Here is a 72,089-nt window from a genome sequence, read left to right as displayed (position 1 = left end):
ATATTGTATATCATGAATTTGATTTTGGATCTTGATGTGAATCAGTATATCACGATCATCGAAAGACTAAAACTAAACGTAAAGACAAAACTTTCCTATCTAAACTAAATTACTGAAAGAATAGTAATCGGTTTAATGATAAGAGGTCCTCTTCATCAGCGTTTTTCATTCCGTCACATCCCTAACCATCCCTCTATTGACTTGATAATCAGAGAGTTTTTATTGAGTATTCTTGTTTTTGTTACAATAACAAGGTACTAAAGAAAACCTTTAAATACAAAAGAAAGGTTTGACCCTTACAAGGAAATATAAATTAAAATGAATGTACTGTGTCTTGATTGAAGTCCACAGTACGAAGCTAGCTGTCAATATTTATCTCTAAATAGAGAAATGATGGATAGTGATCCTTTGCAATATTCATTTAATCATTTTTGTTACGATTTCTAAGATCCCCTTCAAGTTGAATAGTTGAGTCTATAATCCTCAATTTGTCAAGACAATTGTTGAATATTTTTCTGTTGACGGCTTTAGTTAAAATGTCTGTAAGTTGGTCTTCTGATCGGACGAATTGAAGTTCTATAATCCTTGCATCGAGTTTTTCTTTGATGATATTTCTATCGACCTTCACATGTTTTGTACGGTCGTGTTGGACAAGAGTTTTTGAAATTTGTATTCCGACTTTGTTATCACACATGATTCTACTGGCTTCGGTTTGAAGAAAGCCAATTTCTGTCATAAGTTTACGCATTCATAGAACCTCTGCTACGCCTCGTGCAATTCCTTGGAATTCCGCTTCGGCACTAGATAATGTTACGACCTTCTGTTTTTTGCCTCTCCATGTAACTAAATTTCCATAAACTAAAGTGAAGTAACCCGATGTTGATCTTCCATCATCTTTGTCTTCTGCCCGGTGCATTAGTATAAAGTTGAACTTTTGGGTGTTTATTTGGTGGGAAGAGAACCCCGTGACCTTTTATCCCTTTAAAATATTTGATAATTCTTCGTACTTCTTCCATGTGAGTGTGTTGAGGTTGATACATAAATTTACTAAGTACCACCACTGCATATGCGATGTCTGGACGAGTATGCGAAACATATATTAGTTTTTCTACCAAGCGTTGGTTTGTCAGTTCCCCTTCTTCTTCCATATGTAGTTTATGATTAACCACCATTGGCGTATCAATCGGTTTGCAATCGATCATACCTATCTATGCTAAAAGATCAAGACTATTTTTCTTTTTATATATTAGTACTTCAATTCCAAGAATTTCACACCCCAACCTACACCGAAACATGTTAGCACGCGAGACATAATTGTATCATACTTCAAAAGACACTAAAGTAAATTACACGTGTCAATATATAAATTATTCATTTCATAAATCATTCAAGTACACAAAACACAACACAACACAACATTGTCTTAAAAAAGAAATAACATCATGATTAAATAATTAAAAATAAAAATATAACTTTATTCGTCATGCAACCTAAGGTCCAATCTATGCTTTAACTTCTTTCTTCATCTCAAAAAGCTACACGCGTCATGCATGAAAATATATAGTTTGTCAACATAAAGTTGAGCAAGTAATCATGGTTTTTGAATATACATAATATTGTAAAAGACAATTCTTTGCGATAAACATTAACTACTACAACTAGCATAACAATAATATAAAAGGTTGTTTTTTCACCCGAATCAAATAGATAACGAGCTACTCCTACGGTGCATAATCATATTAATGAGGATGAGGATGAGGATGAAAATGAGATACCAACAACCATAACTCAAAGTAAACACCTAGTCACATTCACACGTATCAATTAATCGAGCAATTGCATATCTACGCAATTAATGGAATTGTAGTGAAAATGCTATCTTATTGGCTTCGATCAATAGCAAGGGATTGATTGCACGTAGGTTGATGCCCCGTTTATTCGCCTTGAATCGATTCGTATCTTTTTGGCTTTCCTACAAACAATTTAAGGTTTTTCAATTAGACGTGAAAAGTGCCTTTTTGCATGGCGAGATATCAGAGGAGGTGTACGTCTAGCACCCAAACAGCTTTGAAGATCCAAATTATCCAGAAAAAGTTTACTAGCTTGAAAAACTTCATCAAGCTCCACATGCGTGGTATGAGACTATGTCCACTCATTTACTTAAGAATGGGTTCACTCGTGGGCATATCGACAATCTCTTCATAAAGATAGCGGGAGAAGACTTGTTATTGGTTCAAGTCTATTTGGAAGACATCATATATGGTTTTATTTGTTTTCGGGTTTTTTGTATGGTACGAATCTCAAGCCTAGAGTTTAACGAGCAACGAAATATTTAGCTTTCACCCTATTTTGTCTTTAATTCATATTCCTGCTATCAATTTGTAACATTATATCTACATAATTATTGAGTAAGAGTCAAGTGACTACAGAACTAGTGTCAATCATTTTTTTATAGAAATCCAAAAATTTTCTTTAAAATGCCTTAATAGTATACACATTTATCGTGATTACATATAACTACGATTTCAAATTTTCACAAGAGAGGAATAACGTTACATTTAGAAGTCTTCCTGAATATTATAGAAAATAATAAATAAATGTATGCGTGGATTCGTGGAGTATATAATTATGAAATAAGAGATTTAAGACAAAAGTGGAAAGAAAATGAAACCATAGCCCTATTTTTCCAAGTCTCCGTATGGCGACGACCCCGTTTTTCAACCTATTTGACTGCCCAACTCCTGTTTGACGGGCAACACAAAATCATACTCTTATACTGCATTTTTAAAAATAAAATTGTTAATTGGTAAAAACAGATTTATAATATAGTACATCGATATATTAAAAAAAACTAAAGCGTAATAATAATTACTCCAGTATTAATGTAATTATCATAATTATCGTAATGTTTGCTAAGTTTGAAGTTATTTTGTATTTGATAATAACCGTACTGTAATATATGTGTGCATATATATTAGTTTTGAAAATTATATATTATAGCAAAAAAATGTGTATCAAATTTATTCATTTAGAGTATTCCTGATAGCTTCTATATATATATATATATATATATAATTACACTAAAAAACACTATAATTATCTTTCTCTCATATACAATTAAATAATATTCTTTTACATTTTTACCATTATATGTTCTCTCTACTCTACTCATAACTATTTTTAAATACATTAAAAAATAAATAAATGATGAACAATGTTCTTCCAAATGTACTCATCTCTTTAAAAATTTTTCTCTACTTCATTCATAACCACTTACAATTCTCTAAAATAATTTAAAAATCTCTCTCACATAATTATAAACGAGCTATTGTGAGTGCTCGTATGCTTGTGTACTAAGCTATTTAAACAAATATACATGGCAATTATCTTTCTAAATAGAAAATTTACCCCAGTTTATATTTCTCCTATAAATAAAGATAAGAAACACAAATATTTTTAAAATACTTTCGATAAACACAAATTACAACTAGAGCATTAATGGAGAAAGAATAGAATAGAAGATTCAAACGTGTTCATGAATCAAAGTCTTTGCAGCCCAATAATAATACAAGCAGAAGAAGCCACCCACAGTTACACAAATTAGCCGCAATCGCTTGCCCTAATATTCTATATAGTATACATAACCAAATCCATATAACAATCCAACAGTAGTTATTTATTTATTTATCTTTATTATCATTATTATTCTTATTGCAAAAAAAATGGATGATCGGGAGATCCCACACCACTTCATCTGTCCAATTTCTCTCCAAATCATGAAAGATCCGGTGACGGTCGCAACCGGTATCACCTACGACCGAGATAGCATCCAACGATGGCAATCACACTTCCGAAACAAGACATGTCCGGTTACAAACCAACTGCTGCCCATTGACTCAGGTTTTACACCTAATCACAATCTCCGCAGTCTCATCCAATCATGGAAAGAATCGGATCAAGTTCCATCGTCCAAGGAATCGTCTTTCGAGATCAAGGTACTCGCCATAAACCTCATCAAGAGTCTTAAAGTACTAGATTTGAAATTTGAGTCACTTAATAGTTTGGAACAACTTGCTTTGGAAAGTGAAAATAATATAGTTTGCTTAAAAGAAGTAGGTGTTGTTAAAACCATGTTCACCATTGTGGTTTCTTGTTATCAGAATTGCAAAACCAATGGTCTTAAAGAAGCCCTTAACGTTCTTTACCTTGTTCGATTTACACAAGAAGATACACGCTCGATTCTTTCGAAACATGACCAAATCATAAGTTCTTTAACATGGGTTTTGGATCTTGATGCTTGTGATGATATATGTTCCACAATGAAATTCCATGCAATGGTTTTATTAAAAGATATTATACAAAACGCCGACTCGCATATTCTTGAGAGATTGAACCGGGAGTTCTTCAGAACAATTGTGCTCATTCTTCAACATCAAAATAGTAATAACATGAAGCATGGAATCAAGGAGGTTTTGCATGTCATGCTTAGCACATGTACATGGCCGAGAAATTGCTCATTGATGATCGATTCTGGAGCTGTGTTCGAGCTCATAGAGCTCGAACTCAGATCACCTGAGAAAGCAGTGACCGAGCTGATTATGGCAGTATTGTTTCACTTATGTTCTTCAGCCGATGGGAGGGCTCAACTTCTTGGTCACGCGGCTGGAATAGCCATGATCACAATCCGAATAGGGAAGGTTTCTCAAAAGGTTGATGAGATAGCCTTGATGATTATTTCATGGATATCCAAATTTTCGGGTACGGATGGGGTGCTTCAAGAGATGGTGAGGGTTGGGACCGTTAACAAACTATGTACGGTGCTTCAGGTTTATGGTCTCAATACGTATACAAGGGACACAGCTAGAGGTATCCTTAAAAGGCACTTAAATGTGTGGAATGGCTCTCCTTGTTTAGATGCAACTAGTCTAACATGTCTCCGTTAATTTAGAATCCTATATATGTTTTGGTCAACAAAAGACATTACATATGTTGTTTTGCTTATATCACACGACATGAAATAAAGGTCAAGTGAGCATTCTTAATGTTCTAAACTTCCATCATACGTTAAGAGCTTTACATTTACAGTGGGTTGGATACCAGCCACTTTTATCTTCTTCATCGTTAAGTATAATTTATATTTATATACTTTTTTAGAATATTGAATTTTAAAAATCCAAATTTTGTTAAGTTAGTCAGCGTTAAGCCCAACTTTAAAAATGTACTACAAAAGGGCCAATTTTCAACATACTTTCCTCCAACGAGCTTTTCACTAACAGGGTTAGATTCCATTAGTTCTTGCAAGCATGGACCATGGCGTAGACGCTTATATGAAAAAAAGAAAAAAAAAACCCAGCTAACTTATTATGTGGATGACGTGGAATATGAAAAGAAAAATATTTTGTTAAACACCATCGCACACCTCTTCCTCCACCACAACCACCCACCACAAACACATCATTTTCTGCCCCACCCCCCTTCAGCCAGGGATGCAAACAAGTCGAGCTATCCGCGAGCTATTTGAGATTGGCTTGTTAAAAGCACGATCTAGTCGAGCTTAAACGAGGACGAGCTCGAGCCTAAAACTTAGCGCGTTCAGTAAACGAGCCCGTGCTTCACTTATCGAGCTCGAGCCAGCTCGCGAGCCTAGACGAGCTTGTTATTAATATAATTTTTATAATATATACGTGTGTGTATATATTTAATAACTAGACGAGTGTCCGCACGATGCAGCAGGAAATGAAGACATTGGTAATCACGCAACAAGTTTATGGGTGCTTATTGTTCGTTGGAAACCGTGAAACCATTCAAACTGGTTATTGGTTTTTTTTACACAGTTGATTTTTTTCTTTAACTTTTGGCTGACCAATTTCAATTTTCAATGGGTTGGTTTCGGTTTTCGACAAAAAAAAATGTTACTAACTGTTTAGTTTAAAAACAATCAAAACTAGACCGCAAACACGCCTACGTAAAATGCTATTTTTTTTACTGATAAAAATATTACAATATTATACTCAAATTAAAGATAATAAAATGCTCGTTTTTATAGGGCAATGTTTTCAAAAAATATTAACGTATGAAAAGTTTGTTACTGTTTAAAAATAGTGGGGTAAAGTTGGGAGTTAAAAATGAAAATAAAAAAAATATATTACGAAGGCATAATTGTAACTACATTTAATGAATTGATAAGTTGTACCTTGCGTGTTAAATTTTTGCATTTAATTTGTTCATGTCTTCTGCATCTTAATTTGTCCATGTCCCCTTCATTATATATTGTGTATAGATTATTAATTAATCTATATAATACCATGAAAAATAACTAAACAATATAAATTATGCATATCTATACTATATATAATACATAAGTCATGGGCAAATTAAGACACATCTTTTTTAAATAATTTACAACTTATAATGCATAATGCACACATTATATAGCATATAAGAGAAGGACAAACTTGTCCATTAAAAAATATGTCTATAAATAGTTACAACATAACCCCCTCAACTTTACTCAATTTTTGTAAATTTAAGAAATAGTTACAACTTTGGACCTTTATCTTTACCAATGTATTTCTTTTTAAATTTAATTGTTAACCAACTTCCCACCAACGATTTTCCAGCGGCCGTAACTTTTTCATATGTTAATATTATTTTAAGAAAATTACACCACAAAAATGAGCATTTTATTGTCTTTAATTTGGGTATAGTATTCCTATAGTTTGTTCCAATTAAAATTAGGATGTTACGTATGGGTGTTCACAATTCAGTTTTAATAGTTTCTAAGTTAAGCAATAAGTCAAACCGTCGGTTCATATTTTTTCATTGAAAACTGAAACTGAATTGTTGAAAATTCAAACTGAATCGTTACTAGGTTTGGTTTCACACATTGAGCTTCAATAATAAGTTTACCAACCGGCCCGGTTTTATATGGCCAATCTTTAGTATAAAGCATAAACCAAACCGTTTGCTATGTTGTGAACATTCTGAAACCAGCTAACCAAAAGTGATGATTGGTTTAAAAGTTTTTAAGGTTTCAAACAAACCTTGAACATCCGTAATTTTTACATGATTACTAGAATTTTCGTTCCCCGCCGCATCGCACGACTATCCGTCTATACTATATATAATGTAGCTTTCATGTACAAATTAAGACACTAGGTTTTTAAGTAATTTACAATATTCAAAGCCTTATGTACACCCTATAAAGCTTGTAGCATAGGGGCAAAGTTGTCCACTACAAAATATGTTTTACGTAAATTCAATAAGTTAGAAAATAGTTACAAAATTGGCACTTAAACTTTACTAACCTTTTGTAAATTTAAGAAATTGTTACAACTTTTACCCCTAATCTTTACTCATGTATTTGCCAAGTTTATGTATTTTCTTATTTTTCTTCTATATTTCTAAATATATTACGTTTAAGGAAAAAATAGAGCTTACTGATGTATCGTACTTGTTTGTCGACATTTCCATATAAAATTTATTCAATACCGAGATACGGTTTATAAATGCAAGTCACTAAAGCATTAATGAACATTTCAAATATGTAATTATAAATCAATAAAATGTTTAAACACATAAATATGCATTAATGTACAACCCATGTTCTGTTTTAGTTTAGAAATCCTGAAATTACAAATTCAGTCCTCCATTTATACAACTCACATTACGAAAACAAAGCAATAAAATCAACTCAAATTAATGTTGTACGAATTTGTAACGGCTTCACAAAAAGTATGAAGGCCAAACTTAAACCGTGGGCATAACCGTTAGCAACGGGTTTTTACGGTTTTAAATCAAACAACGAACACCACTAAACTTATTACATGATTACTAGGGTATGTGTTTCTAGCTGCATCGCGCGGGCACCCGCCTAGTGTGTGTGTGTGTGTATAATTATAACTGAATAAAATATGTATAAAAGTAAATGCAAATATATAAATATTAATTAAGAAAAAGTAGATGAGTCGAGCTCGAACTCTGTGTAAGTTAACTGAGCCGAGCTTGAAGCTAGTCGAGCTTAAACTCGGCTCATTTTATCCCCTACCTGCAGCATCTCACCACCACTGGTTTCAGGCTCGATCCATAAGATGGGGCAAGAAGGGCTATAGCCAAGGGCCCAACATCTTTTAGGGCCGAGAAAACTTTTTCACGTTTATTATATAATTTACAAACCTATGTAAATTAATAAACAGAAGTTAGTTCAAATGGTGGATAGATCTCCCAACAAGGGAGCTGCTCCATTTCTAAACTTGCGTCACACAATTCTTTTTGTCTTAATTTCAAACTAAAATAGACTAAGGTCTGTTAGTTTATTTAATATTAGGGTAGTGTACTGTGTAATACGCGAGTGAAAAATATAGAAAATGCCATGTATACATATATGAATAACATAATGAGCATTATAATTTTATAAATTATAAGGCATTACATAATTAATATTAATTAAAAGGTAATGACATATTTCCTAAAATATACAGATTAGTAATAATAATTTGTATTTTAAAAGAAATCAAAATGTAAAGTTGTAAATATATACCTATTAAGAAAAAGAGAATGCTAGCATCAAATTGTCTTAATTGAGTTGGTAAGCCACAAACATTTTAAAAGTAAGGTAGTTAGTTCGATTCTCATCAACAACATATTTTTAATTTAACAATTTTAATTAAACCAAAATAGACAATTAAGTGAAATTTGTTAAACTGAAAACTTGTACATTCGGCAATGGTATGTGATGGACTAGTTGAATGTCATGTGGACAATAAGTCTTCTTTCAATAATATAGTTAGATTCCCCCTCTCATCTTATGTGTTTTTTCATCTTGTTTTATTTTTTATATTCAAGGAACAAAAAGATTTTTGATTTATAACCAAAATTGTTATCAGAGACTCCACAATTCTTTTAAGTATTCAAATTAGATCATTGATGTGTGAGAATGTATATATACTAAAATTAACCAAATTTTAAAAATAGAATTACTAATTTAACCACACATAAATGGCAAGTATATCAGTAACAGTGTAGTAAACAAGTAAGACTAGATATCGAACCTAAGACACTATGGGAAACAACTCTTTATAATAAGCCTATTTGATTATTGACCTAATATTGATTTTTAGTTTTTAAAAGATATTTTTAAATATTAAATATTAGAATAATACTTTATAATAATTTGGACTAAAATAAATAAAACAGTAAACTTAAAATGTGTCACACCCCAACCTAAGGCGGAAATGCCGGGGCATGATCCGATTGCTCACAGATCGAAGATACTATCATACAGGAAATGTGACAATATCTAATTAATTATTTATTCAAGAATACACACAATACCAAATACAACAAAACTAATTAAGTAAATAAATATAACAAGTTTAAATCCATATTTGTCTTCATTATAACCCTAAGGCCTTTCTAAGTGCCCATACATCAACTTCGAGCAACCTGCATCTGCGTAAAAAATGGAGTTTGTCAACAACACATGTTGAGTGAGATGATCACCAATTTTGACACACCAAATAATAATATATATGTATATGATAGATAGTTGATAAATGATAGATGATAAGTGATAAATACGCAAACCAACCATGTGATAGTAATCAATCAAATCATAACAAAACATGTATATAACCAAATCGTACTAGTGTGCCAATGAATTGTTGCCAAGCGAATTGGTCATTAATTACAATGACTAAAATTGTCGGTTTATCTTCGCTAAGCGAATCGGGCTCCGGTTACTAAGATGTTCGTATGATCATACTAATAAGAATCCAAGACTTGACAGATACAACAAACACACTTAAACAAATAGCAATTAGCAAATAGCATTTAAATGATACAACACACAATGATCGTGTTTGCGATTGTTTGAGATATATCATCATCATCATCATCGTACTCAGTATATCTCACTAATAGCAAAGCTATGTTAGGGTCTGAGGAGGGTAAGATGTAGACAGCCTTACCTCTACCTCATAAGGATAGAGAGGCTGCTTCCGGTGAGACCCCCGGCTCGAGTTTGAGATATATATATGATAGAAAATATGAATAAGTACGCATATGTCCCCAAAACATTAGAAAATAGTATATAAAAAGGAGAATAATCAAACTCACCTGATCGATTAAGCCAAATGAGAATGAATACGACAAGAAAGTGAAAATCACGCTCTTCGAGAATTACCGACAAGAATCCTAATTAAATAATGTTATGACTGAATTATAAATGATATGATACGTATAACGAATTTTGGATTTCGATGTAAATTGAGTTATATTTGTGATTGGGTATGTTACGGATTGAACAATTGTTCTCTAAAGATTATTATTATTCAATTATAAAAATTATTGTTTGTCCTAAAATCGGGTTTACTAATAATTAGTTTAAATAAATATGAATTGAGACCTATTATAAAAATAAACGTTTAAATATGTAATTATCGTAAAATTTATATCCTGGAATTTTTAACAACGATCTAACGATACAAATATAAATAACACGTTTTATACGTTTATTATAGTTTTGTTTAAAAGAACTAATATATACATATATATAATAAACATGAGCGAATTTATAAAGACGTTTCTAACAACGGGAAATATCAATTTTAGTGTCGGTTTTTAATAAAATAATGATTATTTTATTATTATATATATATATGTATATATATACATATATACACGAAAACTTATAATGAAGCCAATTGACACGAAACGTTTGACTTTATGATGTCGGTTTAGATAAAATATTGTTTATTTGATATTTAATATTAATTATAATGTATTATAAATCATTAAAATAAGTTAAAAATAACTAAAAATAAAAATAAAAAAATGGCTAGCTGGGACTCGAACCCGCGACCTATGGCAGTTCAATGGTTTAACACACACACACACACCAGCCATGCGTACTGGTGTGTTAATTGCTTAAGATTTATAAACGGTTTTATATATAGAAACCAATAAAAACCAAGTTTGATCATAAACACTGAGTATACAATCGATTGATCCGTTCATTATTCATTCAATTCATGTTAGGGCTTATGTTATAAGATGTTAGACGAACAATATGCATGTTTTAATTTCCTGTAACAATGATTCAATCAGAGAGAACTACCACTACTGTCGGGACGGCAAGAACAGAATGAGAACGAAGGTTTACGGCCACAATCAATGTAATTAGGTTTAGGGCTTTTGCTCATCGGGTTATAAAGGAGGTGCAGATGAGAGCAATTGAGTTATAATTCATCTTAGGTTATATAATTGATTTAGGTTTAAGTCGGTTTATAGAATAAATCAATTTGTGTCCGATTTGATCTTGTTTCTTAATTAACGAAGCCTACTAAGCCGTTAATGGTAAGAGTAATCAAAAACATGATTTGATTTCTATTTTAGATCGACATATGTGGCTCAAGTAATCTAAACGGGTCATGGGCATGAATAAACGGGTATGGATCACGGGTATGGGTTCAGGGTAATTGGGTTATAAATGAATATGTAAAAATTTGCCTTATAGTCCCTAGAGAATTGAAATGGAAACAATTAGGATTTAAGTATATTTTTGGGTTAAAAATGAACATTTTCTAAAGTTATATATATATATATATATTAAATAAATGTAATAAATAAATATAAATTGTATAGAAATTCCTTGATAAACGTGATACTTTTTAGTGTTAAAAATTTCCCGAACATAAAACGGGTCGAGTAACGGGTATGAATTAGTACGTGAAAAACCGAGTTGTTACAAAATGACCCGAACACGAGAAACAAGAGAAATCGGCTTTTAATTCAGATATGATAAAAACGAGTTACCTGTGTATGAATCTCTAGACACAAGTGATGAAATCCTGACTCTGATAATTTTATTGAAAACTCGACTCTAACCTAGTGAACTTCTAAACCATAGACGATAAACTAGATTCAAATTGGGATAAGTGAATAAGTGATAAAATCGACTGGCTCAAATCTTCGACACTAGATCTCACAATTATTATTAAGTATAAAACCTTTTGTAAGTTAAAGACGTCAAACTGTGAAGCTAGTTACATTTTAAAACTGAAATCCTAGGAGAACCTAGACACGATCACTGATGCACGTGGACAGCTTGGAGGTTAGAGTGCCGGTCCCGGGGACGGCGTGGGGTCGGAAACGCGCTGGAAACGTTTCCTAAACGAACACGTTAAATGGGGACGGTCAACAAATGATTTCGGGACGTATCTATAACCAATCGCGTGGCGGAGAGGCCACATACGATATTCCGGTAAAGAATTACGGCGCCGGAAAACCTATGAAGAAGAAGAAGAAAGGAAGCGGCTGGATGTTTTAGTATTTTAGATGTTTTAGGATTTTAGGGCTAAATAAGTTTAGGTTTAACATTTAACCCTTTGGTATTTCACTTGTTTGCATCTAGTCCCTAAAACTTGTTAACTTTTAAATAAAAGGTATTAAATTAGGTTATGCATTTTAACATTTTAACCTCTCTATCTTGACTAAATTTACATTTGGTCCTCAACTTATAATTTTATACATAACATGTTTAAAATGGACATTATATATAGATAAAAAGGGAAAATTCCCAAATTAGCCCATTTTAAAGAGAGAAAGCCCAAAATAGCCATTTTTTCTTCAAATTTTTTTAGTATTTGGACTTTTTAGACGCATTAGAAAAAGATAATAATATAGGGGTAGCAGGCCATATAACTAAGGAAAGCTAGAAGAAGACCAGATTTGGGAAAATAATAAAGGGAAAGTCCAAATAATTTTGAAATATTGGAGTAAAAGTTCATATTTTTACTAAACTTTTTTTTTCTCAAAAAACCGTCTTGAGAGATTGTTTTTTTATGTTTCCTACATTTTCCGTCCATATTTTCAAATTCTAGGAAAAAGAGATTTTCAAATCTCGTATTGAGAGACGAGATTCTACTACCACCACCACCCACCGTTCACCTTCTACCACCACTACCGCCACCATACACCACCACCACCATGACCAACCGTTCGCCACCACCACCATCCATCCCCACCACCCACCCACCGTCCGTCACTACCATCGATCACCACCCACCACCATCGTCTGCCACCACCATCCATCAACACCACCCACCGTTTCCTCCACCACCACCGTCTTCTCCATCATCATCATTGTGACATCCGTGGCAAAACCGAGTACACCTTAGTACTTACAAACTCGAATAAGCGTTTAACCGCTTATTGCGTAACGAACAAACGAATAACCAAATGGGTCTGGTTATGGTCCGGATTTCCCAGGGGGCCATCTATAAGTGATATACGATCTATGCAAGCTAAAATATTAGTAATATGGCCTTAGTTCGATAGAAAACAAGTTAAACAAAGACATGCTCGTTTAATTACCCGCTATAGATTTAAACACGAAAGATAGTTACAAACCAAGCATTGTATCATCCGTTAAGCCGAAAAAGACTTACCAAACACTTGTTGGAAATGTTTTAAGCGATCCATGAAAATATTTTTGATTTTTACAAACATATAGTATGTTTTTATAAATTTACACAAAAATAGCCGAAAAACACTCGTTTTCGCTCCGTTTGTCGCACCCGATATATTTTTGTCGCCAAAAACCGAACCCGAAATAAATTTGGACTCGGCATTTCACGTTCGGAGCACGTAAATCGAGAAAAGTGGGCCAAATGCGCCCAAAATGGGGCCCAACAAGCCCAGCCCGCCAAAAAAGACTTTTTTACCCTTGGTTTTACTTTAAATATTAAACAAGTTTAAGATATTTTGTTAAATCATTTTCATGAGAATTCTGGACACAAGCAGCTCTCCATCAAAAACCAGCAAGAAACTAGGTAAAAATGTCATAAATATCGATTTTCGGCTCGTTTAAACTCGATTAATATCATATAAACATAGCTTGATTGCCAAAAATCATTCCTAACCATGTAAAAACCCTAAAAATGGTCCATAAACATGTTTTGATCATACACATGGTGAGGAACCTGGTATAATAGTTTTTTTTGGCCATAAACACGGATTAAAGAGTTAAAACGGCGTTTTTACGGTTCAAAAGTTCGTTTTTGTGCACTAGCCGAAACCCTAAGTTAAGGGCTATTATGTTGATGAAAAATTGCTTGGTTTGTGATATAGGACTTGTATTTAGCTTGCACAGAAGCACAGGAACCTGAAAACTTGGTTAGAAAGTCGGAAACAAGCCAAACCCGCTAAGGTAATGCCGAAACACTCGCTTACGGGCTGTTTAGGTTAAGGTTGTGATGTGCATATTTTTAGGCCTTGAAATTTTGCAGAAACATCGGGGACCATGTCAATAAGTCCCTGTTTAAATTTGGTAACTTTTCGACCATCCGAGAATATTTGGCGAATTTATAACCGAATTGGGACATTTATTTGGGAAAAATAGCTAAAATACTTCAAAAATTATGAAATTTTTTTGGGAACTCATATTTGATGTATTTTAATCACATATGAATTTTGGGATCATTTGGAGAAGTCTAAAGGTATTTTGTGTATATGCGTTCGTGTGAATTTTTATAGCCGAATTTAGGTCGAAAAGAATATCGCACAAGATTTTTACATTCTGGAAATGATACAGGTTGTTTTGGGACATGATTTGAGCATTCAGGAATTTTTGTGGAATTTTTGGAAATTGTTTGGGGTAAACGGACGATTTTCATGCGAAATATAGCTGACAAAATGAATTTTTATAAATTAATAAATCAGGAAATAATTCCAGAAATATTTTTATAAAAATCCACATATTTTAATTGATAAGTGGTTAAATTTTCATAAATTAATGTTTAACGGTTAATTAATTATGCTAATTTAAAGATTAAACAAATTTAGTTTTTATAAAAACCGGCAAGTTCGCGACTAGCGAACCTGCGGGAATATCAAAACACCAAGAGTGATCAAAAATCATATTCTCGGATTAATTAAGTAAAAACGTACTTTTCTATGAGAAACCTGGACAATCCGGGTGGATTTTGCGCGTTTCTTCTCATATCAAACTGAATAAACGGAAATGAGCCCCGTGGCTAATTCGGGACCCCAGTATGTAATCCTTCTTTATAACTTAATCATTTTATTAACCAATACATTTACCCAAGCTTATTTTCCCATAACTGTTTTCTGAACGCGTAAACGAACAACTTGGCCCAGCTGGGAAAATGGGAATCTGAGCCAAGTTCGGTTTTAAGTATTAGACATTGAACAACATCACAACCTAAGCTTATTGCAACTTTCTGGGCGTTCCATCTATACCCAGATTAGTTATACAGCCCAGTTTAGTGCTGAGATTATAATAATATTAAAATATTAATATTATTACAATATGGACTATAGGGACTAAGTGATAACAAGGGAAACGAACCCCGAGCTGACCTCGCACTGAGTGCCTACAAAACTGTGAGTTTCATGACCCCACTCTTTAAACTATTTTACGAACTTTTGGGGTGGAAAGCATGTTTATACACGTTATTTATCTAAAACGGACCAGGATATAAAATATCTGAACATTTATATATGAAAAGTCCCTACAAACATAATGATTGACTACGTGCTGATGAAAGATGATTATTATCGTTGATTGATATATTGAGTGGAGATAATACGAATTGCAAAACATAATGAAATTACACGTGACAGCATGTTTATAAAAACACGTTATGTAATGTTAAACATAACTAATTTGGGAGACAACGTGGTCTGTAATGGCCATGGGGATAACGTGGTCTGTGATGATTATGGGGCTGTTGTGGGCAGAAGGGGGGCCACAATAGTAACAAACTAAAGTTGAGTATGGCCTATGAGCCAAGTTCTGCTGCAACTTACTAAACTAAAGTTGAGTATGGCCTATGAGCCAAGTTCTGCTGCAACTTATAAACTAAAGTTGAGTATGGCCTATGAGCCAAGTTCTGCTGCAACTTACTAAACTAAAGTTGAGTATGGCCTATGAGCCAAGTTCTGCTACAACTTATAAACTAAAGTTGAGTATGGCCTATGAGCCAAGTTCTGCTGCAACTTATAAACTAAAGTTGAGTATGGCCTATGAGCCAAGTTCTGCTGCAACTTATTAAACGAACTAACTTGATTATGACATGAATGTTAAGAAAATAATGTGATTATGCGTATTGTGGGCGGATGGGGAGCCACAGTATTTGGTGATACGTGATAAATACTATATGTGTATATGTGTCTATATACATGCTATGTGATTAGCCATAGGAAATACTATGTGTAGAATATACTAATTATTTGCGTGTACACTATATAATGTTTGAGTTTACGTGGAATCATTGTGGGTGGAAGGGGGACCACAGTGGTTGATGTTAACGCGGAACCGTTGTGGGCGGAAGGGGGGCCACAGTGGTTGAGTTTATTTGGAACCGTTGTGGGAGGAAGGGGTCCACAGTGGTTGGTTAAACACGGAATTTGGAAACAGGTAGTACGAACAAACAATCACGATTTTACCGAAATTTCGAATTTATATTATAAACTTACATGTGTGCATATGCACACACAAGGATATGGCTGTACATATTTATACAAACGTAAATACATATTTTTACATACGCGCGTATATACAAACTATGACTGTGTGGTACGCAGAATTGATTTCGTTAAACTTATGAAACTCACCAACTATTCGTAGTTGACCTGTTTTAACATGCTTTTCAGGTAATCAGATATGAGAAGTAATTTCCTGTGCGTTACGTGTCTGATTGGTGATTGATGTCATGGGCATTTGAGTTAGAAGTAAAGTAATTGAAGAACCGGTTTGATTGTATCACCTAGTTTGTAAAAGATGTTAGAACGATATAATATATTGTAAATTAGTTAGTAATGTTTCTTTATGAACAATGGATTTGATACCAGTTGTATCTGTTGCATTTCCGTTTTACGCTTCCGCAATTCGCTTAACGGGGTGTGACAATCATCATCATCATCATCATCATCATCATCATCATCATCATCATCTTCTTCTTCTTCTTCTTCTTCATATTCATTTTCATCTTTATCTTCTTCTTTACCGTCAGGTGGTGGAGGAAGGTAGGTGGTGGTGATAGATGGTGGTGGCGAACGATGGTGGTGGGTGGTGATCGATGGTAGTGGGGGACGGTGGGTGGGTGGTGGGGGTGGCGAACGGTGGGTGGTGGTGGATGGTGGCAGTAGTGATGGTGGTAGAAGGCGAACGGTGGGTGGTGGTGGTGGTAGAATGTCATCTCTCAAGACGAGATTTATAAAATCTCTTTTTCCTAAAATTTGAAAATATGGACGGAAAATGTAGGAAACATAAAAAAATAATCTCTCAAGAGGTTTTTTGAGAAAAAATATTTAGTAAAATTCTGAACTTTTACTCCAATATTTTAAAATTATTTGGACTTTCCCTTCATTATTTTTCCAAATCTTGTCTCCTCCCTAGCTTTCCTTAGTTATTTGGCCTGCTACCCCTATATTATTATCTTTTTTCAATGCGTCTGGAAAGTTCAAATTTTAAAAAATTTTAAGGAAAAAAGGGCTATTTTGGGTTTTCTCTTTCTAAAAGGGGGCTATTTTGGGAATTTTCCCAGATAAAAATTATATATTTATTTATTTTTTAATTAATAATTAATCACCTATGTTTAATACAATTTTATTTTTTTATATTTTTTACGTACCTTTGTCGTACCCGTATCTTGGATTTTTGATTTTTGCCGTTTCTCGTACCCCGGTCCCGTACCCGTTCCCGCGCTACATAGGACACAACTAAATAATCGAACCCGAACCTTCGGCATACAATTATTAGACAATATCTAGCTAATAACCTAGCTAACTCAAATCACAACCGTATTCATCAGATAGGATAGTACACTTAGTTAATTAATTTAATAGTTATTTTCACTCGTATTAACCTTAATCCCATGAACTAGACCCACAACCTAATAGCTAACGGACGAGAATGATCCTATCGAATCTAGGATATAAACCTATACACCTAGACTAACAAAATCAACAAATAACTATCAATAATTGATCGCACATAATCTCAAAATCAATAATAAAACATAATCACGTAAATCTAAACGTTCAACCAAACAGAAAAGTCAATATAAACAAAACATGTGACTAGTTCATCAACCCTAATTTACTAGTTGCTCTTCCATTCTTCGATTTGTTCCTCTTGTACGAACTCCACCCAAGCAGTCCCAAAAAGGCTTCTGCCTTGGCCTCCAAATTCTTGGAGCCGTTCTTTTTCTTTTCTTTTTTTTTTCTTGCATCACGTAGCTCCCCAATATTGTGTGTGCCTTATAAATAAATTTATGAATCTGAGCCTTAGTGGGCCCCTGCTTCACATTCTGAAGATCGGCCCAGTTAAATTTTGTAACTTTAATAATTTGCCCATATTGAAACACACGATTTCCTGTGTAATTTGAGTTAAAACTCATTGTGCTTTATCTTTCTTTATTATGACCTAAATAAAAAAAATGAAAAAAAAATAAGTAAACCTTAGAAATCATCATTCATTTTAAAACACGTTACGTTTTTTTATTTTTTTATTATTTTTTTTATTAAAGAATCATTTAAAAGAAAGCTAGTTATTATTTATATAAAATTTAGTTTTAAAGAAAAGTAATATATACCGAATTTGTTTAAAGTACGACTCGTTGATCTCAAGTTTAATATCAAACACTTCAATTTAGCTCGATGTCTCATGAAATCTTTAAACTTTAAATATGAAACATGAACATGTATAATTTAATAAAAATAACCGTAAAGTAACTCAAAAGTGTAGGAAATAGTTATAATATTTATATATAATTTAGTCCATATCAATCATTGTTACGATACTTATATTTTTTAATTGTTATTATAATTATCGTCGTAATAATGACTTTTTATATAAAAGTTATTGAGTTTTTATTTTTAGGGCCTGTTTTCTTATTCGCCTCGAGCCCTCTAATTATGAAAGATTCTTGGGGACGACCCTAGTCTGGTTTCACCGCATTGAACCACCTAACCACCACCGCTGCCTCATACGCCACCCCACCTAACCATTAATCATCATCTGCTGCTGAAGTCAACCCTAACCCCCAAAATCGCATCTGAACCCTAACTCCCCAAAATCGAATTTGTTTTGCCCCTTTTCAGCTCGCACTACCATTGTGGTTGCAGGTGGTTGTTGAAGTCGCTGCATGGTTGAAGACAATTGATATTAAGTTCATGGTGGTGCAGGATATCCATGTCAATTTGGGTTGGTATAATATGGTTTTGGTAGCAAGGGGTTGGTATGCGTGGTGGTGGTGCCAGTTGTCAGCAGAAAGCATCAAGTGACGGACTGGTGGTTGGTGGTGGCGGTTTTAGTCGGGATTGGTTTTTGGGGGATAAAGGTTCACCGTGCGGGTTGTGGGTAAATCTAATTATTATTATTATTATTATTATTATTATTATTATTATTATTATTATTATTATTATTTTCAAATACGTCATGTTCCACGTCAACAAAAAATAATGGAGCCTAGCTGCATTAGTGAAAAGCTCTTCGGTGATTGAAATTTACTGTTATGATACATTTTTAAAATTAGATCTAATACCAGGCAATACGTCAAAGTTTAAATTATTAAAATCTAATATCCTATTTCTTTATTATAAAGTTCTTTTCTACACGGTCTATCTTTGTAGTTTGTTTATACGTTTTAAAACCGTAGGTATGTGTGAGTTGTCATGCTTGACACAATTTGACATGACATTTTATGTGTGATCACATAGATGCATTAGATCCATAGACATTTGATTATTTTGGGCCTGTAAAGAAATAAGGGTGAGCAAGAACGAATTAATCATTAACCGAAATTAGCCATAACCGACAAAGTCGATTGGTTATGATTAAGTGAATATGGTTAACTAACAATTTGCTTATTGTAATGGTTAATGTGTCTTTGTTAACCTATTTTAAACAAAACTAAACCTTTTTTTAAGGGGATTTTAACATAGAACTATTAAGGTGGTAAAATGGTATATAGTGGATTTCTTCTCTAGTTGAGAGTTAAAATCGTAATATATTTAGAGGGTGTTTGGGCTTCCTTATTTTACCTTCTTATAACTTTTTTTATAAGTTAATAAGTTACAACTTTGTAACTTATTAACTTATCCGCTCACAATAACACATAATGCAAAACACCTTTTAACTTTTTCAAAAGTTAATAAGTCATAAGTTGTTTAAAATAATCAATCCCAAACACCCTCTTAGTTTAGATTTCATATACCTTTGTTCAGTTTAGATTAGCGTGACTAGTGAAAGTTGGTAAAAGGATCAGTAAAACGATTATGGTGATTTCATGTTTTAAGACCTATTTTTGGTTCCATTTGTTTCTGAACGAAATTCCAAAACGTAAGAAAACACATGTATCACACACCTTTTGGTGTTAGGGTGGACCAACGTAAATTTGGAGGTATGGGGTTCGATCCTTAGGATGTGGGTATAATAGCTAGCTGTTAAGAAGAAGAAGAAGAAGAAGAAACACATGATTATTTTCTTAATAAACCTTAAACTAAAAATAAAAAATATATAATATAATATAAATAAAAATTACATTAGTTTATAATAAAAAGTTATTGAATTCATATTTTATTTATTCACAATACTAAAATTAATGGCAAAACCTAATAAATCAAACTTTAAGTCATATTTTATTTTTTAACTGACTAATTTAATTGAATATTATCAACTAGCAAGGAGCTAGAATAAATATAACATAAAGATAGTCGTTACAATCACACCCAAAACACTATATTTCTCAAAATAAAAGCATACACCAATTTTTCTAATTCAAGCCCACTAATTTTCCCATACTTTGTACCCAAAAAAAACTCTGCCTTTTAATATGTTACTTTAGGTGGTTAATTGACACTTGATTGTGATTGCCACGTTTCTTGTCATCAAAATACACCAAGTTATCATGAGGTTCATCGATTGAATGATCTTTCATTTTCTACCTTGAGTCCATTGCTTAGGTGGACAGTTAGAAGGTTCCAGAATTCAAACGCGTACACCAGTGGAATCCCGCACCAACTACTAGCAAATTGTCATATCCCCGATTCAACGTAGGATGATAGAAAAATATGGTCAGCTGATTCCTTTTCGCCTACACATAGGGGGCACGACTTAATCTCATCAATGGTCTTCCTTCTGTATAGAGTAGGGTTGGCATAACATGCCAGACAAAACTCGATAAGGCACGATTAAATGTGGTGCTAAACACAAACATAACACAATAACTAATAATGTGATTTTCTCATGACACGAACACAAACTTGTTTAGAAATAGGTTAACACGAAACGACCTGTTTAAGAATCTGTTTAAAGACACAATATATAATACATATATATAGTTAAACAAAAAATTATTGAAAATTCATAAACATCTTAATAAATAAATACATTATACATATCTTATACATAACGTCAATAAAATATCCTTGGAACACATTTGAAACTAAAATCCATACAATTCTTCATTAATACATACCATACTTTAATAAAATATATAATTTTTTAAATTACAAATACAAGCAAGTTATTAATAGATTACTAACTGCTTAATATGTGTTAATTAACATTTTAAGACACAAATTTAAACATGTCTTAAATATGTCAAGCTTTAAGACACGAAACCTGTTAAGCTCAACCTTAAACTTGTTAATATCCATGTCATGTCGTGTCTTGATAACAGGTCCGTGTTGATGCGACGAGTCTACCCATTTTCACTTTTCACCCAAAAATATTAACCTTTAACGGGACCGGCCACTTGTTCCATTCCATTACAAAAACCGGTTGAGGGTGTGTAGTTTTGCACACATCTCACGACATGTCCTGGAAGAGAATTGGTCATCCCATGACAAACCCATCACGGTTGGGGGTGTGTACCTTTTGACTTCCAATTGCCAAAATGAGTAGTCTCACCACCTTCCAAAACACGGCAAGAATAAATAACAAATAACAACAAAGAGAATAATAGACTAGACTTCCATTTGCATCTTATTTCTTACGTTTAGACTACTTGTATTTTTTTTTTTTGGTTTAAATTACTGACGTTGCTTTCAAACAAGATTTTATATATATTATATTAGTTACAATTAGAAACCTAATGATTAGTGATTTAATTGCATGCCCGTAAAGCATAAAATTTTATAATCAACATAAGGTTTTGATATGAATGACTTTTGGGCATGTTACAATTTTATATTATTTTCATATAATGATTTTACTAATTACATTTTCATAGTATAATTACTTTTGAACTTGTTACATTTTGATATAACTTTTACTCTAAACACACTCCGGAAAATTAAAATACATATATAAATATTTCAACAACGTAATGTTTTTTTTTTTCATTTTGAAAATACCATCACGAGATGATTATTTTTACGTAGGATTCATCATAAATTTATTCAAAACTGAGTCGTCTCAGTGCGCAGAATTAGTGAATACAAGTTCTACTACACATTTCAAATGCAATGTATTTGTTTCTCTAAAACTCAACTTTTCATAAGATGATTATTTTCCATCAATAAACTTTGATAGTGGGTTGAAAAATCAAATTTCATTGCAAGACTGAATAAGTCTCCCCACCTCCGAACGCGGCAATGAATGAAGTTATAAAGTTGAAAAAAGATATTAGACTTTGACTTCCATTTGCTTCCTTTTTGTTATATAAAAAAAAAGATGAACAAAGATAGTGTCATAACTTATTACAACAAATGGCAAGCTTAATTGCCTTTCTGTTCACAATTTGCCTTGCCTTCAATATAGCAAAATCCCAATCCAATATCACCCGAGGTTCTTCTTTAACGCCTACCGGCGCAAGCACCTCTTGGTTATCACCATCCCGCTTATTCGCCTTCGGTTTCTACCCACAAACCGATGGCTACGCGGTTGGAATATACATTGCCGGCATTCCAGAAAAGACCGTGGTCTGGACCGCTAGTCGTGACACCCTCCCATTCTTAAATAATGCTACTTTGAGGCTCACATCCGACGGAAGACTCACCTTGGAACAAACACAAGGTCAAGAAACTAATCTATTTGATATTAGTGGTGCTTCTTTTGCTTCCATGCAAAACTCTGGAAACTTTGTGCTCTATGATTCGACCAGGACGGTGCTTTGGCAAAGCTTTGCCAACCCTACGGATACCCTTTTGGCCGGGCAGCGTCTCCTGCCCGGCCAAACGTTGTATCCTAGTGTCTCGGAGACTGACCACTCAGTTGGGGTGTTCAAGCTGAGTATGCAGACAGATGGAAACCTTGTGTTGTACCCGAATAGAGGGACTGATGATCGGGCTTACTGGGCTGCCAGCACGTATACAGCTGGACCTAACGTGACACTGAATCTTGCTTCCGATGGTTTCCTGTACTTGTTACAGAATTCGACGAATTTTATCTATAATCTAACTCAAGGAGGATATCCTATAAAAGATGCATTGTATCTCATGAAATTTGATGTGGATGGGATCTTTAGGTTGTATTTTCATAATCTAACTCATGTGGACAAAAACGGATCTTTCATATGGGCGGTGTCGTCAAACAAGTGTATAGCGGTCGGTCTTTGTGGCATTAACGGGTATTGTTCGGTCGTGAACGACGCTGCAAGGTGTCAATGTCTACCCGGTTTTGAAGTTGTAAATCCAGATCGTTGGACTTCGGGTTGCCGAAGAAATAACACCATAGAAAGTTGCAAGATTCAGGACGCGGCTAGTACGGCCATACATATGACAAATTTGAATAATGCTCGTTGGGAAGATGCGACGTACGCCATCCCAAAGGCACAAACCCAAGAAGAGTGTTCGTATGCTTGCTTAAACGACTGCAACTGCGAGGCAGCACTATTCACGGGACAAGAATGCCAGTTGCAAAGGCTGCCGTTACGATATGTGCAAGTAGTTGCTAGTGAGTCAAATGTTGGGCTGATTAAAGTATACACATCCACTACTAAAAATGGATGGGATCCAAGTAATGATCAACCGGTCCATGTCAAGAAAGTGCGACAAAAGAACGCTATGATTATCGGCGTTTCCCTTATCTCATTTGCTATGCTTGTTTTGATAATTTCTGGAGTAATCATGTATAGAACTCAAGTTTGGGCATACCGAAAGATATCTGAAAATCTAAATGTCCAATTATTCGAGGACATGGGGCCTCGGGCATTTTCGTATGCTTCCTTAGAGGAAATCACAGATGAATTCAAAGAAGAATTGGGTAGAGGATCATTTGGGATAGTCTACAAAGGTGTAATATCAAGCTCGATGAGACATGTCGCGGTGAAGAAATTAAAGGAAGAATTAGCACAAGAAGGGGAACGAGAATTTCAAACCGAAGTGAAGGTGATCGGGAGAACACACCATCGTAACCTAACAAGGTTGCTCGGTTACTGTTGTGAAGGTTCTCAAAGGCTGCTGGTTTTTGAGTACATGACTCAAGGATCACTTGCGGATATATTATTCGAACCCAAAGAAAGCAAGCCAAAACCGAGTTGGATTGAAAGGATTAGAATAGCGGTTGATATTGCTCATGGCATACTTTACCTACATGAAGAATGTGAAAACCCTATAATCCATTGTGACCTTAAGCCTCAGAATATCCTCATGGACGAATACGGATGTGCAAAGATTTCAGATTTTGGCTTGGCTAAGCTACTTGAACATGATCAAACCAAAACGTCCACGCTGATTAGAGGAACAAGGGGTTATGTTGCGCCCGAATGGCACAAGAGGCAACCGATAACAGTTAAAGTGGATGTTTATAGTTTCGGGATTGTTCTATTTAATATTTTGTGTTGTAGGAGGAATGTGGACAACAGTCTTCCCGATGGTGAAGCTATTCTTGAAGATTGGGTGTACGAGTGTTACGAAGCCGATGAAGTGTTGAAACTGGTAGATTATGATGAAGATGTAGAAAAGAAGAGACTCGAACAAATGATCAAAATCGGTCTTTGGTGTGTTCAAGAGGAGCCGTCTCTCCGCCCTTCGATGAAGAGGGTGGTGTTGATGCTTGAAGGGACTGTCAAAATACCAGCACCTCCCAACCCTACTTCATTCCTCAGTGTTGTTTAGTTCCACAAGTTTTGTATTAAAATTTTTTTCTGTTGATATATTAATTTAAAGAACTGAGTTTGCTGTTGTGAATTGTGATAGTGCAGCCAGTCAAGTAAAACCGGTTTGGGACCGGTTTTAGGCAAACCGAACCGAACCGGTTTGGTTTAAAACCGGTTTCACCCAAACCGACCAAAACCGCCAGTTTCAGGACCGGTTCCCCTTAAGATCTACCAAACCGGTTTTAAAACCGAACCGGTTTGAGAAAAACCGGTTTATAAACCGAACCGACGTGACCAGGTCGGCCTATCTTGTGTCTAAACCGGTTTATAAACCGAACTCAAACCGGTTTTGACCGGCTGTTGACCAAACCGGTTTTGTACACCTCTACAATAAGCAACATCATTATTCATTAAATGACAAAACTTTAAAACTAGGAAGAATTATTAAGCATTTCGTTCTCTCTTAACCACAATGAAATTCCACCAAAAAGATGACTAAAATCTAACTATAAAACCCAAAACAAAAACAAAGGTGCAAAAGATACAATTTTAAACTTTAAAAGTTCATCGATTTAAGCTAATATTTGTGAATAGTGCTTGAATCATTAAAGAGATGCATGTGACAAGTCATTGATGCTAACAAAACATAATAAGGAAGCTACCTACGACCAGCTAGGTTCAATCCACACATGAGGGTTGATATGATATGTGGTTCCCATGAAATTCACAAAACTTTCTTCAACATTGGATGTTTGATACCTTCTTGTTTCGAGAGAATAGAACACGGTCTTTCGGTTATCAGAATGCACGCGCGGAAAGTAAATCTTGTTCGCCATTATTGGCATTTTGGCTTCCATGCAAAGGCAGGAGTTACCACAAATATAAATCGCATACCTTCCTAAACTCTCCGTCTTCTCCCATTCAGTAGAATCATTATTCAACTTGAATACCTCAACGTGTTCTCCAATCTCGCTCATGATGACTTGTAAAAGTTGTTGATCGCATTTCATTAGGAAGTTTTGTGTGAGAGATCCGCAACTACTACTTGGGCCATTGGCTAAAACTTTACGCCAAGCGTACTGTTCGTTGTCGGTATCTATGAAATCAAGCCCTCCATTGTTATACAAAGCATAAAGATTTCGGGCATAGAGTGTTGCAAAATGAAAGGAGCGTGAGCTATCATCACTAACTTTTAGAAGATGGAATCTACGCCAAGATGGTTCTCGAGCTACAAAGTGGACGTAAACCTGCCATTCGCCTCGTGTTGTAAAGCCAACAACCATACATTCAGAGGAAGTAGGTGGTGCTGAGAAACAATAGGTGTCTTAGCAAGGGGCGTTCGGGAGCTCACGGATATCACTTGTGATGGGGTTAAAGAACATTAGTGGTCCCAAAAGTCTACGTATAAGCAGCCAATCATACATGGAACAGTGTATTTGCACATTACCAATCAATTCTCGAGGTGTCTTTATAAAGTACTTATCACCAAGCATTTGATCAGTAAAAGAGGTAACGCCCCGATCTTCGTTTAACACCATTAGCCATGGTGAAACTAATGAATATGTCTGCAATCTCCCTCCCTTACTCCATCGGATCATAGGTGCTGCTAAGTGACATTTCTTGCAGACAGCACGAAAATTGAGGTATTCGACGCCAACACAAAACTCCATAATCGTCTTCAAAACATCAAACGGAATTTTGAGAAGGCATGACTCCATCTTCTCCTCTTCAATCGTCTTGTTATTAATATTATTTCCGACGTCCTCTTTTTGTTGCAACCTGCAACAATAAATGATCTTTAGGAAACTATTTCCCCCTTTTCTAGTGTACATCAATTAAAAGGAATACCTGCGTTCCAACGACGATGGATAGGGTGTTGGCATGAAAGATAAAGCTACGGTTTTATTCTCAAAGTCGTACGAGTGTATTACTTTCCCGGATCTATCAAGAATGTGTGCATAACCCCCTAACTCCAAGCCAATTGCAGGGCTGTAAAACATGCTACGTTGAGAAAGATCCAAAAAGATTGCATCATCTTTGAGATCTTCCATTTTTTCCCATCTTATATTTTCTGCGTCCAATTTAAATATAAACACACCACCAACTGTTTTTTTTTCCGACTCATCAGTAACACGCAATTTAACGAAGAACAATTCATTACAACATCCTTTTAGAAAACCAGTGGTGTATGAACAACCATTGATGTAAAAAGATGACGGGATCCTCAAATGCCACAAGAGACTTATCACAATTTCTGTACCCTTAATCGCAATATCGATGAGCGTGACAAATGAAATCCTATTCCCAATACTAGTCAGGGCATATACTTTACCGTTGCAACAAGTTAAATTGTGTAAGAAACCATCACGCCCCCTTATGCTCCTCATCTGCTTAGCGTATGACGTTTCAACCCATTTGTACCTCTTTCTTCTACGGTCTAGCCGACAAAAAACAATGGTGTGTTTCTTAGTTGTTAACATGAAAATTGAACCATGATCATCGGGAGGGGATGACAGACAACATTCTCGATCTCCCTTTTCGTTAATCAAGCGGGGGAGGCGGATGATTTTAGAAGTCACGGGGTTCCAAAGAGACCACATGTCATCGTATGGATGATTAGAGAGAATCACCCAACCATGGAAACACCCCCGGATACGCCTCTCGTGAAACGAAGGAATTTGGTACCTGTCTTGAGACGGCGGGTCACGCATGGTGTAGACAATATGGTCTCTGTTGTTGTTTGTGAGCATTTGACAATGATCAACCCACCAAGGATGGTTGGCAAATAAGGTTGGTAAGCCATCACATATGGATGCACACATATGTTTCTTCTGCTCCATCTGAGAATGGTCATAACAAATTTTTTATTCAAACTTAATTAATGCAGCAGTCATGTTATCTTTGGAACACAAAATCATCATGACAAAGGCCAAGACACACTTATAACATAATCATCTTGAAACATTTTGTTGACCACTAACTAAAAAGTTAGTTCTACAACTAGATCATGACAGAGGTTTCTAACTTCATTATAATCCAACGAAGACTCGATTTTTATCACAACTTCACACAAACTACATAATTAAACGATTGAATAATAGCAAAAAAAAAAAAAAAAAAAACTTGATAGAGCGGTTCTAAGTGTGGTCCAAATCAATACATGTTTAGCCTCAATTTAAAATCGACAATCATTGGTTTCGGCACAGATTGATTCATACCTCAAACTTCAAGGCAGTTCCCGAATCAAAGCATGGAGGCTTCGATTTAACCTAAGTTTTTTTTATATTTGAACAGCGTTTTAACATAGTTTTAGAACTGCTTTTGTTACAATTTACATGCAGGACCTTCAATTTCAAATTTTCAGACTCTCCATTGGAACAGTTGGAACAGTTGCCTCAACGGGATGAGCAACTGAACCAATACTGCAAACAGGCGCAGCTGCCTGGGTCATCGCCTCGGGTAGATTGATCAAACCTACCGTCATGGGTCCAGAGATGCTCCTTCCCGCTCCACTCTGGAATGCGGTTGCATCCACGCCTGCACGAAGACAAAATATTAAAAACAATGGCGGAAAGAATTGCGGGTAAGATTAGTTTATACTTACGAGTTTTCTTGAGCTTGAAGGTTCTGACAGGCGGGGACGAACCCGATGGAGCCGGCCTCTTCAAGCCGGTCACCGTCGTCATACTGGGCTGCCCGGAGGTGACAGCTGTCTCAACCTCCGGAACAGTGGTCTCACCATCACCAGGGTTCCCCACTGTCTCCTCGCTTTCGGTCTCCGAGTCGGACCGATTTCCCTGATCGGCGGAGGCGACCTTCGCCTTGCCTTTCACGCCGGCAGCTTTCTTCTTCCTCACGAAGAAAGGCCCATCTGCGGATCCCTCATCAGAAGATGATAAAATTAGGGAAACTCCAGCAGAGGTTTGAGCATGAAGAGGGCGAGGGTTAAAGAATCCCTTACCTGGCCGCGTGGCGCTCAAAATCTCGTGGCCCGGCGGGTAGACCTCCACGAACCTATCCGCCGTTTGCTCCAGGATGGGCAACTCGTTCTCATCAAGAGCACGAGTACCCAGCCGAGCGGGACCACCGCTCTCACGCGGTTGCAGAAGCGATTGCAAGTTGTTTCCCTCTGAAAATAAACAGAAAAACAGTTAGAAGAAAAACCCTAAATCAGCAAAAAGAGATGGAGCATACCATAGGGAATAGAATTCGAACCGTATTCAAGGATGATAGGTACTTGCGGCGTCCCAGAACAGGCATCATTCCATACCCGGCTCATCCCGAGCATCACCATCCCAGACTTCGCAAAGCGGTAAACCGGAGTCTGGATCCGGAAGATCTTGGTAAACCATTCAGTCTCCTGGTAGTTGGAGGCGTGAAGGTTGGGGAGTGCCCTCCCGTTCTTGAATGTCATCGCAATAGGGACGACACGGGCAGAGATATAGAAGAACTCCTGCTTCCAAGACCGAAGACTGCGCTCGGTAGCACAGATCTTCAAACCCTTGATCCGAGTGATCAAGGTGTACCAGCCCTGGATGCACCTCCAGGAATAGAAGGTCATCAGGCGGTCGACGCGGGGCTCAACGCCCAGAATGTGGCACACCCATTCAAAGTGGCGAACCTTTGCGATCGCCATCGGGTGCACCTCAGTTAAGTGTACACCGTGTTTCTCCAAAACACGGTACACAAACTTCGTCAATGGGAACCTGAGATTCCCATAGATGAAGAATGCAGCATACACCTCTATCTTGCCCTTGGGGGCATCGTACACCGTCTGGTGAGGCTCAGGAAACTCAGGCTCGAAAGGCTCGAGCATGAACTTCTTGACGATGTACTGATAAAGGTTGACGGAAAGAGCACACTGGCACTCGCCAGCAGTACTCTTATCGTCCTTTTCAGACGCGGACATCGGGTTCTCAGGGTATACGTCGGACTCTTCGGCAGTAACCTCAGGATCATGAGTAGAAGACATGTTGAGGATGGAAAGAAGAACGATTTCAGGAGAATGCTCGACGAAAGTTAGAGTATTCGCCGGAAATCGCTTAAAAGAAGAAGTGAAAGTGTTAATTGAGACGCATCCTCTTCCCCATTTATATACCCATCGCAATGAATGCGATGAATTTAATGAGGGGGGGAGAGAAAAGCGCAGGCGCAATGAGACGATGACACGTGGAAAGCAAGCTGGCAACAGCTGTCGACAGGACGCGTGCCGTAAAATTCGCGCCCACGCGCCCGAAAACTCGCGCCCACGCGCCTGAAAAAGCGTCTGGAATGACCATATACTGTCACGTCGCCATAACTTCCTGCACGTCCTGAAACTGTCAGAAGAAACCGTCGGACGACGCTAACGTCCCTTCAACAGTTTGGACTGTTCTTATCCTTTCACCAACTCTTCGAATTTCAAAGATTCAAAAAGATTCAAAAATAAGAAGGAATATACCCCCTTACCTTGGTAACCAAGAACCCGTAAGACAAGTGCAGGTACAGTGTTAAGGCGAAACCCTTCACATACCTAGCACCTGTAGGGAATTGAAGCCAAGAATACCTTGGTAACCAAGAACCCGTAAGACAAGTGCGGGTACAGTGTTAAGGCGAAACCCTTCACATACTTAGCACCTGCAGGGAATTGAAGCCAAGAATACCTTGGAAGTAAAGTAACTATAAGACGAGTGCGGGTACAGTGTAAAGGCGAAACCCTTCACATACTTAGCACTTGCAGGGAATTGAAACCAAGAAGGATCTTCTGGGCCATGCTTGCAGAAGGGGAAATAACATCCCCGCATAGCGGGAACGTTGAAAACTAGATTGTCTGAAGCTCCAAGATGGAATTGGTTGTTTAGCATAATTGATCACTATGTCAAACTACCAAAACCTCGTGGAGAATCTACACAAGTGAAACTCAACGCTCCTGACTTGCGAGGAGGTTACATACCTACCCGCATCATACCCAAAGATCAAGCAGAAAAGTCGGGAATTTCTGCACGTGACATTAGGAAACCCGCGGGAAGAATCCCCACGGAGAACCTTAAAACTAAAAACCCTTTTCAAAACCCCTTGCTTAAGTCCAAAAGTTCACCTCACTTATTAACAATTCATGAGAAGAACATTGGACTGGGGGACTTGAAGAGGTAGGTCCCAGCAGAGCCCAGTTGGACCCGCAAGACTCACCTATAGACTATAGTGGGACGTCTGCGCAAAGACCAACTGGATCCGCAGGACCCACCATGCTCAGAGAGATGAAGACCTTACGCGCAGTACGCCAGCTATTCCCGCAGGAAAAGCCTCCCAATGGTGAAGTACCCCGCCTGTTCCCGCAGCTGCGGATACAAGCCATCAGCGGATCCTACCCGCACTAATAGTAAGGCTACACGCACAAGGCACTAACTCTCAATAATTCAGTAATGTCACCTAAAGAAGGAATGAGCAAGCCGGGAATACTCCCGCCCAAATGAGCCAGTCCGTACGCTTCTGGAGGATCTTTTGTACTATACCTGCCAAGGTATGGACAAAATAGACAAGATCTGACCAAAGCAGCCCATCACAGGGTGACAGCTCACTGACAACAGTACGACGAGGAGCACGCTCTAGTACTTAATGTCACTATCAGCCGCTGCCTACTCACCAACCCTTGTCGTGGCACGTACATAGCCTGCAGTTGGTGGAAAATGAATAGTACACAGCCGACCATGTCACTATCAGCCGCTGCCTACCCACCAACCACCAGCATGGCACGTGCGTAGCCCACAGTTGGTAGAAAAGGAATATTATACAGCTGGCTGTACCTGCTTGGAAACCTACATTCGGCTATAAATACTCCAACACCTTGGAACGGTATCATATCTTATCATATACCATCATATATCATCTAGCTATTTCTCTTAATATACACTTATATTCAGAGCAATCTAGTCTGATTCTCACGCCGGAGGGTGGTCACAAGGAGGTACCCCCCCTTCTCAGTGACGAGCTCACGGTGTCTGTTTTGCAGGTCATCAGAAGAATAACCATCTTTGCCGGACCTAACCCTCGTGGGAAACATCTACTTAACCCTAAGATTATCCGTAATCTGCCGGGGTCACTTAGTGTTTTTTCACCCTCAAACTAAACGATTGCATGATATTTAAGTTAGAAACAAATAATAAAAATAAAAATAAAAAAAAACCCTTTTAGAACTTTTAGCACATTTACTCTAACAATAAATAAGTTATAAATTTTCAGAACTACAATATTAAACATTCATTTGCAAGACACGATGAGAGGAATAAAGTGAGAACTCATTTGCAATTTTCTTACACTTCACGAGAGTTCGAGATCTTTCTACTTTGGCCCCTGCTCCATAATTGAAATATACAACCAAACACCCATCACACTACGTGGCAACATTTGATTCTACACAACGGTCGCAAATCACAAATTCACAGTAACATACTTGGAATTTATAAAACAGTTTATCTTAAAGTTGTAAGAGAAAAACAAAATACACTTAAAAGTCGTTATAATAATAATAAATAAAAGCATAGACGTTTAAAAGGCTTCTATGTAGGCAGTATGACTTTAACTAGCTTACCAGTTAACTACGATGTTGTGGGCAATTAACTAGCTTGTTATGATGATGGACGAAGCAAAGAAATAAAAAGTTTGATTGGCTGTTATTGGGTGGACCCACCATGTATTCGTTATCATGCTCGTTGCCATATTGTTGCTTTCTCCATAATGTCGTAGCGCGGTGTACGTAATTGACGTTAAGGGGTGGTCACATCCACTACCGGCTCTAGGGTTAACCAAGCAAGGCAACCACTTTGGACCTCCACATTCATAGGGCCATCGAAAATTTAAGGATTTAATATTATAAAAGAAAACGATAGTGAAGAACACTTATTTGGGCCAGAATTATCCCTTCGTCTTCTTATTTAAACAACTTAATTTTGTTTATTTAGCATTTAAGACATGCGATTAGATTTATATGTATGATTTGAAAAATGTCAAATGGAAAGTAAAAAAATCGTCATTCAAAAAGGGCCTCAAATTTTTATTTAAGTTTAGGCCTCTGAACACGTTAAGCCGGCCCTGCTCACATCACCCTTAAGGCTGCAAAATGGTTCCATGACTAGTAGCCTGAGGAACGTACCCAAATCTGATGAATGTTATATTTTAAACTAGGATACAGCCTGTGTAATACACGGGTAATTAAAAAATTGCAACAAAAAAATTAAATTTAATAATAGACATAATAGCGCACCTTATGGATTCATAAGATATAAATAGCGATAAATAAAATTTTATAATTCATAAATATATAAAAACTCATTTAATACAACATTTAAAGTTATATTTGTAACTTTGTTAGTAATTATATAAATAATAATATTATTAAAATTAAATAACTTATGGTGTAAATTATAATTTTGAAAATTGTTGAGGTGGAATCCTATACAGATAGCTTAGTTAAATGCTATGTAAAAAACTGAAAATTATGTATTGCTTTAATATAATAGTCAGAAGTTAGCTGATAATTTTAAACTCAAAAAATTTAAGCTAAACAAGAATAAACTTTTATATAAATCATAGATATGGAATACGTGAATTAACAATACGTCTCAAATCCTATATGGGCCCAAACACTATGTACAACAGTGCAGTGCAAGTCCCAACAACTGGGCTTCTGCCAGTTTCAAATGGTATAAATATGCTATAATAATTATTTGTAGCTATTATAACCTCAATATGCCCATTCATCATACAATATCACCATCAGTCCATCACATCCACTTAAATAAATAATTACGTAAACCATCTATAGATCTTTCACTCTCTTATGAGTCCATGTGTGTGTACTTTGAGTTACTCCAAGTGTGGATGATTTCACCAAACACATCATAGAAAGCCACACTTATTTCATCTTCGGTTACTCGGAGTGTCATGAAACCCTGACCATCATAGTACAAGTTCATTTCATTCGGGTTCCATTGGTTGATCTCACCTCGCCATGCCTTTGACCCGCCTCCACTTGTTAGAAATTGGAGTTGACTGCACGAGAATGTTAATCTCATTTTTAAATGTTAATTAAACTGAAGAAGAGGAAAATAAGAAATACTCGTATAAGTTACCTATTTTGACTGCTGATGTGTTGCAAGCAATGATCATGTCCGTTTATGTAAAGATCTACTTCCCTTGCCTTCAAAAATATTTAATGTTTGTAATTAGCATTACAAAAACTTATATATGTTCATATACATATTCAAGGCGACGTTTAGATGGATTTAGTTTTAATTATAAAAGAGGTCAACATAGTTGTATATTTCACTTGTATGTATTGTTGAATATATATCACGGAAGATATAAAGAGAGCGCGTTAAGCAGTTATATCACCGTGTTTTGTATAATCTACATGCCAATTTAATGGGATGAATGGATGATCATATGCATACCTCAAGGATAGGTAAAAGTTGGTCAATAAGCTCCTGAGTGTTTCCATGAGATCCAGCACTGAAAATTGTATGGTGACCAACCACTATCTTCCACGTGGCACTTGATTCTTCAAGGGCCATATCAACCTCCTATATATACAACAAACCCATATTCTTGGACAGAATGGCACTCTTTTGTTTTTGACACTGGACCTCTAAGGCCCAAATCCAATTGTAAAAAAGAAAATCCCAAACAAATTTACAACTGGGCCTATGTTTGCTATTTGAGGTTTTGATTTTTGAGTTGATTAATTTATTGCAATTTGCAAATAGAGGTGTACAAAACCAATTTTAAACCCAAATCGAACCGGTTTGGTCAACTGCTGGTTAAAACTGGTTTGACTCAAACCGGTTCGGTTTATAAACCGGTTTAGAAGCAAGAGAGGCCGGCCTGGTCACGTCGGTTCGATCCGGTTTATAAACCGGTTTTAACCAGTTTTCCCCAAACTGGTTGGGTTTTAAAACCGGTTTGGTAGATCTAAAGGGAACCAGTCCTGAGACTGGCAGTTTGGGTCGGTTTGGGATCCGGTTTGAGTGAAACCAGTTTTAAACCCAAACCGGTTTGGTTCGGTTTGCCTAAAACCGGTCCCAAACCGGTTATTTTACACCTCTATTTGCAAATGCCAATCTTCTTACCCAAGTTATAATGTTCTCATTTAGATTCCAAAGAGTACACTAATCAAATTTAAGTTATATAACATGTTACCAATTGCATATAGTAATTTTAAAACTTTAAAATAATAACAAAAAAGAGTGTTTCATGTTTTGACTCGAACCGCGCCATATTAACCATTTTTTCACGTGAAAAGAAAATAAGTATTTGTTTGGTAACTAGACGATAAAAATGTTTATTTAACGATAGCATTTTATAAAGTGTCAAGTAGCTAGAAACTAGACAGGCAAGATCGAATTCGTCTTGTTCATACCTTTAAAACATTTGATACATATTCTTCTCTAGGAAGCACACCTCTCCAATCGTAATCATGCTTCTTTTCCGTGAAATAATGATCTTGAAACGGTGTCGTGTCAATGAAGAAAACCTCCACAATTCCTGATTAAACATTATCATCATATATCAAAATGAATATAAATACTAGATAGTGGTAGATGTTACGTGTAGTGCAAATGTTGATCCAAAATAAAGTAGACATAGATATCAGATAAAGTGGAGATGTTTCACTCTAAAGCATCTTGCAATTTCTAATTCAGTAAAATATTTTGATTGAAATCTTAAATATATATAAGCGAAACCTCTTTACATTCTCTCAAATCACAAGATTGATTTATTTAGAAATGAAGGTTTCTCATGTACTTGACCCGAATTCATAGGTATGGGTCTCACCAAATCCAGATAACCTTTAAATTGGTTATAACATCTCATTATATTAAAAATTAATCTCACAAAATATTTTATATGAAAATCTTATAAAATAGAGATATATTTTTTAAAAAAAGATATTATTTATAATTAAGAAACAATTTTATAGTAAAAAAAATAAGCGAGTCATGGGTCTCACCAAATCCAACTAGCTTTCAAAAGGGTTATAACATCTAATTTATTTATAAAACCATTTCATCATCAAACTCTAAGGGCGCGTTCGTTTTACGGAATTTTTTTAAAGGATTTGGAATTGGAATTGGAATGGGATGGAATGTTTGAAAATCTCTATCATGTGTTTGGTTGGTTAATGTATTGGAATTGGAATCTTCTTCATTCTCGGATTTTTTTTTGAAGAACGAGGGCAAAGGCAGAAACGTTTTAGTTTTTTTACATTTTTCGTTTTTGATTGATATTTTGAGTTATGATTTTTTTATTAATTTTTTTGAATTTTTTTTGGAGGGGTTTTTATTGTTAATAATAAGAAAATCCTTTATTTTTCATAACAATCCTTTAAAATAGTTGGGGTTTCAAAATCCCATGAAATGTGGGATTTGATGGGATTTAGTTTCCATTCCCATTCTTTCATTTAATGAAACGAATATATCAATTCATAGGATTTAAAATCTCATTCCTTAGAATTCCTTTTAAATTCTTGAAACGAACAGGACCTAAGTATATTATTGACTTTTTTATAATAAATAAAATTAAATCCAAAAAAATATAAATATTATAAACGAAAAATACAAACAAACTCTATAAAACGGGGGATAAAACCTAGTCATTCATATATATCATGTTAACAATTTATTTTAGTTTAAAACACTATATAATCACAAATATCTTTTAAAATAAAAATCATATTAGTTCAGGAGTAATTTGTTTTTTACCAATTTTTAAGTGGGGGACAGTTTTAAAACATTATTAAAATATTCGGTTTTGCAATTTAATGGGTCATGGAAAGTAATGTTATGATTCGCCAATATAGTTTTTAAAGATTGAGTTTTATAATTTAAAAAAAAAGCATCGACATAATTTGTTGTCCTTTTAGCTTCTATTTTGATGTAATCACTACTTTTCAGTTTTATATTTTAAGAATCAGACCTTGACCTTTGTTTGTGATTAGTTCACTTTTGCATAACTTAAATGTGAATTTGAAATATTTTTTTTATATAAAAGTTACACACTAAAACAATATGAAACAAAATAGCCCAGACACATCACACATGTGATTACTATTTTCAATCATATCCATGCTATTTTTATTTTTGTATATATTATATTAATTTGAATCCTACACGTGTGCAACTGTGCATTACTCAGTCACTTATATAAAGTAGTACTTGTTATGTTTATAAATATTAAAGTAATGATGTACCTGAATTTACAATAAATGATCGAAGACAAAGCCATTTACTGTCTTTTAGTGTTAGGATTGGACTCAATTGCGCCAAGACATTGCCCCTATAATCATGATTTCCCAACACTACAACATGAATAAATAAGCTGCATTAGACGTGTCAAATAAAACATATATGTACTTATGCTTGTGGATCACAATAAGTATCTTACCAGAGTACCATTGTTTTTGCAAGCTGGTTGCGGTATATACTTGAGTAAACGACTCCTCGAATGTTGAATCTTCTTCATCAGCTAGTCCATCCTCGTAAAAGTTGTCGCCGGTGGATATAATGAAATCCACGTCTATTTTTTCTCCTGCTTTTCCCATCTTAATCATAACGCAAAATTAGATCAGTCAGTTATAAATGTAATAATAAAATTACAAAAATAAAAGGCAAAGTAACAATAATTACTCTAATTCAAGTTAGCATTGGTGAGTTACTCTAATTCAAGTTAGCATTAGAGTAACAATAATTACTCTAATTCAAAACAGCTTTTATATAAGTGCATAAGTACTATATAGTTATTTATACACTTCTATAAAAGCTGTTTTGATTATGTTAGCATTGGTGAGTTAATATTTTTTTAAGGACCAAGTAACACACTCTGAAACTACTCTTGAAGTTACATTATCGTCTAATATGCCACTCGAACCTTTAACTACTTGAGAAACTTTTATAACACCCCTTGATACCGTTAGAATATAAGTCGTTCGATTAATTTAGTAATTAGTTTGATTTTTCTTTATAGTTATATTAGTCAATTATTTGTATTTATTAATTTTATTGATATTTTTGAAATACAAATCTATGAAATTTTATTGGTTATGATAATAATATATATCCTCGTATTATACGAATTATATGGACCAAATAATTTGGTAGGGTAAAGCTAAGGCTGAGGGGTGTGGGGGGCGCGAGAGGGGGCGCGAGTGGGGGCTCCAGCCAATAATATTGTGACGTGTGGCAGAGAGAGAAACTTGATAAGATGGGTGTTGGTTGTGGTGCTCGCGCCCCGGGCCCTGGTGTGGAGGGGCGCGAGAGGGGGCGCGAGCGGTTTATTTTTTTATTTTTTTATAAATGTATTAAAAAAACGTATTATTAAAAAAACAAGAAATTATTTAAAAAAACACACATTTTTTTGAAAATTCATAATAAAAAAAAACATACTAAAAATTAAACAAACAATAATATTTAATAATAAAACTAATCTAATACAAGATCATCTGGTCGCCTCGCCCACAAATGTTCAACCAACTCATGTCGAAGATCCCCGTGTATCTCACGGCTCTTGATATTTGCTATGTTATGAAGTTTTTGTTGATCACTGATTGTGGACGGTTGTGGCGGAATGTCACCTTGGTAGTTTTGGCATATAGCTTTGCCCTCGTCTTCTAACGTCATGTTGTGTAGGATAAGACACGTGTAGACGACGTCCATTATCCTCTCCCGAGTCCAATAACGTATCGGGTTCGCCAGAACATAATATTGTTTTTTATAGCTCCAAAAGCTCTTTCAATATCTTTTCTAGCAGACTCTTGCTTCTTCGTAAAATACTTCCGTTTGTCGGCGATTGGATCTGTAAAAGCTTGAACTAACACAGCCCATTCGTTGTAAATACCATCGACCAGATAGTACCTGTACTTGAAGAGTTCTCCATTTGCAACAAAAGATTGAGGTGGTTCAACCCCGTCGATAAGGTCGTTGATCAAATGTGACTGATCGATAACATTAAGGTCGTTATTTGACCCAGCAACACCAAAAAAAGCATGCCAAAACCAAAGATCCTGTGACACCGCCGCCTCAAGTATGAGGGTCGGCCCTTCATGATCACCACGGTGGAACTGACCTCGCCAGGCCGTTGGACACATAGCCCATCCAACATGCGTACAATCGATGCTACCTAGCATCCCAGGAAAACCATGTTTTTCTGCGTGCACCTCATATATGCGTTGGATGTCATACGTTGTAGGTTTACGCAGATATCTCCGAGCGTAAGTCGATATGACTCCTACGTACAATATATATTACAAAATGTAATAAATATTTAATAAAAAGTAAAAATAATGTTTTTTACCTTGGCAGAAAAAATGAAGGGATTCACGTGCAACCCTTTTCGACATCTGTAAATACTCATCCAAAGCGTCCGACGAGATGCCGTACGCTAATTGACGGATAGCAGCCGTGCATTTTTGAAGAGGGGTAAAACCGGGAAGACCCCTAGCATCCTCCCTTTGTTGAAAAAAGGGATACCGTGCCTCTAAATCACTCGCTATACGCGTGAACAATTGCCTGCTCATTCGAAAACGAGTTCGAAAATCCGACTCCGCGTATACCGGTTGAGGGCTAAAATAATGCATCATCAAAGTATCGTTAGCACCCGATCGATCACGATCACGAGGTGGTGCTCTAACCCTCGGGAGTCGGGGTTGATGGGCTTGATTTTGCAAGAGATTGACCACGGTTGCGGTCAAAACTCCCCCACATGAAGAAGCAAATCATCCTCTTCGGAGGAGTCGGAATCAGACGAGTACGACGACATTATTTTTAATCTGAATGGGTTGATTTAGGGGTATTATATAGGATTTTGTAAAGGTTTTTTTAATCTGAATCTAGGTTTGGGTACCAATTTCCAGCCATGTTTTTAAAAAAAGGTTTGGAAGATGGGGTGATTTTGGGTTTTGGGTGTGGTATGTGATATTGGTATGTGATATTGGTTTCAGGTGGTATGTGATATTGGTTTTATAGTAAAAATTTTTTTTTTTTTTTAATAAAGAGCCAACGGCTCTATTTCAAGCCCCAACGGCTCTTCACGCATTCCCATGCCAACTTTACGCCCACTTTCACCCGCTAGCCCTCTTGCGCCTGCCTTGGTCTGCGTGCTCGCGCCCCTCTCGCGCCTCGGTGGTGTGGTGCTCGCGCCCCGGGGCGCGAGCGGATGGGCTCACGCGCCCCCTCTCACGCTCCACACCCCTCAGCCTAATAATTGAGGATTGAGTACATATACTAGCATAAGAATAAAGAAAAGCATATTCCGGTGTGGTGGTTGGCTTTGTTATTATTACAAAGAATATGCTTTCTATTGATACTGAACGTTCCTTGAGATCTCATATATTCGTTTCTTGCAAGTTGCAACATTGATGCAATAACTAAATAATAAGATTTTTAATTAATTTTTATAATATTTTTACCAGCCATAAGTTAAGAAGTACCGTAACGTTTAAATACAGATTGATATGATATGAGCAAAGATATTAACACAAGCTAGCAACTTAACTAAAATAGAAGTTTTTAAATAGAAAATTTGTTAAAAATGTTTCAACTTTGACAGATCGAGTAAATCGTGTATGATACTTAAATTCAAATTCAAGATATCTAGATTATACGTCTAATGTGAGGTCGCGTCATTACTTATTTCGGTTTAAACGGTTTTAATTATTTATGCAACAAAACAAAAATAATAAACGTATATACAACTTTAAAATATTAATTCGAAAAAAGTTATGTTCATGTTGAATAAGATGCCACGGATTGTATAAATACACACGTAATTTAAAGTCGATTGTTGAAATATCTACGTTTATTTAATTTCGTATAGCTTGCTTTCATTTGGACGTATAATCTTATCTTATTATTATTAATAAAGACAAAAAGATATATTCTTTAGCGAAAAAACACCTAATCTCTACCCCTCTTGCATTCCATTATTAATACATTACGACAAATCATATATCTATTTGTTTTCTAACCGATAACTCTTAGGCCATGAAAGAGACTCCATATGTGATTATCATTGGTTTGTTCTCGTTAATCTTTATGTTATTAGGCAGAATATAATATTTTGTATGCTGTTTTCAAAATAATATTGGTTCTTAAGTGAACATATTACATACCTATAGGGACGTGCTTTTTTAGAATGTATCAAGAACTAATATAACCGCTTAAATTATTTGTGTGTAGTGCATTGATAATTTAATGAGATGATAAACCGACAATTATTTAACAGTCTTCTGTAGGACAATTAAACCAAAAGACATTGGTATTGAAATGAACGCCTATTATTCAGGGAAAGAAACACAAATCAATTTTTTTTTTCAGAGAGGGTCATTCACACGACGCGTTTAGCTCAATTAGAGTATTCCTAGTCTATTCCCTACCATATATTTATATATATTATATAATTATATTAAAAATTACTATATTTTCTCTTTGTTGTTCAATTAAATAATATTTTTATACCTTTATCATTACCTTTTCTCTCTCATTCACTCACAACCACGTTCAGAAAATATTAAAAAATTATACGGTGTGAATAGTGAAACCCCAAATTTAACTTTCTCATGTAACATTTTCTCTCTCATCTACTCACAACCAGTGGTGCACAAAAAACCCGAACCCGGAACTGGACCCGAAAAAAAACCTGGAACCGGTTTTTTTTAAACCCGGGTTTTTTATACCCGAACCCGACCCTACCCGTAGGGTACGGATAGGGTATGACTTTCAATGCTGAAACCTGGAACCGGACCCGAAAAAAAACATGGAACCGGTTTTTTTTAAACCCGGGTTTTTTATACCCGAACCCGACCCTACCCGTAGGGTACGGATAGGGTATGACTTTCAGTGCTGAAACCCGAACCCGAACCCGTACCCGATATAAACCCGATAATACCTGAAACCCGGTTCTAGTTATACCCGAAACCCAGGTTTTTTGCATACCCGAACTGGATTTTTTTGCATACCTAATATTAGTGTTTGTGCACATCTGTCTGTGTGACACTTGACAATGGTTGTGTGGCTACCCACAGATCTATAGCCGTTCTTCAACGGATCTTTTTTGAATCACATATTTGATATAAATATTTTGTTTAGAGCAACATATTTTGATATATCAAACAACAATTTAAAACACATAAAATATATGTTTTTTTATATCATTGTTTAGTTATTTACATATATTTGAATGAACTTTTAAGTTTGTATACAAAAAAATGGAGTTATAATAAAAAAACAAGTAGGCCCGTTAACAGAAGAATGCTGTAGAAAATTAGCTGTTTTAATACCTAGAAATAGGGTATTCAAATACCCGAAAAATGGGTTTTTTCAATACCCGAAAATAGGGTATTCAAATACCCAGGTATTGAAAACCCTGTTCAATACCCGACTCGGACCCGGTACATAGGGTATGGTTTTTCATGCCAATACCCGGACCCGAACCCAACCCGGTTATTACTAATACCCGATTTTCCAATACCCGGTCATACCCGTACCCGGTTCCATACCCGTATCCGGTTCCATACCCGAACCCGGTTTTTTTAATACCCGATTTGTGCACCTCTACTCACAACCACTTATAACCATACCATATAATTTATTAAAATCCCTCTCACAAAAATATAGAGACTAGACTGAGAATGCTCTTATAGGATGCAAAGTTGCAAACGTTTATCTTAGAAACATATTTACATAAATGAACACAAATATTCCGCCAGTCTCACTCCCACTCAACATATATGTATCTATTAGGTATGTATCTATAGTTTTCATTTAAGGCAAGTGACAGCTGTTATAAAGTTGGTTGATGCCAAACAACGTACGTAATAATATATTTGATTGGTAAATTATAACGGCCAATATATTCTACACAAACATATATTTAATATTAATAATATGCAAACTTACCTGAAAAGCAACATGAGTTTGGTTGTACAAGCCTCTCCTACCCCAGTCACCAATCGCCAAAATGTCAAGAGACCCATCGGCTTTCGTCGGAAAATGATCGAATCGTTGAAGCACTGACGCCACATGAACGGTCGTCATGACCGCGTAAACAGCCAAAAAAATGATGGTGTGGTTTATGATATTCTTCATGGCCATAGTCTCCGGTGTTGTAAGTTTGTGTGGCTGTATTTGAGAGAATAATTGACTTGTTTGGAGTGTGAAGATTCTTAAATAGATTACTTACGTTATATTAAAGAAAACTGGATTTACAAGTTTAGTCCCTAAAGATATTGATACTGACAGTTCTAGTCCTTGAGGTCAAAAATAGTCTTTGGGGTGGTGTCGTTACGTGTCATTGGCTATCAATTTTAAGTTCTGCATGTATACAAACTTTGTTGGGGCAATAAACTTGTCATAACAAAGTGAGCCATTAAGTTGTAATGGTCAGAAATGAATGCTAATAATTATAACTATTTAAGATAGAAAAATATATACATAACTTTTTTTTAACAATAAAGGTCCATACACTCGGGATCACCCTATAGAATCGATAATTGTTTCATCTGAAGAACAGAATATGATGGACCAACCCACCAACCTAGGATGAAATCCAAACGCGACTCCAATCCACGACCTCCCATAAGAAAAATAATGAGAAAGTGTATACACATGTTCAAATTATATACTCAATTAATGGAAAACTTCAATGCAACGAAATTTTACCGGAAAATGGGGTTGTGTAACATATTATTATTATTATTATTATTATTATTATTATTATTATTATTATTATTACTCTTTGGTATATTTGGAGCAGGGCTGTAAACGAATCAAACGAACACGAACAATGCATTGTTCATGTTCGTTCGTTAAGTAAATAATGTGTTCATGAACGGTTCACGAACACTTATCGAACGAGATTTTATGTTCGTGTTCGTTTATTAAGGAAATTAATGTGTTCATGAACGGTTCAGGAACACAAACGAACACAAATAAAATCGGTAGAGCCTAGAGATTGAGACCGATGTATTCATCAATGTGAATAATGAAAGCTCGTAAACGAATCGAATGAACACGAACAGGGCATGTTCGTGCTGGTTCATTTAACTTTAAAAGAACACGGACACTTAATCGAACAAATATTTATGTTCATGTTCGTTTATTTAAAAATGGACATTTGTGTTCGTTTGTTTAAATCTAAACTAACATAACTAAATAAAGATAAACGAACATGTATGAACAAACGTAAATGAACACAAATATAAACGAATTAAATAAAAACACTTAAATGAACACAAATTAACAAATATAAAACCTTTAAGCAGATAACATATCCATATAATATTTAATTATTTTATATTAATATTAATACATAAATGAACATAAATAATCAGACATAAACGAACATAAACGAACGTTCATGAACATAGATGAACGAACGGAACATGTGTTCATGTTCGTTCGTTTAATTAAACGAACACAATTTTTTTGTTCATGTTCGTTCATTTATTAAATAAACGAACATAAACAAACTTCCAGCCGAACGATTCACGATAGTTCGCCGAACGCTCGGTTCGTTTACAGGCCTAATTTGGAGGAAGCGGGCGATAGATGCTTTAATAACCACAAGAAGCACGCGGAGAAGACGTCAAGGCTGCATATGCCATTCTTTGAATAAAGAATCGAGCCAAATTTGATTATTTGGAGTAGAATTATTAATGTTTGTTTAATGTTGTATTTTAATTTTCTTAGTGTAATTCCTAGCTTCTTGTTAGATCTTTACTTATATTAATGTAATTCATAGCTCAATTAGATCTTGGCTAATTCTTCCTCATACTAAGCGCTTAACCAAGGTTTAGAAGACAATTGTAAAGTTGGAGAACCATTTGGCTATTTCAAGTCTAAAACTTGGTAATCTTATTAAAGGTAATCTTGGTAATGATAGAAGAATAAGGTTCTGGATAGACACGTGGTTGATATCAGAACCTCTCAAGGATGCTTTTCCAAACATTTGTGCTAATGCGGGCTATAAAAATTGTTATGTTGTGGATTGCTTTGACGAGAGGATTCATTATTGGAAGTGGAAATGGAAAAGAAAGTCTTTGAGCGGGGATGAAAGAAATGAATTGGTTGATTTAAAAATTTTACTACAACATGTAAATCTTTCGGATCAACTAGACAAATGGGTTTGCTGACCCTTCGGGAAAGTTTTCGGTGGCGTCTATGAAAAAGGTTTTGTTTAATACTTTTGGTTTAAATGGTTCATTTGTAATGGGTTGGAACAATTGGATCCAAAAAAAATAAATATTTTCATGTGGAAAGCTGAGATGGACCGGATACCGACTCGGGAAGTTCTTGCTTTTAGAAACATTCCAGTCAACACGACCATCTGCTCATTCTGTGAGGAAGGCCCGGAAAATGCAAATCACTTGCTTCTCTCGTGTCAAATGGCAAATCGCGTTTGGCAGTGTATTGGCTCTTGGTGTAAGATTCCTCCCATTTTCGCATTCGTGGTTCGTGATCTTCTTATAATTCACAAAACAACTCTTTACAACAAAAAGAAAAAGGTTTTACAAGGTATTATTATGACTACATGTTGGTGCATATGGAAAGCAAGGAACCAAACTATCTTTGAAAATAAGGAGAGCTCGGTTGATAAGGTGATTGAAGACGTTAAATCTTTGGCGTTTCTTTGGATAAAGAACAGATCGTCGTTCAAAAACTTATCTTGGAGAGAATGGTGTAATTTTTCTTTCTAAGCGTTTCCTTTTGTTGTGTTGTTTTGTCGGCCTTAGCTTCTTGCTAGTTTGGCTTGTTTAATGAAAGTTGCTGTTCGGAAAAAAAAAAAAAACTTAAGTTAGAAACAAATAATAGAAAAAAAAACTTTTAGAACTTTTAACACATTTACTCTAACAATAATAAGTTATAAATTTTCAGAACTACAATATTAAAAAAACTAAATATTTTAAGTTTCGTTGAAAATCATACATATTTTAATAATCTAAGAATTCATATATTTAAGATAGTTTTTACATGTAAAAGATGAGTTTGATATCTAATTATCTTTGATGTCCGGGGCTCAATTGTAATTGTGGTATGAACGTAAAATGAAGCTTAGAGGACCATAGGGTTGGAAAAAGACAAGCCATAAAACACACCATGTGGATTTCATGTTAGAGGACCATAGGGTTGGAAAAAGACAAGCCATAAAACACACCATGTGGATTTCATGCTACATTTTTGTTATGTTAGTTATATGTAGGTTATAATTACATATATAGTCGTTTGATTGCAACCTAAAGACAAGATATATGTTGTTGATTGCAAACAGTCATAACTTTAAATAAGTGACATAATTCCACATAGTTAAAGTTACAGTTCAAAAATAAGAACTTATTACAAAAGTTACCACACCTCATATTTGTTGTATATATAACAGATGTCACATTTCTTGTAATGGTTTTAGTCCGTAATGTTACTTATATTTGATGTCCATATATTAATGTTAGTTATATATAGGTTTCAGTCCATAAGACTGAGTAGGTTTCATCATGGCCATTCTCAAAGTAGTAGTTTTGTTTGCTTTATATTAGTTTATCACTATATCCCCTCAATATGCTTTCTTTCTTTATGATGGTGACAAACATGTAGCAATCAAGAATTCATAGGTGTCTTTTTTATTACCTTTTTTAAGTATTTGATGAAAATTTATCTGGTGTTTGCTTTTGTGTGAATAGCCCTATTAATATAGTATATTAATCCTTTGCAGCACTTATCTAGTCACCTCTAGTGCTTGACACCCGAGCCATTTTTTTTTCTTTTTCTTTTAACGGCAATATCATAGTAATTGTCATTCTAGCCTTGGCTGGACGATAAAGCTTTGTCTTTTGAGTAAAGACTATAGTTCAAACATATAGCACGAGTATAGATTTTCTTTTAGAGTAGTTTAGGAGTATGAGTAGAATAGTTATTAATTAGGCCTTTAACCTTTTTCATTTGTTTACCTATTTAGTTAATCATCTTTGTAAAACACTTTTGATTATTGTTTAACTAGTATTTATCTTTGAACTCTTACTATAAAAAAACTTGATGATACGTTCACATTAATTAATAAAAAATTAGGTCATAGATTATACTCTTGCATTTAATCAGTTTTGTTTTAAATATGATATTAACACATCGTGATGCAAATATGTTTCTCTGCTTTTGGGTGTGGTGTTTGTGTAAAGTCATTATCAAAAGTCAAAAAGTAATGACAAATTATACTCCGTAAATGTAAATTACTGTATAATACATGTAAACGTAATAGTACTCTCACTTACTTGCCCCCTTTTTTTAATGACCAACTAATAAAGCATGTCTATTCAGAGTAACTCAATAATAAAAAGGTGATCTCATATGCTCGTGATCACAGACAGCGTTGGGTAGCCCAATTGCCCACCATCTCCTGTTCTGGGGATTACCCGTCGCCCGGAGGTCCACTGCGGTAAAACCCGGTTGGGATTAGATTCGAACTTCATGAGACCCTGCGGTCTCCGGCCTAAATCTTTAATTCCCCTCCATGGTAGTTGAGCTAAAGCTCATCGGCTCTGATTAACTTGTGTAACTGACCTAACCTAACCAAGGTGAACCTAAAGTTCAAAAAGAATGACAAATCGTTTTATTTTGGTCTTTTAAGTTCAATCATCTTTTCCTTCAAGCATTGCTTCATTATCATTATCATCCTTGAATTGTATTTAACATAAGCACATATTCCATCTTTATATGAAACATCATATAATGACAAGTTCTTTATAAAATCTACTCTTTCAAAAAATTACTCCTAAAACAATTTAAAGTTATACCCGCTTTGAAAAAATTATATTCGCTATATGTGACAAAAGATCTTTACAAGAACATACGGATACATACCCAAAGAAATACATACGGCATGTACACAGACACATACACAAGACAAATGCATTGAAGATCGTTAACGTTATAACGTACTAGACATTCTAACAAGTATACACACTAGAATCTAGATATCACACATGCATTTGCCCACATGAAAATTTGTAGCTCACCTAAAACGCTAACAACCTAACACATAAACTACAACACAGCCCGCTTGCTAATAATGATATATTCGGGCCAATAGCGATATAAGAAAGGTCCAGTAATGGCCGAATCGATGTCTTTGAGTGAACGACATCGTTTAGACTTTAAAAAAAAATTCGATGTCTTAGCAAAGTATTTCCTGGGAATCTGGCACATTGCAAGACGATAAAAAGCATGTGCTTAAAGTTTTTCGATGATTCATTTTTTAAAACTTATAATAAATACATAAATGAACACTAACGTATAAATATATCAAAACATGGTTATTTTGTACTTTTTTTAAAAATGCACCTTTTTTTCAGTGTCCACCCCCCCCCCCCCCCCCCAAGCCGCGTACATATTATGATAAGCGGTACTAACGGTTGCCTCATGAGTCTGACTTCTTCCACTGAAATGATTCTACACGTCTTCCCATTGGTCCCGAGTTTCTTTGTCTACACTTTAAACAAAGCTTAGCATTATGATTCATCATTTCTGAATGAAAACCTCTAATTGATTTAACCTGGTTTGACCCGTTTAAGCTTTAAAATTCGCAGGTCATGGGTTTACTAATGGGTTCGTATCAGATCAAACTATCCTCTGAAACTCTAATCTCTCTTCACAACTCCATCGCCCCTCTCCTTCTTCATCATCATCATCGTTGGCGTTTCTCTTTCTTTGTTTGATCAAAATAAAATACAGCTTCCACAGAGGTGAAATCAGTTTCTTTACACTGCTTCCTCCTTTTATTTTTCAAGAAACCTAATCGGTGCTGTTAGATGGTCTTGCACTCTCCGCCGGCGATTCACAATTTGTACCTTGCCTTCGGCGAGTTCCTTACTGGTATGTCGTCTATTTCAACATATTATTTGTAAATTGCGACCATTATTTTGGCTCAAGTGGATGGTGTAGAGTACCAATTTCATTCTCTTGCTATGTGTTTTTGTACTTTGATCATTGGTTGTGTTTATGGAGGGCCGTGGTTTTGGCTGTATGATTTGATTAACAAATAATGATATACGATTTGATTATTTATTTTAACCACTTCAACATTTAATTTATATGTTGTAATTATTTATTTTGTTGGATTCGATACTTTAGGCTCCCTTTATGGTTGAAATCACACCAAACAATGGCTCAAAGATAACTGCTTTTCATTTGTTTTCGTCTGTATCATTTATTTTCTTTCTACATATTTTAATTTTTAATACTTAAATAAGTAGTTGATGCCTGTGACAACTTGGGTTGGAAAAAATCCTTTAAAGGTGGATGTCAATCCTCGAGCAGGTTTTATAATTTAATTCAAATATCTTATTCTTTTCTGCATATTTTTTTGTAGCTGATGTATGCTATCCAAATGGGTTTGAATTGAACATGTTTCAATCAATCGACTAATTTGATAAGAAGATACACACACGGATTGCTATTGATTTGTGTGTTGGTATGTGATTTTCTTTCTCTGTTTGTTTGTTTTAGGGCTTGAATTTAAGTTCTAGGAGATGCCTATGGGAGGAGCTGCCTTAGATTTGACCGGTGTTCCCTTGCCCGAGGAAATTCTCTCCGCCGCCGAAAATTCTCATGTCGTTCTCCTTGGTGCTATTGGCGGGTTGGTCATACATACTCATTCTATTTTTTTTTTATCATTTTGATTTTCAGCTTACATAAATATGTGATAAGAAAACATGGATTTTTCTCATCTATCTTTGGTGTTTCATTTTCATGTTTTATAAATGTTTTCAAGGTATAAATGGGATAAAAATGACAAACATTTGAAGCCCGAGGCCGTATTGCTTCAGCTTCGTGCACGTCTTAAAAGTTTTTAGCAAATTTGAGGCCTGAATCTGTTCTACCACAGGTATTTCATTAATTCTCGATTCGTCATGCGTAATTAGTTTATTATATACAATGGCAGTTGAATGCAGTTATAGAGTGAAAAAACAAGGATTGTTTTAGTCTTTTTTTAAGTTAGTCTATGAATAATATATGTACTAATAACTCATAGTGAAGTTGTGTAGTGAATGGATAATAAGAAGAAAGTTAGATGATCATCTGTTTAGTAGTCTGAGTTGAAGGAATTGGGGGTGGTAATAAGAGGATTGAATTGGGTTTGAATTTATGTGGTTTGGTTTGAAATGGAAATCAATGGTGGAAATTGTGGATCGATAATTGATTAAGCGAGATTGCTGGTGAGATCTTGTATGCATGCATGCATTGATTTACGATAACTTACTTCCTTTGCACGTTATAATTCTAGATGATTTTTTTTTATAAAAATGTTAAGTTAATGTCAATAACTCAGCCTGTTGATGTTTTTTTGATATTCTTTTCTAATTTGCTTTGTTTTTTGAATTTTTTTTATTGGTGCATAGAGCATAGTTAATTGTATACTGATTTTGTTTGGTTATAAATAGGGATTACAAATCTCACAAATGGGTTAGTTCATGCGGTTTAGATTGTTAAGTTGTGTGTGTTTTTTTTATCATCTTATTTTGAAGCAGTGATTAAAAAGTAGAAAATGTTAACTATAGTTAATTTGAAGTATTTTACAAATATCAGCATCTATAATGTATGTATTCTAACTCTGACTGTGTTTTTTTAATAGATGGGATAAAAGAAAGTAAGGCGAATAAGTTTCTGAAAATGATGCCTTTTGATAACATATTATTGGAGATCAGTGCACCTGATGCTTACCGAAACCAAATGAGCCAAAATCCATTTTATAGTGAAAGTAGATGAATATAATTGTGACTAATGTTCTCAAATCACATTGTTCGTTTGTAAATGACCATGATGTATGGTTTGTCATGCCTTATATGCCTGGTGGTTCTTGCCTCTATGTTTTGAAGTCTTCACATCCTGAGGGTTTTGAGGAACTTGTTATTGCAACTATACTACGCGAGGTATTCATCGCGATGCAAAAGTGAGTTTCTTTTTTCTATTTAAACCCAAGTGTCTTAAGAGTTTACATCAGGACACGCTTTATTGCTTTTGTGTGCGTATCTTTAACCCTAACTAGAGATATATATATGCTGACTTTGAATTGTTATGAAGTCTTATACTTATGCTGTAACAATTCTATTACTTTTTTTTCTTTTAGAAAAAATTACAATTTTTGTCATTTGAAATTATCTAAATTACGGAATGGGTCCTTTACAAAAATGAATTTCACTCTTTATCCTTTATTTGCATGTTTAACTCGATATTTGTCCTTTACACCAACGGATGTTAAGTTTCTCAGTTAAGTCATGGCATTTACCAATCATGTGAGGGCATATAGGTAATCTTGACACCTTAATAGTAATAAATGATAAAAAATGAAAAAAAAAACATACATTTACATAAGGCTGAGGGGTGTGGGGCTTCAACGGGGGCGATAGAGCCCCTCCGCTCGCGCCCCCAGGCACTAACACCACACCACCGGGGCGCTAACGGGGGCGCTAACGAGGCGCTAACGCGAAAATCCATGCAGGCGTGAGCCTGTTAGCGGGAGAAGAGAGAGAGGAGCTTGTTGAATTTTAGAAAAAGAGCCGTTGGGCTCTTATTAAATTAAAAAAAAAATTTCCTATATAATACCCCATTTCACCCATTTTTATACCACAACTTCAAACCTTCACCCAAAATCAATTCATCTTCTCAACTTTTTTTTAAAAAAAATGGCTGGAAATTGGTACCCAAACCTTGATTCAGATTATATTGACGACGATTTATGGTCGTCACCGCACCAACCGATGTTTTATTCGGAGCTGCAAGAATCATCCGGCTTTCAACCATCCAGCACACAACCGTCTCCTAACTTTGTTGTTCCGGAGACACAAGAATCACACGGTGAAGCTACGGGACCAAAAAGACGCGTCCACCGGAAAAAACAACTTGCAACGGACGGGTCGGGACCGGCTTCGACTCCGAGGACGAAACGGAAAGCCACTCCGTGGTCATCGGATGAGAAGGAAGCCTTGTGTCGGGCTTGGATAGTCATTTCTGAGGATCGGCGTTGCGGTAATTGTTTTAACGTTTTTAAAAATGATTTTTAATAAAAAAGTTAAATATAAAAGTTAAATGGAAATCTAATTTATTTATTCATTTTGCAGCCGACTACCAAAAGAGCAAGATTTTTTGGACAAAGGTTAGGGAGACGTTCTACATGCTCGTTGGGAGTACAGAGCGGAATGCCGATATGATTTCGGGTCGGTGGTCCGAAATCAGAAAATTTGTCGGCTTTTTTACTAATCTTTTCAACAGGAACAGCGGTCGTATGAGACCAAGTGGCAATGATGATTTGGCGGTTTACAATTTCACGGTCGAAGAGTGGAAGCAGGAGTGTTTGCGGAGGTATGGGATGGTGAAGACGTGGGACGATTTATTGTTGTGGGAGAGGTTGAAAAGATGTTCCAAGTGGGTTGAGCTGGTGGCGCCGGACTTTGATGCGGAAGTAAGGGCGAAACAGACTAAAACTAGTTCGTCTGGAGCGTATAGCACTTCAACCGGGTCGGATTGCCGCGTTGGATTCGACCTAAACATTGCGGAGGAGGAAACGTCTTCACCGCCGAGGAGGCGGCCATTGGGAAGGGACGCCTAGGGGAAAAAACCGGCTGAGGGGGAAGCCGTAAACATCGTCAATCTTGTTGAATCCCTCAATAAATTCAACAAAACCATGGAGGTGGTCTCTAATGACAAAAAGGAAAAAAGTCGAATGAGAGATTTGGACTTCCTTACTAGAGACTTCAGTAACCTAAATCCGGTCGATCAAATGCTAATGGAAAAGCAAAAGGAACGTATCCGAAAGTGGTTGATCGAAGAAGACCAAGCCGAAGAATAAGAATAATGTTTTTTTAGTACTTTAATTTTTATTTTATTTTTAAATATTAATGTGTTTTTTTATTAATGTGTGTTTTTTTTAATAATGTTTGAGTTTTTTTAATAATACGTTGTTTGAATATATTTATAAAAAAATAAAAAAAAATTTCGCTGGAGCCTCTGCTGGAGCCCCTCCACACCAGGGCCAGGGGCTCCAACGGGGGCTCCAACACCCCCCTTATCTAGTTTCTCTCTCTTTGTCACACGTCATAATATTATTGGTTGAAGCCCCCATTAAAGCCCCCCACACCCCTCAGCCTAATATTAAATAAATGAAGTCCCATCTCTAGCAAACATTATCTGCATCCCTAACCTAACTCTACCCCACATCTACACCAACACCCACATCCACCATATCTTCCAGCCGCCCCATCGTCCTCAAAAACATTCACCCACCATCGTCCTTTCCGTAATTATAGAAAAAGTATCTCTATCTATCTTCTTTTTCAATCAAATTCCGAAGAAAAATATAGACAAAATCTATAACCTCTCTCTTTGTATCTACCACCATAGCAAATTACATTCAATTTCCCTCCCCTTTGTTCCCTTTGAAGTTTCGTATATAATCTAGAAGGTGTTAATAAATTATAAGTGTGATTAATGAACATTCTTTTGGTTCCTAAACCTAGCTCATTCTTAAAATGAAATTGGGTATCACAACCAAAATCATACCAAATCGGAAATGAGTGACGGTGGTTAAACTCCATATTAGCGACGGCGGTTAAATTCCCATCATCTTTTTTGGATCTCCAATATTTGAATCTTCCTCAGATCCCCAATTTTAACTGGTGCCTCGTTCGATTTCTCGACAAATGTGAGACTACGAACAAGGGAGTGTTGGTGTGTTGACGATAACGACGATGGGAGAACGGTAGCGGGAAACAAAGGTCCCGATGATGTCGTTGGTGGAGAGCTAGTGATGGCAAATAGTCAACGGTGGATGGGGATGGTGGTAGGGGTGTTCAAGACTGGATTATCCGGTTTTCGGATATTCGAAAAGTTCGGATAATGAATATTGATATCCGAAATTTTGGATATCCGAAAATTGGATATCCGAAATTTCGGATACGGATTCGGTTATTGAAACAGATAATCCAAATTAAAAAAAAAATTTGTTTATGCATATATTAAAATTAAACCTATGCTTGATTTTTCAAGTTTCCAACATTGAGATAAAAAAAACATTCAAAGATAAATTCAAACTTAAACAAAACAACCAAAAACATCCAAAACAAATTCTAAGATAAATTCGAAAGTAGTTCGCCAACGATTAAACATTTAAAAATGATAAATCCAACCATAAGCTCGTGTGAACATCCATTATCCAACCCTTGTAAACCTGCAATGTGGTATAACATAAATCAATAGAAATAACAAGTTAACAAAGCAAAACTATTTCTAATTTAGTAACACAAATAATTGTATAGATATTATTAATTTATAGAAAAAAATACCTTAAGCTGGCTCGATTATTTCATCAACTGTTTCATCTATGATAATGGTGGGTTGTTCCAATGTTAACTCCTTCATGCCTACAATATAATACGAAGAAAAAACATACATCAACATTAAATATGCATATGTACAAAAGTAAAGCAAATAATTACTTATTACAACCTTCTTCCAAGCTTTCGATATCAAAAACGGTATCTTCAATCAAAATTGGATTATTAGAAGCACGCAACCAGTCTTGTGTGCATACCAATGCTTCCACCATTCTTGTGGTTAAGGAAGTTCTGAAACTATCAAGCACTCGTCCCCGATGCTAAAAGCCGATTCAGAGGCAACCGTAGAAACGAGAATTGCAAGAATATCTCGAGCCATCCTAGCAAGAACGGGATATCGACATTGTTGAACTTTCCACCATTGTAATATGTCGAATCGTGAGTCTTTAGGTTCCCGATCTTCCCCAAGATATTTTTCTAACTCAGATTTTTTCATAGATGTTTCTAAACTTCCCATTGCTATTTCAAACCGCTTGCTCATAATTTCATCAATGTCCATTGTTGTTTGATTGTCACTGGATGCCATACTAGGAATAGAAGTTTTAGATGATGATGATGCCTCAACACCCTTTTGTTTTTTGGGCATAGAATTCTCATAAAGTTCAAACAAAGCCTTCAAGTTCCGGTCTAGAGTATTGATGATACTCGCATCTACAAAATTTTCTTCAACAAGCCATTTAATATATTGCCATTTAATATATTGCCATTTTCGTCTTGGATCAAGAACCACGACAATAAATAAAAACTGATTAAGCTTAAGCACATTCCCCCAATACTTGATATATTTTTGTTTCATACTAAATGCCATTGAACGAATTGAACTATCTTGATTGGTAGTGCAACCATCAATCACAGTGCCAACTCCAAATATATCATGCACATAAGCATTGGAGGTTACATAACGGGAACCTGAAAATCATAACGTAGCTTCATAAAATATCTTCAAGAAAGGCAACAAGCTAGTAACACTAATTCAATCATCCTCATGAATTAAACCACCCTCACACTTCCTCATCTCTTTCTCACAACTAGAATCCTTTAATAGTAAGTTAGAAAATGCTTTTTTGAATTTAACAGCAGATTCTAGCATCAAATAAGTGGAGTTCCACCTGGTATCAACATCCAAACACACTAAACCCCTGCTTTCTATTTTCTCTTCTTCAACACAAGTTTGAAATTTTTGAAGTCTAGCAGGTGAAGACCTCACATATTTTACCAAAGCACGAATTTTTTTGATTGGTAAAGTCAGATTAGTAAGCCCATCTTTAACAACTAGGTTCAAAATATGAGCCGCACATCTCATATGCAAAAACGCTCCCTTCAAAACACCACATTCCCAATGATTAAAAACCTTTTGCAAGTGTTTAATAGCTATATCATTAGAGCTAGCATTATCTACCGTCACGGTCAAAATATTTTTTAGGCCCCATTCAATTAAACATTTTTCAACTGCCCTCTCTATTAAAACCCCTGAATGACCAACAATTGGACAAAAATTTATAATTCTCTTATGTAGACGCCATCATCATCTATAAAGTGTGCAGTCAAACACATATAAGACAAATTTTGCCCCGAAGTCCAAGTGTCGGTGGTTAAACACACTCTCGTTGACATATTTTTAAAAATATTCACTAACCGTCTTCGTTCCTCAATAAAATAGCCATAACAATCTCTTGTTGCAGTCGCACGTGAAGGTACAATAAAATAAGGATTAATAACCTTACAGAATTCTCGAAAACCCACTCGCTCAACAAACGAAAAACGCAGTTAATCAACAGTCAACATTTTTGCTAAAGCTTTCCTAATTACTTCTTGGTTAAACTCCCATAACTTTGGAATTGTCACGGTTTCAACAGAACCATCATCACTAATACGTGTTTTGGACTCTAAATTAAGTAGCTTTTGTTTTTTATCTTTATTTGATGGATACTCTTTGCAAACATTAATGTGATTTCTTAAAGGAGTAGTCCCACTTTTTGATGCACAACCAATTTTTTTATGACAATACTTACACTCGGCCTTATCAGGGATATCACACACGATATAATGCTCCCACCAAATAGATCTTTTTTTCAATAAATGTATCGAAGGAATTTCATTTACATCGCCATCGAGGCTGCACATGGGGTTTCTCCATCTTTTTTCGGTTTTTGCACATTCTTTGAAACCGCCTCATTTTCAGAAACTACCTCACAGTCTGAGTTGTTTTCATCATGCTTTTCCATTGGAGCAGCAAACTATACACAAAAACAACCAAAAGCTATTTAGTTATGAAACCTTAAAACTAAAACGTAATTAACTATTAACATATATGTCTTCACACTTTACTTTTCATACTAAAAGCAATTTTTTAATCGCTCATGCTAAATTCTAATTAACTAACGTATGATACAAAAATATATACATAATATGATAATAAAAAATTAAAAAGGAAAAACCCTAGCAGCAAATCCAAGAATAATAAGCCAAAATCTTACTTTTCATTAACAATTAACAAAAACGTGATATAGATAATTCAAAAATAAAATAGAAATCACCTTATGCAGCAAAGGTAGTGGTGGAAATCAGCAGGGAAGGTGTTTCGGCAATTCGGCAGTGATGGGAGGGATTTATAACGTGGAAAGTGGAGAATTTATATAGGAGGAAAACCCTAAACTTAACTTATAACCTATAATATATATATTACTTATTTTTATATATTTTTTTTAGTTTTCAGATATCGGAGAATCCGATTATCCGAAATTTTTAGAAATCGACATCCGATTCCGAAAATTTGGATTTTCCGGTTTTCAGATATCCGAAAATTCGGATATTCGAAATTTCGGATAATTCGGATACGGATTTTCGGATATTTCGGGTTCGATTTCGGATCCGGATTTTTTTGAACACCCTTAGATGGTGGTGACTGGTGAAGAGGAAAGTAGAGAGAGAGAGATTAATAATAATAAATATTGGAAATTACCTTTTTGTCCTCACATGATTGTCACATGCCAAGAATTTACTGGATTATTGGATGGTCGTTAGTTTAAAGGACAAAAATCTAGCGAAACATACAAATAAAGGATAAGGAGTGAAACTCATTTTCGAAAAGGACTCAATCCAATAAACATAGAGATAAAATTCTCAAAAAAAGTTGATTAATTTCTAAGTGCTTGAACTGTTAAATAAAGTGCCCTTTTTTTTATATGAATTTTAATTTATTGATATGAAATCACTTCTACTTGGTGTAGAGGTTTAAACTGTGTTTTCATGTGCATTTTTTTGGTTGTTTAAATAGGCTGGAAATATTTTAATCTGTGATCGAGGTTCCGAGCTAGGAGATCTTGGTGTTTCTGCTTGCCTGTTTAATCCTGGTGATAGACAATGCACGAGGAATACATTTGTTGGAACACCGTGCTAGTATATCATTTTTTTTATATTTGAATAAATACTATATGCAAACAACTTTTAATTAATAATGGACGACCGTGTATATATGGCTTTATCTGGATTTATAATTACTGCGGCCTTAAATTTTTATAGGATGGCACCTGAGGTTATGGAACAACTGCATGGCTATGATTTCAAGTTAGTAATTTTCTTTATGTTTCATCAATTTAACCAGGACCAAATAGTGTAAACTTTAATATATATTCGTTAACAACTTTTGCAGGGCTGATATTTGGTCTTTTGGCATAACAGCTCTGGAGCTTGCTCATGGTCATGCTCATTTCTCAAAATATCCTCCAATGAAGGTGCATCCATCTTTTACCTACATGTGAAACAGATCGAGATAAAATTTTTAGAAAAAGTTGATTAATTTCTCACTAAGCTATTTTGTAAGGTGCCTTATTTTAGGAGTTTTAATTTGGCATCGTTGTCAAATTTTCGAAATTAAAAACTCTAAACTAAATACTATAATAATTAACTGTTATGGGCCTCGTAACTCAATAAATTATGTCAATAAATGGTTTACGCATCTTCAGAACGGAAGAGGATCTGACTCTTCCTTCCGTTAACTGGTTATGGACCTCTTAACTCAACTCCTAGCCCAAATTATGCTCATTTGATGTTTGGCCCATTTTTGCCATGTTTCCTCTTGTCCATCTGGTCCAAATAAGGGTCTATCAACTCTTAGATCAACTCCTCATCAGATTGATTGGTTTTGTATTCATAAGTAATCAAAACTTCAATGACTTTTGAAATGCTAGGATTTGCTCATGATGTTGCAAAACGCACCTCCTGGTCTTGACTATGAGAGGGACAAGAAGTTTTCTAAGGTAATCTAATAGGCGAGTCGTAATTTTTAATTTACCACTTAATGATCAATCATATTGCCTGATATCAGTGTTGTTTGCTAAATGTTCAAAGTCTTTAAAGCAGATGATTACAAGTTACTTGGTTAAAGATCCTTCGAAACGTCCTATTGCAAAGAAGCTACTTAAGCATTCCTTTTTCAAGCACACTAGATATAATGAGTTTATTGCACGTAAGCTTTTGGAAGGCCTGCCAGCACTTGGTGATCGTCTTCAGGCGTTAAAGGTTCCTTTATTCTAACTGTTATTATTATTATTATTATTATTATTATTATTATCATCATCATCATCATCATCATCATCATCATCATCATCATCATCATCATCATCATTGAACCTCACTAAGGTTGATGATGATGAATTGATGATTGGGATCATTATGAGTTTATGTAATTCATATATGTTATTTTCATCTTCACTATATTGATCTGTTGGTATAATAGAAAAAGGAAGAATATATGCTTGTGCAAAAGAAAATACCAGATGGACAAAAGGAAGAAATGTCGCTATGGTTAGGGCTGTAAACAAACAGTTCATTAATTTTCATGTTTCGGTTCGTTCGTTGAGGAAATGAAGTTGTTTGTGTGTGCTCGTTAACATTTTGAAGACAAACAAAGACAAACGAGCACAAATGAATATAAGCTGACATATTACCCTATAACAAGCACTGTACTTTCTTTTTTGCGAGTGCTTGAAAGAATTTTTGGAACTGATTCTTGGTTTATTTGTCACATTTATTAGTAATTGATGTTTGGATAAACATATTATAGTGCATTTGATCTGAATTCACGGGTGTGGGTCTCACCAAACCCATATAGCCCCTAAACGGATTATAATATCTCATTATATTAAAAATTAATCACATCAAATATTTGATATGAAAATCCTATAGGGATATACTAAAATTGATATTCATTTTTTAAAAGATATTTATAATTAAGAAACAATTTTATAGTAAAAAAGCGGGTAATGTGTCTCATCAAACCCAGATAGCTTTTAAACGGGTTATAACATCTCAATATTTATAAAACCCTTTCATTATCAAACCCTAAATATATTATTAATTTCCTTACAATAAATAATATTAAAATCCTAAAAAAATTAGTGACAAAAACAAAAACTTAATGACAAACATAAACTAAATGACCCTATAAGTATGTCAAGCAAATATGGCATACGCAAAATGCTACTAAAACTTAAATTAGTGGCACAAACGTTAAATGTCATTAAAAACGTGTACCACTAAATGACATTTTTTCGTAGTGTATTTTGCCATTCACTTTCTAAAATAATCTGGAGTTATTATTTTTGTTTTATACACTTTGGATTGACAAAATATTAACAATTAGTTTTTCTTATTTGAAATAAAATTAATTGTTATCGATTAAAATATTATGATTTATAAATTTAGTACAAATTTATAAATTCATGATGTATAACAACAATAATAACATCATAACAACAATGATTTATGGATTTGATAAAATTTTATGAATTCATGTTGTATACTAACAAACATAGTATAATTGGTAATGAGTCAAACTAGACTAAATCAATATATAAAAAACACTTAAAAGTAACCCGTGTAACACGCGGGCTAAAAGCTAGTAATATGATACTAACATATGGATCAATATGACCCTAGGGTTTTAATTATATTCTACAAAGACCTTATAAACACTAATTAACTAATGATAATGGTAAATCACTATAAATTCATGACAGTGAAGTTGATCTCAAGCTCATCGTGACGATGAAGTTGATCTCAAAGCTCATCGTGTGGCATCAAAACTTATTGTGACGATGAAGTTGATCTCAAAGCTCATAGTAACGATGAAGTTGATCTCAAACTAGATGTAAACAACTTCATCGACACGATGAATTTTTAGATCAACTTCATTGTCACGATGAGTTTTGAGATCAACTTCATTTTCACGATTAGTTTTGATACCACATGTCATTTTTTTATTCGTTGTTAAATCTCATCATGTCTCGAGGTAACTTCATCGTCTCGGTTAGTTTGGGATGGGCCGTTTTGAGAATTTGACAAAAGGGGATGTTATTTTTGAAATCTCGCTCTTGAGATGGTCATTTTGAGAATTTTCCCAGTGGTTAAAACATAATAGTACTTTGATCAACCCTGTTACACAACTAACATAAAGTTTTTAAATAATTACTTGAATAGTCATTTTCATAAGTTTATACTGTTTGGTTTGATCCTTAAGTTTGAAAACACCCAATTCACTAGCAAGTAGCACACATGATTATTAGAATGGGTTTCCATTAAATATTATAGCTCAACCACTTTTAATTTAAAATATTATCAAAAGCATAAATGGTTATTACTTGCCATACCTGACTCGGGCCCGGTTAATGCGTTCTCATGACCTTAAAACCGACTCTATTGTAATACGACCGAGTCTGATCGGTTCGGGTCTCGTGAGTCTTACCCAGTTTATGCTCATCACTACACGCATCAATCCACTTTTCTTCCTACAAACAATGTTTCATTATTGTAACACCCCGGCTAAAGCGGAAACGCCTGATTGTGACGTACAGATTGTTCAAACACACGTGACACTATTTGGTGACCATAATAACATTATTTCATTTAAATCATCATGTAACATAAGTTTATCAAGTAATACAAGTTGAAACAATAACTAAATAAATGATAAGTTGTTCTTTCCATATCCTATAGGCATGCTATGTGTCTTATAACTTTCATCCTCGTATCTTTACACCTATAACATATGTATAAAATAAAGTCAGCTATGAACATAGCTGGTGAGTTCCCACAGTTTTATATACATACATAAAAATCATACAATTCATGGACAAGTGATAAACGAGCAAGTAAAGTCCTTTCCAGTTGGTATCAACCAACATACTCGGTAATCACGCAAGTAAGGTCCTTTCCAGTTGGTAGCAACCAACGTACTCGGATAATGAGGCCCTTTTCCACTCGATACAAATGGACCTGAGTGCAAAGGGGGACGTATGATCATACTTATTGAGGCAACCACTGAGCACGTAAATCTGAGCAAGTAATCAAGTAGCACACAAGTCCATATAGTGAATTGTAGTTTGTAATCGAAATCATAAATACTTGAAATTTTGTAGGATACATATGCCACCCCAAAATATGAAAATGTTTAAAAAGGGGTTGTGAGAAACTCACTTCGGAATCGAAGATAACTTGAAAAATAAAGCGAAAGCACGTTAGCGTAATCGAAGCAACCGGACATCTCGAACTATAAATAGAATAAATGCGTAAATTTAAAGAATAGCTAACGGGATTAATAAAGTTGTAGATACTTTGGTTTTAGGGATATTGCATTATTTAATATATTTTATTGGTATTTTATGGCATTTTATAATAAAATATTATTTTAAATTTTTACGATTTGAATTATTTTAATAATATAATTAACGCTATTAAGAGGCTTATGATTTTTTTTACAAGTCATGGATTTATCTCGAAAATACCTACGCTATTGGATTAAAACTAGCGAAAAATAAATCTAATTAATTATAGGTAACGAATTAAAGTTTAACAATTTAAAAAGCTAACGGATTCAAATTCACGAATTATAATGTACAGTACATTAATTAGCAATTAATGTACAGTACATTAATTAGCAATAAATTATTAAAAAAAAGTAATTACTGAGAGCTTTTTCTTTGTAGTCATGAATTTGCCTGAAATTTAATGTATAAAAAAACGAAAACAGGGAGATAATTATCTCGGCTCGTTTTGAACTATTTTTTGAAGCTCGAGCTCGGCTTGCGAGTCGTTTTTTCAAACTCGGGCTTGACTCATTTATCATTTATCAATTAAATAATATAAATTTTTAACTATTTTTATATATTTGTGAAAGGCCTTAAGCGAGCCTAAGCTCTGCTTGAACTCATGTAGCACTTTAAATGAACCAAATCTCGGCTCAAGCTCAGCCGTGCAATGCAAAATGAATACATAGAAGTCCACAAGAGGTAAAACTTAATTATACATAAAGCTCATTAAGGCTCGACAAGCCTAAACGAGCTTCCCATAAAAGGCTCGAGCTCGGTCTCGATAACTAAACGAGCTTTATTAAAGCTCGAGCTCGAAAGAGCTCGGCTTATTTCATATTACGAGAGCTTGAGCTTGAGAGTCGTCTTTTCAAGCTAAGGCTTGGCTCATTTATTATTTATCAATTAAATTATATAAATTTTTAATTTTTTTTATATATTTGTGAAAAACCTTAAACAAGCCTAAGCTCCGCTCGAACTCATGTAGCACCTTAATCGAGCCAAATCTCAGCTCGAGCTTAGTCATGTAATATGAAATGTATACATAGAAGTTCACAAGAGGTAAAACTTAATTATACACAAAGCTCATTTAGGCTCGACAAGCTTAAACGAACTTCCCGTAAAAGTCTCGAGCTCAGTCTCGATCACTAAATGAGCTTTATTAAATCTCAAGCTCGAAAAATCTCGACTTTTTTTTCGAATTACAAGAGCTTGAGCTTGAGATAATTAGCTCGGCTCGCGAGTCATCTTTTCAAGCTCAGGTTTGGCTCATTTATTATTTACCAATTAAATTATATAATTTTTTTATTTTTTATATATTTTTGAAAAGCTTTAAAAAAGTTTAATTTTTTTTTATATTTTTCAAGCGTTAAATGAGCCAATTCTCGGCTCGAGCTTAGCTGTTTAATGCAAAATTCATACACAAAAGAGGTGAAAACTTATATATATACACAAAGCACGTTAACGCTCGAAAAAACCTAAATGAGCTTCCCATACAACGCTCGAGCTCGATAACTAAATGAGCTTTGTTTAAGGCTTGAGCTTAGAAAAGCTCGGCTCGATTTGATCCCTCGAGTACCCCTAAATTATTCCCAAATTATCAACCATAAATTTCAAGAATCTGCAAGTACTGAGCAGTAACATGCTCAATTACAAAATTAAAGACTACCCAGTTCAACTATCAACATATAATTATAATCCAACTGCATGTGGTCAATTCAAGAAATTGAGTTACAAAATCATAAAATCTGAAACAAATGAAGGAGTTAATAATAATACCCTTGAAAGCTTTGTACAAGTGCATGGCGTCATCGCGAGGTGATGATAACACTGGCGGAATCGTCAAAGAAGCCATTGTAGATTCAAAGTTTTTTTTTTTTTTTATTTTTTTTGGGTTTGTGTTTGAAATATGATTGTACAATTGAACTGAAGTTTAAGCTACTTTGAAGTGATGAAGAAGAAGACAGAAAGAAGAAACAGAAACCATGTGCGGTTGTGTTTTGTTTGGTAATTGGTATACGTCTGTCTAATAATAGCATTGACGCGTTTTTCACTTTTTCATAACGTCTTCTACCTAAGGATAAGGGTACTCAAGTGAACCAACATACCCGTGGCGTTGACTAGGCATGCCAACCAAGTCTCCAGACCAAGCCTTAAAGGGTGTAATGGTCCAGGTGAGCCGGGGCTTGGTTGAGTTTTTTTTTAATACTATATCCTAAATAAATATTAATACATAAAAATAGCGTTTTTAATTTTTTTTGTCAATTCCTTCCGAATACGATCTTTTTCTTCCTCCATTATCGCTTGGTCGGATGACGGTAGGTGGCTAAAGTCCTTGGCTAGAAATTCCAAACTCCTCATCCGGTTTCTATTATGTTTAGCTTGACCAATCGACTCGAGACCAATTGACATTCTAGCAATCTCTTTTCCGAAGTCGTGATCGGCAGTTCTTTTCCCACGTTCCCTACCCGGGGGGGCAGCTAGAGCCTTGCTCTTTCAAATCGCCCTCGGACAAGTTTAGGTTGAAGTTAATTTGAGTCTCCGAGCCGCTAGAAGAGACGTAGGAGCCGGACTCGCTACTTTTCGTACGTTTAGCCGATTCTTTTCCGACATCCGCATCCAGAGTAACTAACATAATCCATTTCGAGCACTTCTTGAGCACGTCCTACAAGTAGCGCTCGTCAAACATCTTCACCATCACGTACTTCCTTAACACCTCCGTTTTCCACTCGTCGCAAGTGAATTGAAAAACTTGAAGATCATCGGACCCACTCTGTCGCATTCGGTTTGCATTTCGGTTATGTAGGTTGGTAAATAATCCTACAAACTTACGAATATCGGACCACTGACCCGATATCATATTATTGTTTCGGTCCCTACTCCCCACTTGCTCATAAAACAATTCCCGAACTTTGCTCCAAAATACTCGACGTTTATGAAAGTCGGCTATAAAAAAAATAACAAAACTTTTTAGTAAATTGCAAACAAAAACTAAAAATTTAAATAAAAAAAAATGCACCAAAAAATAATTACCCTCGTTTCGATCTTGAGATATCTCAATCCAAGCTCTAGCCAATGCTAATTTTTCATCCTTTTTCCAAGGAGTAGACTTTCACTTCGTCACAGCCGGTGTCGATGAACCGCCCGCTTCTCCGGTTTTATTCGTTTTCTTACCTTTGCGAGAGCGTTTTGTGGGTTTATCCGGTCCCGGTTGTGTCTCCGAAACGGAAAACTCGGGTTGTGTATCCGAGTTGAAAAAAGTCGCGTTTTGAGATGCCATTAGAGCTTGAAAGGTCTCGTCAGACATGTAGTCCAACCCCTGCATCTGAAATTGAGCGTTGTAGTTGAAATTTCCCGAACCCGATGTCACACCCCGACCATGACGGAAACGTCGGGGCGCAACCGATTGTTCATCGCACACGACACTATTAAGTGACAATATTTAATCAACTCATTTAAATTCATAAAAACGCAAAGAGTCACATAACTTGTTCATACAATAACCGAATTCAAATCATAGTAAATAATATATTGTTCGTTTTGCTAATATCCTAATAGTCTCGATAACGTTTTTTCTTCAAGTCCTCGAGTCAACCTAAAGTCAAACCTGTAACATTGCATAAATAGATTTTTGTCAACACAAAGGTTGGTGAGCAATTTCATAGTTTTTGAACAATAGATATATAATATGAAATTCCACAACTTGTATACAAAACAATAAATAATAGCAACAATTTAGATAAATGAAATCGTTAATAAGAATACATTAACGACACATTTCTATAAGGGGATGCCAAATGTACTCGGATTTTGTATGAAATCGTTAATAAGAATACATTAACGACACCTTTCTATAAGGGGATATACTCGGATTTTGTGAATCAACCATCCAAAAGCGGTAAACACATTAGCACTTAAGCATATAAGCATATAACACCAAATCGAGCATTTATTTAAGTAAAGTATACAATAAAGTTTGTGGTTTAAGACTCGAGTATAAATCATTTGGATTTGAATAAGTTTTCAATGTCACCCTGAAAATATAAAAGAGTGAAAACGGGGGATGAAAGTACTCACTTCAAGTAATAAACTTGAAAGATTTGATGATTTGGAGATTAACCGGAACGATGAGTTTAACGAACGAAGCCTAAAGGAGAAAAAGTCTAGTATTAGAAAAGTTGTCTTGAAAGTCTTTAAACGAAAATAAATGATAAGAAATGTAAACAATTTAAAGTTTAAGGTTTAAAATGTAAATATTTAAGAAATTATAATAATAGTCCTTTAAAAATGTAAGTTTGCTCGAAACCGGGTTAAAGTATCTAGCCCTTAATTTTACTCAACCTATGTTAAGTAATAATGTGGGTAAAAATGCAAGAAAGCAAGTCCCTTTATAATATAGATACTAAAACGGATTTTAACGAGTGTTCGGGTGGTCGGTTCGGGTCTTGGTGACTTGACCAAACCCAAAGTCAACTTTCCCAAAATAATAAATGTATGAGATAACTCAATAAATCTTAAAGAGACTTAACCAAGTATGTAGTTCTATTGTTTTAGAACTAACAACGTCCGTTAAGCGAGTGTTCGGTTTAGTCGGTCCAAACTTTGTTATAGGATCAAGTTGGTTTCAACCTTCCGAGTACTTTGTGAAAATAATTAAAATCAGTTTATAAAGTATTTTTAAAGAAATATATAAGCTTTAATGGTTAAAAACACACTTGTGTGTCTTAAGCGAGTAGACTTGGTTTAGTTCGGTTTGGTTCGGTTTTTATCTTGGAATAAGGCCAAGAATGGTTACCACATGTCCAAACATCATAGAACTTGTAAAATAATTTATAAATAATAATACCAAAGTCTTACATGCAAAAAGTCAACAACAAAGTCTTTAAACGAAAGTTCGGTTTTCGGTTCGGATCTTGTTTCGGGATAAGACCGAGGTTAGATTCTACAAACCCATAACCATGGAACTAATTAAAATGGTTTTTAGAAACTCAAATCTTACATAAAACATGTTTATACAACTATTTAAACAAACTAGTAAACAAGAGTTCGGCTTCCGATTTGGAGCTATTTACGGAATAACCGAGGCTAGTCTCTACAAACCCATAACCATGGAACTCAATGTGACATTCGTCAATTTCGGGTCTTGTTTGTATTCGTTTTTGTATTTGTTTATTATGTAAACCGACCCGATTTGTAAACCGAAGCTTATGTTATAATCAAAATGATGGATTTATGTTACAATATTGTTTCACACTTGTTGGGTCTTGAAAACATCCTATTTTTATTTTTATTATTTATTTATTTATTTTTGTTGTTTTGTGTTTTTGTTTTGATCCATTTTGCATGAAAACTCTTGTGTCTCACACCCATATTTGACCACCAACATTACCCTATATATACACCACCTTTCTTCTTCATTTTCCCTTGCTACAACTCAAAAAAAAAAAACTCTCTCAAACATCAAAGATTCAAGGTTATCTTCTTAAGTGTTCTTGAAGGTTTTTAGTCTTTCATCTTAATTAGTTTATGTAGCCTTATTAATACTTGTTTATGGTTGTGCAACATATATATAATATACACCTCTTGTTTACCTTTGGTAGTTACTTCTCCGATTCCGGTCGGTAAGGTTTCGGACCTCATAAGGCAAGGCTTCATGAAGGACTTCGTGTCCTTGATATATATACATCTATATAACTTGTTCATACATATTAATCTTGCTTATTTTAGTTTGTTGGTCATGTTTACAAGTTCCATGGTTATGGGTTTTTAAGAGTCTATGCTTCGGTTTAACAATAAATAGCTCTAAACCGTAAACCGAACTTTGTTACTAGTTTTGTTAAATAATTGTTTAAACATACTTATTGTTAGATCTAAGTTTCAAAAATCATTTTTACAAATTCTATGGTTATGGGTTTGTAGAATTTTACCTCGGCCTTAACCCGAAACACGATCCGAACCGAAAACCGAACTTTTGTTTAAAGACTTTATTGTTAACTTTTGGTATTTTTTATTTGTACATTATTATACAAGTTCTTTAGTGTTTGGACATGTGGAAACCATCTATGAACTTGTTGTGAGATGGAAACCGAACCAAACTGATTCTTACTCGCTTAAGACACACAAATGTGTTTTTTTAGCCATCAAGACTTGTATATTTCTTTAAAAATAGTTACAAATTGATTTTTAAATATTTTCTTAAGTACTTGGAAATGTTGGATCCAACTTGATCTCATAACAAAGTTTGGACCGACAAAACCGAACATTCGCTTAACGTGCGTTGTTAGTTATAAAACAATGGAACTACATACTTGGTTAAGTCTTATTAAATTTTATTGAGTTATCTTATAACATTCAATATTTTGGAAAGTTGACTTTGGGTTTGACCAATTATCAAGACCCGAACCGACAACCCGAACACTCGATAAAAAAAGCCCGTTTTAGTATCTTTATTCCAAAGGGATTTGCATTCTTGCATTTTATCCACCTTATTACTTAACATAGGTTGAGTAAATATTAAGGTTAGATACTTTAACCCGGTTTCAAGCAAACTTACATTTTTAAAGGGTTATATTATAAATTCTTAAATAGTTACATTTTAAAACCTTGAACTTTAATTATTTACATTTCTCAACATTTATTTTGTTTAAAGACCTTCAAGACAGCCTTTCTAAATTCAAGACTTCTTTTCTTTTTAGGCATTGTACGTTAAACTCGTCGTTCCGACAAATCTCCAAATTATCATCTTTCAAGTTTACTACTTGAAGGTGAGTACTTCATACCCCATTTCCATCTTTTATTTTGGGGGTGACATTTCATACTTATTCAACAAAATGCTTTATATTTGAATCTTAAACCACAAACATAGTTGAAGGTAAAGTATACACTTTACCTAAATAATTGCTCGATTTGGTATTCTATGCTTATATGCCTATGTGTTTATCACTTTTGGTTGGTAGGAACTATAAAATCCTAGACTATTTGGCATCCCCTTATAGCAAGGTGTCGTTAACGTAATGCAATTAACGATAACTATAAAATCCTAGACTATTTGGCATCCCCTTATAGCTAGGTGTCGCTAATGTGTTTAGCGATATCTATTTATCCAAATTACCACTTTTATTTATCGTTTCGTATGCAGGTTTTGTGGCTATCTTTATTATATACTAATATGATTAAACTTATGAATTGCTCACCAACCTTTGTGTTGACAAACTTTATTTTATGAAATGTTGCAGGTTTGCATCTTGGTTGATTTATGATTGTGAAGAAAACGACATCAAAGACCTTAGGATATTAGTAAAAATGAACAATATCAAATTTGCCATATTTTGTGATATCTTGTTTATGGTTATTTTATGGATAATTGTTATGTGACATTTTCGATGTTGTGAAATGAAATGAGTTTATTAAATACTGTCACTTTAATTAGTGTCATGTGCTTATGGACAATCGTTACACCTCGGCATGTTCCGCCGCCTTTGGTCGGGGTGTGACACTCAAACTGTAAAATAGAACTAAGATGAGCAGAAGTTAAACAAGTATAACGAGTTTGATGGTTAGATGCGGAAAATATATATAATCAAGGACTACTACGAGTCCTCCATATAGCTTTGTCTTATGTGCCGGACACTTAACCGACCGAGACCGGAGAAATGCCCACCGAAGGTACAAAGGGTGCTATTATATATATGTTGTATAACAATCTTCAAGTATAAATAAGTGTTAACAAGTTGATTATAATGTAAGACTATGGTTAGTTTGACTTTGGAAAGTCAAACTGCAAAAAAAATATGAACACCTTTGAATGCTTGAGAATTTGAAGAGAAATAGATGAATGAGCAGGGATTAATGAAGAGGATAGGGGTGTATATATAGGGTGGGTTGAAATGGTCAAGCATGGGGTGTGATATCAAGGTTTGCATGCAAGAGGGGTCAAGACAAGTCACAAAACAACAAAAAAAAAAGATGGGGCTGCTGGTCTGCACGTCGGTTCGCGTCCGGAAGTTCGTTTTTGATGTATCTTGAGCGTTTTAAGTCCGTTTTCGAATCCGTAAAAGGGATTTTTCAAATTAGACAAACGGGAATGTTTTAGTAACATAAAATCCAATATTTTATATATTTGAAATGTTCGGGATATAAATCGGGTCGGTTTACAACATAAAAACAAATACAAAATAAATACAATTTGACCCGAAATCGAGGGATGTCACACCCGACATGATTTTTTAACAAACTTTGAAAAATCAAATAAGAGGTATTAGTAGAAATATTGAGAGAAAGAGAATGAGATGGGTGATTTTAAAAAAAAAATGAATTGTGATATTTATAATAAGTTTGAATTTTTTTTTTTATTTTAATAGCCCAACGGTCACCCATCAACCAAACCAACGGCTATATTCTCCACGCGGACTGCCCCGCGCCCCCATCCGCGACAAGGTGGTAGCGGTGTTCGCAAGCCAGGTGGCCACGCCGGGCCCCATCCGCGCCCCATTACCCTTAGCCTAACCGTCTTGTGAGGGGAAAACGTCTAGATAAAAATCAGACGTTTTACCTAGATTGACTAGCATAGAGGTGGTGTTTACCTGAACGTCTTGTGAGGGGAAACGTCTACTATAGTTTATTATTTTGTTTTTTTCTAATTAAATAATTTTGGGGCGGTTTGTTTGATTTTTTTAATGATCAACAGCGGTTTATTAGATTAAAAGGTTTCACAATTTTGGATCGGTTTAAAATTAATTTGGAAGTAACGGGTATCAAACATGACGCAAACTCTAATCTTAAGAAAAAAAAAAGAATAAACTAAAAAACATATGTAATACAGTGGACTTAGTTTTTAAAATTTTTTGATTTTAGACATTCTGCTTGGGTATTTAATGGATATCATTGGTTTCGGTTGAAGTTTGCAAATATTAAGTTACTAGGGTAGTATCACGTGTAATACACGGTAGAGGTGCACAAACCGGTTTTTTTAAAAAAACCGGTTCGGTTATTAACCGGACCGGTTTTTTTTGGCCCGGAAAAAAACCGGTTCGGTTAATAACCGGTTTTTTTCTGTCAAAACCCTAACCGGTCTAACCGGTTAGGACCGGTTTAGAAACCGGTTAGAACCGGTTTTTTTATTAACCGGTTTTTTTTTTTTTTTTTAAATTTCGCGGTTTCAAATACGAATATTTGTTTTTTATATTTTGTACTTAATGAAGACCATTATTTTTTCACAGTATAAACAAACCGGTAACTACAAGGCAAACCGGTAACTACAACTCTACAAGGCAAAACGGACTGACCGAAGCCATTCTTTGCTTTCGTTGTTAGGGTTCTTTGCTTGGAAGATGAGTATGAGTGTGTGTTGGTGAATGTGTTTTCAACAAACCAAAGATTAAAAACACATAACTTTCATTTATAGTTTTTACATTAAAAATACAAACATTAAATCGTTATCGCATATTCGTAACTCAAAAATACAAACATTAAATCATTAACACTGAAGAAATCTCTGCCAAGAACTGTTGTTCATGATTTAACTCAAAAATACAAACATTAAATCGTGAACTAGCAGATGCTCCTGTTGTTCCCAATCGCAGTTTGTTCATGATTTGCCTCCATGTTTGCTGTTTCTTTAACTAAATTAGAAAAATCCAAATCAACAAGTAAATAAGAGCACATATTAGGAAAAATAATGCTTAGACACGATTACATGAACAACTTGCTGTTTCTTACTCATGATTTGCCTCCATGTTTGCTGTTTCTTTAACTAATTTTCTTCGCTACCCGATCCCGAGCTATTTCTTAGGTAATCGTCGTACGCGGCTTCTTCATCGGTCATTGGTTGAGTGTGTCCTTCATTGACCTCGTCTTCATACAAGCCCGCTTCATACTTCATTTCCCCCTCGAGTGAGCGTTGATGTTGTGCCCTATCTAAAGAGTCCAAGTAATCCTTGTAGCAAATCGACATCTCTATAGCTGGTGCAGTGAGTCGAGTCCTCCTAATCGATATAACCCTGCCAGAAACAGAAAAAGCAGACTCCGAAGCTA

At 35.1% G+C, this 72,089-nt stretch overlaps 4 protein-coding genes across 5 annotated transcripts; 2 read left to right on the top strand and 2 right to left on the bottom strand.

Annotated features, from left to right (window-relative positions):
• The first annotated feature begins 3,681 nt into the window (after positions 1-3,681).
• Positions 3,682-5,017, top strand: LOC143573123 (E3 ubiquitin-protein ligase PUB24-like). Of its 2 annotated transcripts, XM_077058092.1 has the most exons (2): positions 3,682-3,995; positions 4,161-5,017. In XM_077058092.1, exons 1-2 carry the CDS (start codon positions 3,723-3,725, stop codon positions 4,941-4,943), a joined length of 1,056 nt encoding a protein of 351 aa, XP_076914207.1. In that variant the 5' UTR covers positions 3,682-3,722; the 3' UTR covers positions 4,944-5,017. The 2 variants fall into 2 exon arrangements, with proteins under 2 accessions (XP_076914207.1, XP_076914202.1); XM_077058087.1 differs by having other exon boundaries at positions 3,682-5,017.
• Positions 5,018-22,740: 17,723 nt separating this feature from the next.
• LOC143573119 (G-type lectin S-receptor-like serine/threonine-protein kinase LECRK3) lies at positions 22,741-25,089 on the top strand. Its single transcript, XM_077058083.1, has one exon. It carries the CDS (start codon positions 22,741-22,743, stop codon positions 25,087-25,089), a length of 2,349 nt encoding a protein of 782 aa, XP_076914198.1.
• A 643-nt stretch (positions 25,090-25,732) lies between these two features.
• On the bottom strand, positions 25,733-26,353 carry LOC143572573 (uncharacterized). Its single transcript, XM_077057700.1, has one exon. It carries the CDS (start codon positions 26,351-26,353, stop codon positions 25,733-25,735), a length of 621 nt encoding a protein of 206 aa, XP_076913815.1.
• A 7,358-nt stretch (positions 26,354-33,711) lies between these two features.
• On the bottom strand, positions 33,712-43,226 carry LOC143573791 (purple acid phosphatase 8-like). Its single transcript, XM_077058593.1, has 7 exons — positions 42,995-43,226; positions 37,488-37,644; positions 37,294-37,401; positions 35,464-35,588; positions 34,499-34,627; positions 34,178-34,245; positions 33,712-34,097 (listed from the first exon to the last, which is right to left on the bottom strand). The coding sequence occupies exons 1-7, from the start codon at positions 43,187-43,189 to the stop codon at positions 33,884-33,886; spliced, it is 996 nt and encodes a 331-aa protein (XP_076914708.1). The 5' UTR covers positions 43,190-43,226; the 3' UTR covers positions 33,712-33,883.
• Positions 43,227-72,089: the final 28,863 nt, after the last annotated feature.

Source organism: Bidens hawaiensis, unplaced genomic scaffold (assembly GCF_021521415.1).
Source record: "Bidens hawaiensis isolate Kalapana, Puna unplaced genomic scaffold, B.hawaiensis_p1.1 tig00001382_1, whole genome shotgun sequence".
In the NCBI taxonomy this organism is placed as follows: domain Eukaryota; kingdom Viridiplantae; phylum Streptophyta; class Magnoliopsida; order Asterales; family Asteraceae; genus Bidens; species Bidens hawaiensis.
Note: the sequence above shows the minus strand (reverse complement) of the source record. Positions and strands in the feature narration are given on the sequence as shown.

Coding starts and splice junctions, on each gene's coding strand:
- LOC143572573 (XM_077057700.1), bottom strand. CDS start 26,353: ATGGTTGTTGGCTTTACAACACGAGGCGAATGGCAGGTTTACGTCCAC.
- LOC143573791 (XM_077058593.1), bottom strand. CDS start 43,189: ATGGCCATGAAGAATATCATAAACCACACCATCATTTTTTTGGCTGTT. Junction 34,246..34,498: donor AACTTTTACCTATCCTTGAG/GTATGCATATGA, acceptor ATATTTTTGAAG/GCAAGGGAAGTAGATCTTTA. Junction 34,098..34,177: donor CACATCAGCAGTCAAAATAG/GTAACTTATACG, acceptor ATTCTCGTGCAG/TCAACTCCAATTTCTAACAA.
- LOC143573119 (XM_077058083.1), top strand. CDS start 22,741: ATGGCAAGCTTAATTGCCTTTCTGTTCACAATTTGCCTTGCCTTCAAT.
- LOC143573123 (XM_077058087.1), top strand. CDS start 3,723: ATGGATGATCGGGAGATCCCACACCACTTCATCTGTCCAATTTCTCTC.